At 38.3% G+C, this 72,089-nt stretch overlaps 3 protein-coding genes across 3 annotated transcripts; 2 read left to right on the top strand and 1 right to left on the bottom strand.

Moving 5' to 3' along the window:
- The first annotated feature begins 38,108 nt into the window (after window positions 1–38,108).
- Window positions 38,109–41,092, top strand: LOC121971428 (vesicle-associated membrane protein 714-like). The gene is made up of 4 exons (XM_042522687.1): window positions 38,109–38,438; window positions 39,583–39,773; window positions 40,460–40,623; window positions 40,741–41,092. The coding sequence occupies exons 1-4, from the start codon at window positions 38,222–38,224 to the stop codon at window positions 40,832–40,834; spliced, it is 666 nt and encodes a 221-aa protein (XP_042378621.1). The 5' UTR covers window positions 38,109–38,221; the 3' UTR covers window positions 40,835–41,092.
- A 437-nt stretch (window positions 41,093–41,529) lies between these two features.
- On the top strand, window positions 41,530–49,130 carry LOC121971427 (mRNA-decapping enzyme-like protein). The gene is made up of 8 exons (XM_042522686.1): window positions 41,530–41,956; window positions 42,068–42,108; window positions 43,343–43,392; window positions 45,248–45,392; window positions 46,231–46,284; window positions 46,868–46,988; window positions 47,156–47,617; window positions 48,865–49,130. Exons 1-8 carry the CDS (start codon window positions 41,798–41,800, stop codon window positions 48,919–48,921), a joined length of 1,089 nt encoding a protein of 362 aa, XP_042378620.1. The 5' UTR covers window positions 41,530–41,797; the 3' UTR covers window positions 48,922–49,130.
- A 484-nt stretch (window positions 49,131–49,614) lies between these two features.
- On the bottom strand, window positions 49,615–50,277 carry LOC121972837 (NDR1/HIN1-like protein 1). The gene has a single exon (XM_042524463.1). The coding sequence runs from the start codon at window positions 50,275–50,277 to the stop codon at window positions 49,639–49,641; it is 639 nt and encodes a 212-aa protein (XP_042380397.1). The 3' UTR covers window positions 49,615–49,638.
- Between the last annotated feature and the right edge of the window lie 21,812 nt (window positions 50,278–72,089).

The following is a 72,089-nucleotide window of genomic DNA, read 5'->3' as shown; positions in this document are numbered from 1 at the left end:
AAGTTGGTTCGATCGAATGATCCCAAGGATCAGTAGACCAGTTGGATTCGGTTGACCAGGTTCAGACCCGGACTCGGGTTGACGACGTGGCCTAGTTCGGTAGAGCAACCAATTTGATAACGACAAGATCTAGACATGAGAAACTTATCGTGGAAATTAGATTTGACTAACTATCGGTAGACCGATCAAGGGATCAATAGATCAAAAAGTTCTATAAAAGGAACCTCAAGCACAACATTCAGAACAATAATTCTTCTATTCGACTCTTCGACTACGTGCTCAAAAGACGACAAGACTCTATTTGTATGACAAGGAAAGCCATAGAAGGAGTATGAGGTACTGAGGGATTCCGGGCCGGCCGTCGATTTGTTTGTTTTTATTACAAGTTGTGCTTTAATATTTTATATTTGTGCTTATGTTTTAAATTATAAGAGGTTTTCCATCTCCTGAAAAAATCTGAAAAGAAGATATGCTAATGCATGGATGCCTCTCTTACACAAACCTTGGATGTTCTAATCATGTGGAATTAGGAACTAATTTATAAATCCTATGTCTTTTGTTGTATTATTATTGTTTCTATATTTCCGTTGCACCGATTAACTTAATAGAAAAATTATAAAACGAAGAAAAACTAAGGATTGATAGTCACCTGATCGAGAACATCAATATTCACTTATTCTCGATCGATCTCATTGATCCTACTACAGTAAAGACTTTGTCGTCATCACGGAGTGAAGATCGAGTATTACAGTCGAATGGGTGTAATTAAGATGGTCTTTCTTCTCATTGACTCCCAATTCTCATCGCTGTCTCACTGATCAGCGATGGACGATAAGCAGACGATATGACACACAGGATACTCATCCATGGATTCTTATCCGTTTCCTGTGGCCGCTCCTCTCTCATCGATCATGTGTGATCCCTTCCGGAAGCTGAGTCGGACAGAGATGGGCTGCACTGTCCCAGAGGTTGACGGTATTGGTTAGTCCTAGGAAAATCATACCGGTCCCACTGTACAAAAATTTTGTACAAGTGTCGAACCTTTCCTTAAATAACCTATTGTGTTCTTTAGAAGTTAAATTAGGAATCGCAGACGGAACTTAACATCATTGATTCCAAATTTAACTTATCTGTTCTTAATGGTTTAGATTTGAATCGCAAGCGGAACTTAACACTATTGATTCAAATCTACCTAAGTTATTAATTCCATAAATATTAATTTCTAAAATTGGCTTCCAGGACTGCATGACGAGGCACATGACCTTCTTGGATATGAGAGCAACCACCACCGCCTAGGCAAAGTCTTTTAAGAAAGCTAATATTTATTTCCTTAAATAACTCTAGGTTAACCAAAAAGAACAATCGAATCACAAATTCGAAAAAGAAGAAAACACAAACTCGAAAAAACTATTTCGAAAACTCTAAAATCATATGCCTCTTGTGTTTGGTATTTCCATAAATAACTATATAAAGAAAACTAGTATGAAGCGGAAAACAATTACTAGTTATACCTTTCTTTGTAAGCAAAATAACCTCTTGATCTTCTACCGTATTCATCTTCTAACCTCGGACGTTGTGTGGGCAATGATCTTCCGAGATGAGAACCACCAAGCACCTTCTTCTTCCTTCTAGGTTTCGGCCACCAAGAACTCCTCCAAAGATGAAGAGGTTCGGCCACCACCAAGCTCCAAGGGATGCTAGAAATATCGCTTCCTTTTCTCTCCTTCTTCTCCAAGCAAGATCCGGCCACCACAAAGACTCCAAGGATGAGATGAGGTTCGGCCACAAGATGGAGAAGAGAGAAATAGGAGGGGTCGACCACACCCAAGGTGAAAAGAGAGGAGAAAAATAATAGAGTCGTTCACCCATGAAGGCACCTTTACCCCCTCTTTTTTATAATCCTTGGTCTTGACAAATAAGGAAATTTAAATAAAAACTTCCTTAATTCTTTTGCCATGAAAAAGAAAATTTATTAAATTAAAAACAATTTTCTCTTCTCAATTTACAATAGCCGGCCACTTTAAAAACAAAACAAGGAAAGTTTTAATTAATTAAAACTTCCTAATTTGTCTCCGAAAATTTATAAAAAATTTCTCCAATAATTTTTCCCATCATGGTGGTTTGTAAAAAGGAAATTTTATAAATTAAAATCTTTCTTTTAAACATGTGGATAAAAAGAAAGTTATCTCTAAAAATTAAAATATCTTTTCAATCTACAAATAAGGAAAGATATCAAATCTTTTCTTAATCTTTTGTAGAAACTAATAAAAGAGGATATTGAATTTTTAAACTCTCTTTTAAATAATGAACATGGTTAAAAAAAGGAAAGTTTTCTCAAAACTAAAATCTACCTTTCAATCTACAAATAAGGAAAGATTTCAAATCTTTTCTTAATCTTTTGTAGAAAGCTATAAAAGGAAAGATTTAAATTTTAAACTCTCTTTTAAAACCATGATATCCACATAAGAAATAATTTTAACAAAAATCCCTTTTTAATATGATGTGGCCTACCACCTAAGCTTGGGCTCCAAGCTATTGGCCGGCCACCTTAAGGCTCAACCTTTAGGCTTGGCCGGCCCCTATTGGTTGGGTAAGAAAGTGGGTATGTGGTGGGTATAAATCTCTATATACAAGAGGCTACGATAGGGACCGAGAGGAGGAATTGGTTTTGGTCTCCCGATGAAATTAAGCATTCCGTGTTCGCCCCGATCACATAACTTAATTTCATCAATAATAATTCATTCCACTAAAGAACTATTATTGAATTACCGCACCAATCCTAAATTACATTTTGGGCTCCTTCTTATTATGAGTGTGTTAGTCTCCCTGTGTTTAAGATGTCGAATGTCCACTAATTAAATGAGTTACTGACAACTTACTTAATTAATATCTTAGTCCAAGAGTAGTACCACTCAATCTTATCGTCATGTCGGACTAAGTCCGCCTGCAGGGTTTAACATGACAATCCTTATGAGCTCCTCTTGGGGTCATTCTCAACCTAGATCACTATGACACAGTTTCCTTCTATAATCAACATCACACACTATAAGTGATATCATTTCCCAACTTATCGGGCTTATTGATTTATCGAACTAAATCTCACCCATTGATAAATTAAAGAAATAAATATCAAATATATGTGCTTGTTATTATATTAGGATAAAGAGCACACACTTCCATAATAACTAAGGTCTAGTTCTTTTATCAAGTCAGTATAAAAAGAACTTACCTAAAATGATCCAACTCAACACACTTAGAGTGTACTAGTGTAATTTATTAGTCAAGATAAACTAATACCTAATTACACTACGACTATTCCAATGGTTTGTTCCTTTCCATCTTAGTTGTGAACAACTGTTTATAATTTATAAGGTGCTGATAACATGATCCTCTGTGTGTGACACCACACACCATGTTATCTACAATATAAATTAATTGAACAACTACATTTATCATAAATGTAGACATTTGACCAATGTGATTCTTATTTCTAGATAAATGGTTATACCAAAAGCTAGGCTTTTAGTATACATCCTAACAATCTCCCACTTATACTAAAAGACTAAGCTGCCTTTTCTGCTGCCATACATCTGATTCCCAACCCTTCAACATGCCCATCAAAAGCTAAAAAAATTGCCTTAAGGGCCTTAGTGAAAGGATCTTCTAGTTTGTCACTTGATGCAATCTAAACAACAACTACTTCTCCTCGTTATACGATTTCTCGTATTGGGTAGTACTTGTGCTCTATTATGTTTACTTGCCTTATGGACTTATGGTTTCTTCGAGTTTGCTACTGCACGAAATTATTTTGGGCAAACAAGAAATCATATCTAAGTCTATCTTGAAGTATTTGAGCCATACAGCTTCTATGGCTACCCCAGAGGTTTCCATATACTCAGCTTCTATGGTGGAGTCAGAAAAAAGCACCTATGCTTATCACTCTTCCATAGTTATGACTTTACCTCCTAAAGTAAACACAAAACCCCGAGGTCGACTTACTATTGTCCATTTCTGATTGAAAGTCAAAATCCGTGCAACCCACAGGGACCAAATTATTTGCCTTGTAAGCTAGCATATAATCTCTAGTGCCTCTAAGGTACTTCAATATATGTTTTACCGTAGTCCAATGTCCTTGTCCAGGGTTACTTAGATATCTGCTAACTATGCCTTCGGCAAAACAGATTTCTTATCTCGTGCATAGCATACATTAGGCTTCCGACAACCGAAGCATAAGGAACTGCCTTCATTTCCTCTATCTCCTTTGATGTCTTCGGAGACATCTCTTTAGATAAATCTACTCCATGCTGAAAAGGTAATAAACCTTTCTTGGAGTTTTGTATGCTTAAAACGAGCAAGGATTGTTTCGATATATGAATCTTGGGATAAGTAAAATATATTCTTTTCTTGCGATCCCTTTGATCCTAAGAATATATGCATTCTCCCAAGTCCTTCATATCGAATTGTTTGGACAACCATACCCTTATTTCTGACAACACTTTGATATTGTTTCCAACTATCAAAAATGTTATCTACGTATAGTACAAGAAATACCACCACGTTTCCATCACACTTCTTTTATACACAAAACTCATTCGGTTATAAAATAAATCCATAGGTCTGGATTACTTTATTAAACCGAATGTACCAAGACCTTGAAGCTTTTCTTCAGTCCATAAACTAATTGAGCTTACACAAGATGCTCTTTGCTCTTTGCAATGAACCCTTCTGGTTGCTTTATATAGATGTTTTCTTCAAGACTTACATTAAGGAAAGCTGTCTTGACATCCACTTGCTAAATCTCATAAATAAAAGAATCTGAATAGACTTAAGCATGACTACTAGTAAAAAAGTTTCCTTTTTCAACAAGCCTTACTTTGAAAGTTTTTACCTTCCTGTCTATCCCTCTTTTCCTATTGTAGACTTATTTTCACCCAACGACTTTTACACCATCTGGTGGTTCTACAAACTCTCAGACTCTATTAGAATACATATATTCTAATTCTGTATTGCAAATATGCTGCATCTTTATCTTGGAGTGTTTTGTCATATGTCCAGGGAATCAGGTTCATGTCCACCAGGGATCAAGTCCAAAGACTCTCCCAAAACATGAATCTTTTAGGTTACCTAACAACCCTCCCACTACGACGAGACACTTTCTGCAATTGTGTATCATTTGTGATACGTGTTGTAGTTTCTTGTGATATGTCATCTTGTACAGTTGGTACTAGATTAGACGTGTCATTTCTTTAAGAACAATTTTACTTATGGCCTTGTGGTTTATTGTATAGTCGTTTTCTGAAATCAGGCATTGGTGCTAACAATGACCTTCCGATTTTGAGGACTATAAATCTCCTTTCATTTCTCTAGGATAACACACAAACAAGTAAACTCCTGCCCAACTTATCAGTGTCTCTCATGTGCTAGAACACTCAAATCCGAATATGCTTCAGACTAGGCTTACGCTCATTCTGTAATTCTATGGGAGTAGAGAGTTCTAACTTAGAAGGTACTATGTGTTAGGATCCTTCGTACGGAGGCTAAAGAGGGGGGTGTAAATAGCCGCCCCAAATCGTTCGCGTTTCTTTCTACAAACTAGGGTTAGCGCAGCGGAAATAAGAACAAGAAACGAAAACAAGAAGATCAAACCTCAACGCGTCGATGTAACGAGGTTCGGAGATAAACTCCTACTCCTCGGCGTGTCCGTAAGGTGGACGAGCCCTATCAATCCGTCGGTGGATGAGTCCCCGGAGAACCGGCTAATAATCACTCCTTCTGGGTGGAGAAACCTCGCCACAAAGTTTTGCAAAAGCAATACAAGAAGGAGTATACAGCAAGAAGCAAAATACAATACAACTGTAAAACCTTCGCTTACTTGCCCTCTCTTCGACTGGATGAAGCAGCAGCTTCAAGCGACGCCTACAACAGCAGGAAACCAGCTGAAGGAAGCTCACACGAAGCTTCGGAGAAGAACTTGCAGCAGCAAGAAGAAGAAGCAGAAGCTTCGTAGCAGAAGAAGAGTTTCAGAGAGTTCAAAGCCCTTTTTTTTCTGTAGCAGCCCTCGATCTCCTTTATACCTGCAAAGCAGACCTGCAAAGCAGACAGCGAAGAAGACGGAGATACCCGTTGAGAGAGCCAACGAATATATTTGGACTGATCAGGACATATCCTGATCGGTCCAGGAAGACTCTGATCGGTCCTGGGGACCGATCAGATCTTCCTCTGATCGGTCCAGGGACCGATCAGCATGCTATCTTCTTTTTCCTCCCGAACTTCTGTTCGCTTTCTGATCGGTCTGCAGACCGATCAGATGACAAACAGTAACATACTGTTTGGTTACTGATCGGTCACCAGACCGATCAGATAACCGTGTATCACTGGATCGATCCACTGATCGATCCAGGTCTTGGTTTTTGCCCAAACCAAGTCCTACACCTTCCAAACCAATATCTGGTCAACCTTGACCTATTGGTATCTTATGCTTAGCATCCGATCACTCCCTTGACCTGCTAAGCCTCCCCACCAAGTGTCCGGTCAATCCCTTTGACCCACTTGGACTTTTCTCTTCGTGTCAAGTATCCGGTCACTCCCTTGACCTACTTGACCTTCTCAACACCAGATGTCCGATCACCCTTGATCTATCTGGATTTCCCTTGCCCGGCTTCACTCACCAGGACTTTCACCTAGCTTCACTCACTAGAATTTTCACCTGGCTTCACTCACCAGGATTTCCAATCTGCCCGGCTTCACTCACCAAGACTTTCCCACTTCCTGGCTTCACTCACCAGGACTTTCCATACTGCCTAACATCCCAATTAAGATTTTCTCACTGCCTGGCTTCACTCACCAGGACTTTCCAACTGCCTAACATCCCAGTTAGGACTTTCCCACTGCCTGGCTTCACTCACCAGGACTTTCCACACTGCCTAACATCCCAGTTAGGACTTTCCCCGTGCCAAGTCTCCATACTTGGACTTTCCGCGTGCCAAGCTACCTGCTTGGACTTTTCCCCGTGCCAAGTCTCCGTACTTGGACTTTTCCAATCAAGTCTACCTTGACTTAATGGGTCAACCAGGTCAACCTTGACCTAAGGTTGCACCTACAATCTCCCAAACACCTATTCTTGTCAAACATCAAGAATACAACTCTCTTCTCGTCAAACATCGACATGCAACTCAACTAGGTCAACCTTGACCTAAGGTTGCACCGACAATCTTCCCAAGTCAAACATCAAAATACAACTCGAGTCAAGTCACCTCGAGTCGGGTCAACCAGGTCAACCTTGACCTAAGGTTGCACCAACAATCTCCCCCTTTTTGATGTTTGACAAAACCCATAATCAAGTTAGGTTAACCCGATAACCTAACTTAGGTTTTCCAACCATCTTCCAATGTCCAATGTTCTTTCCTTGAACATTCTCTGGACATTCTCCCCTTAGGTTAACCCGATAACCTAACTTGGGTTCTCCAATAATTCTCCCCCTTTTTGACACACATCAAAAAGAATTCCAATGTTCTTCCTCGAACATTCCTTGACATTCTTCCCCTAGCTTAGGTTAACCTGATAATCTAACTTGGGTTCTCCAATAATTCTCCAATAAACACTCCCCTTTTTGACACACATCAAAAAGAAAAAGGAGAGTATCAAGGTCAAGAGTTTCTTCCTAATGAAAGTCTCATACCTTTCATTGAAACTCTTAATTTCCCCCTTGATACTAAACTCAACAATCAACTTAGTGATAATCCCATATCACTAATCCTCAAAAGGCTTAAGGAGTAAAAACTCCCCCTAAGAGTCAACTCCCCTTGACAATTAGGTAAAAACTCCCCCTAAAGGGCAACTCCCCCTTGACCATTGCACCAACAATGTCTTGAAGAGTTTCAAACCTTTAGAAATCCAAAACACCAACTCCCAGCTGAAAATTCAGACAAAACAGTCGAAAAATCAGCATTTAGCACGCCCTGATCAGGGATTCCCTGGATCGGTTACAGTGACCGATCCAGCATCCCCTGGACCGATCAGGCAACCTCCTGATCGGTCCACAAGTCTGATATCAGATTTCTGATTTCTTCTCCCGAAATTCAGAAACCTCTAGAAAATCACAGAAAATTTCAAAAATTGTAAAATTTTAAGGATACATTCCTCATAACATACACTATCATGGAAAATAATTTTCGATGAAAATAACTTCCATTTTCAAATCTTGATACAAAGTTCAAAAACTTTGAAATAGTTCAAGTTTAACTCAACTTTGTATCACAATGTTCAATGATGAATGCAATCACTAAGATGTCTTCATCAAGGTTTTCCAAATCAATTTCAAAATGATTTTAAACCTTTTAATTTAGGACCATAATCTTAGGGCTAAATGTACATGACTTGTACACAAGCTTTCCCTATGATCCTCCATTTCTTGAATTAGGCTCATCTAGGTACAAGAACTATGCATCTTGATCCTAATTCATGATCCTAATATCTCACACACATCTAAAGTGTATCAAACACATCCATGGCAATTTTAATGTGAGATATGGGTTTAGGTATCTTAGACTAAGGTCTCATGCATTTTCTAAACACAAATTTGATCTCAATATCAAAATGTGTTTTTCATCCTTAAATCAATTCAATTGATTATTAATGCAAGAGATGATGACATGGCATAAAATGGTATCATAAATGAAAACATGTGCCAAAATCATGATGTCATGACATAAAATTTGAAACTTAAATAAACATGACATAAAAACTAGCCTAAGCATTATCATGACATTTCAAATGATAATAAAACTAAACATGATGTCATGACATGTGAGGGCAAACAATCATGGCAAGATTTAGCATAAATAAATATACCTAGATTACCTATCTAAGTATCCTTAACCACTTGGCTAACTTCAAATTTAATCCTAGATTACCCCAAAATGCCAAAATCCTAATTTTGACACTTCTTGAACTCTAGATTAATTCATGCCACTTAAAGATCAAGTTTATCCTCAAAACTTGGCATGTTTCATTTTTTTTTCCGAGAGTTCTCTAGATTTTCCCAAATTATGCCAATTGAGATTAAAAATGAAATTTCCAATCTTTAGGCACATTTAACTCTTCAAAGGAGTAAATGATAATTCCATTTCATTTTCAAAAGTTCTCAAAACCTTGAAAATGCTCCTTGAGTGTCAATTTCCTCAAAGTTGGGTTAACTACCCTTCTAATCGGAGTTGACACTCTCTAACCCATCTATGGGGTAGAGAAGATGCTCCTAGGAACCCAATACCTATTAGAGCTCATTGGGTTCACTAAATATTCACTAGGGATAACTTCCCTAGCAACCCTCCTAATGACCCTCTTAGGCTTTAAAACCTTGGTCATTTGGGACTCATCAAGATCAACTCTAGGGGTGACTCCCCTTGTGACCTTGGTGATGGTCTTCCTAGCCCTAGATTTTGTTCCATAATCGAATGGAACATTATGATAAGTGGGCTTGACCACTTGGGACTTAGGTTTGTGACCCAAACCTTTCTTGTCCTTGGACATTGGTTTTTGACCCTTAAACCCTAGAGATGACTTCTCCAAGTTCTTAAGAGCCTTTTCCAAAGTATTAAGTCTTGACCTCAAGACTTGATTCTCCTTCTCTAATACCTCAAGTTTTAATTTGTCATTGTTCTTTGAGGCATTCCTAGGCATGTGTCTAGTTGATTTGGGGTTTCTACCTAGGTTTTCCTTAACCTTAGAAGTGTTAATCCTAGGGTTAGCATTCCTAGTAGTATCCCTATCTAGGTTGACATGTTTAGCACCTAAGCACATGTATTGATTTCTAGTGTTAACATGCTTATCATTATTGACTAATGCAATAAAATTACTAGCATGTATCCTACTAGAATTGCACGAATGAGCCTTAAAAGATACCTTAGGGTTTGCCTTAGCTCCCCCTATCGATGTGCATCCCTTGTCCTTGTGAGGTTTCCTCCCCTTTGGACATTGGCTCCTATAGTGTCCCCGTTGCTTGCATTGAAAGCACACCACGTGCTTCTTGCCTTTGCGTGTTGGGACTCCGACTTCCTTGACCTTTGGTGCCGGTGGAGTCTTCCTAACCTTCTTTGGACATTTGCTCTTGTAATGTCCATGTTTCCTACACTCAAAACACATTATGTGTAATTTGCTTGAAATCACAGTGTTTGAGTTACCTAGGGTTGTGGATGGAGATGAGCTTTCTTCTTCAACCCTTCCGGAGGTGGGAACTTCTTCTTCTTGCTCCGAACTTGAACAAGAGGAACTCTCCTCCTCTTCTTCCTTGGATGTTGAGTAGCCCTCAACTCCCAATTCGCTCCCTCCATGATGTGAGCTACTTGGCTCACTAGGCTCCTCTTCATGGCTTGAAGTGGAGCTCTCCTCATGGTACTTGGCCAAGTTATCCCACAACTCCTTGGCATTGTTGTATTTACCTATCTTACACAAAACATTAGTAGGTAATGAAAATTCAATTGTTTTAGTTACCTCATTGTTGATCGTGGATTGGTGGACTTGTTCCTTCGTCCACTTGTTCTTCTCTAGAGGCTCTCCTTCTTTATCCATTGGAGGAGTAAACCCTTCTTGTACACAAAACCAGTTCCACATATTAGTCCTAAGAAAATACATCATCCTTACCTTCCAATATGCGAAGTTGTCGTTGTAGAAGGGTGGAATGGTGATGTCTTCTCCGAATTGATCCATCTCTAGCTTGTGCTCCCACGGGTGTGAATCCGTCGAAGAGCGGCCTCGCTCTGATACCACTTGTTGGGATCCTTCGTACGGAGGCTAGAGAGGGGGGTGTGAATAGCTGCCCCAAATCGTTCGCGTTTCTTTCTACAAACTAGGGTTAGCGCAGCGGAAATAAGAACAAGAAACGAAAACAAGAAGATCAAACCTCAACGCGTCGATGTAACGAGGTTCGGAGATAAACTCCTACTCCTCGGCGTGTCCGTAAGGTGGACGAGCCCTATCAATCCGTCGGTGGATGAGTCCCCGGAGAACCGGCTAATAATCACTCCTTCTGGGTGGAGAAACCTCGCCACAAAGTTTTGCAAAAGCAATACAAGAAGGAGTATACAGCAAGAAGCAAAATACAATACAACTGTAAAACCTTCGCTTACTTGCCCTCTCTTCGACTGGATGAAGCAGCAGCTTCAAGCGACGCCTACAACAGCAGGAAACCAGCCGAAGGAAGCTCACACGAAGCTTCGGAGAAGAACTTGCAGCAGCAAGAAGAAGAAGCAGAAGCTTCGTAGCAGAAGAAGAGTTTCAGAGAGTTCAAAGCCCTTTTTTTTCTGTAGCAGCCCTCGATCTCCTTTATACCTGCAAAGCAGACAGCGAAGAAGACGGAGATACCCGTTGAGAGAGCCAACGGATATATCTGGACCGATCAGGACATATCCTGATCGGTCCAGGAAGACTTTGATCGGTCCTGGGGACCGATGAGATCTTCCTCTGATCGGTCCCCAGGACCGATCAGAGCTTCCTCTGATCGGTCCAGGGACCGATCAGCATGCTATCTTCTTTTCCTCCCGAACTTCTGTTCGCTTTCTGATCGGTCTGCAGACCGATCAGATGACAAACAGTAACATACTGTTTGGTTACTGATCGGTCACCAGACCGATCAGATAACCGTGTATCACTGGATCGATCCACTGATCGATCCAGGTCTTGGTTTTTGCCCAAACCAAGTCCTACACCTTCCAAACCAATATCTGGTCAACCTTGACCTATTGGTATCTTATGCTTAGCATCCGATCACTCCCTTGACCTGCTAAGCCTCCCCACCAAGTGTCCGGTCAATCCCTTTGACCCACTTGGACTTTTCTCTTCGTGTCAAGTATCCGGTCACTCCCTTGACCTACTTGACATTCTCAACACCAGATGTCCGATCACCCTTGATCTATCTGGATTTCCCTTGCCCGGCTTCACTCACCAGGACTTTCCAACTGCCTAACATCCCAGTTAGGACTTTCCCACTGCCTGGCTTCACTCACCAGGACTTTCCACACTGCCTAACATCCCAGTTAGGATTTTCTCACTGCCTGGCTTCACTCACCAGGACTTTCCAACTGCCTAACATCCCAGTTAGGACTTTCCCACTGTCTGGCTTCACTCACCAGGACTTTCCACACTGCCTAACATCCCAGTTAGGACTTTCCCCGTGCCAAGTCTCCATACTTGGACTTTCCGCGTGCCAAGCTACCTGCTTGGACTTTTCCCCGTGCCAAGTCTCCGTACTTGGACTTTTTCAGTGTCAAGTCTCCGTACTTGGACTTTTCGCGAATCAGGTCAACCAGGTCAACCTTGACCTAAGGTTGCACCTACAATCTCCCAAACACCTATTCTTGTCAAACATCAAGAATACAACTCTCTTCTCGTCAAACATCGACATGCAACTCAACTAGGTCAACCTTGACCTAAGGTTGCACCGACAATCTTCCCAAGTCAAACATCAAAATACAACTCGAGTCAAGTCACCTCGAGTCGGGTCAACCAGGTCAACCTTGACCTAAGGTTGCACCAACACTATGTTTACTTCCGTTTCCAGTGTATATCCTTAAAATAAATTTGGTAATTTTCTGAATAACTCATCATCGATCTAATTATTCCATAAGAGCCTTATACCTTCTTTCTACTACACCATTCTGTTGGGGTGTACCAGGTGCAGTTAGTTGGGATTGAATCCCGACTTCTGATAAGTGACTCCTAAATTCTTCCAAGAGGTATTTGCCACTATGATCTTACCATAGTGACTTGATACTTTTACTTTAATGTTTCTCTGCATCAGTCTTGTGCTCTTTGAACTAATCAAAGCACTTAGTCTTGCGGTGCATCAAGTAAATGTATCTATATCTCAAATAGTTGTCTATAAAATAGACAAAATTTTTGAACCTTCCTCTTGTCTGGATAGTCAAAGGACCACATAAATCAGAATAAACCAATTCCAACATATCCTCGGCTTTATACCCCTTAGACTTTAAAAACTTCTTGGTTATTTTTCCTTCCAAGTAAGACCCGCAGGATTGGAAAGATTTCCACTACCAATGAACCTAAGAGTTCATTGGTTTTTATCCTTTGAATCCTACTCAAGTTAATATAACCTAGCCTTAGACTGCCAAGGATGTGATTGGTTCATTTTCGAAGGTTCCTTTCCCTTATTAAAGTTAGAAGATGTGTTACTAATTTCCATTTATTGCATTGTGGGAGTTATTGGATTTATAAATTGTCAACCAACGTACCAAAACAGATATTTTTCCTATTTTCTTGATAACAAGTTTGTTATTAAAATAGATAGAATATCTATTCTTCGATAGTTTAGAAACCAAAATCAAATTCTTTCTAAACTTGGTACGTAAAGATGATTTCTTAAAATCCATATTTTATTCCTATCAGAGGATAAGCATCTCCCACTGCAACAACTACCACTTTTGCAGCAGTGCCCATGTAGACGGTGACTTCCCCTTCATATAGTTATCGGGTTTCCTGGAACCTCTACAATGAATTGCAGACATGATTAGTGGCTCCCGTATCTACACACCAGGTACCGGTAGATAACATTACTAATCATGTATTAACTAATGAATGAAATACACCTATTTTGTTCTTAACTCTAAGAGGACAGTCTACCTTAAATGTCCAGGTCCTATTTCCAATCATTATAATTGGGCTACTAAGTCTTTTCTATATTATAACAACTAGGGATTGACAATCATTTTAAATCATAAGAATCACAAAAATATTTGGTCAAGACCAACTCCTTAAAATCCCATGAATTTTGTATGCCACGATAGTGTGGACGTATACAAAATCAAAGAGGAGATTTTATCCATTAATTTTATTATCTCGTCAACTTTACTTTATGATGAATAAAATTAATAGTTGATCTATCTTTGATAAAATATTTGGTCAAAACTTTTGAATTTAAAATAACATTGATTCCTCAAACAATATTATTTAAATTCACCAACACCTCAAACACCGTGAATTTTGCATGCCACGATAGTGTGGACGTATACAAAATTGAACATTTGTAAGAGGAGGGTTTTACCCATTAATCATCTTGTCAATAAGTCTTTATGACAAATAAAATTACCTCAAACACTGTGAATTTTGTATGCCACGATAGTGTGGACGTATACAAAACCAAACATTTGTAAGAATTTTTCCCATTAATTTTATTTTCTTGTCATCCTGACAAATAAAATTACCTCATACATCGTGAATTTTATATGCCACGATAGTGTGGACGTATACAAAAAACTCGACATTTGTAAGAGGGGGTTTTAATTTTATTATCTTGTCAACTTATCTTTTTGACAAATTAATAGTTGGTTTTCCTTTGGTCACACAAATAATAGCAGTGACTCCGATGGAAAGGATACTATTAGACGTGCCTAAGTGTATATCATTACTTGACACTAAGTCCATTAATAAGATTATGCCCTTTCTGATGGGGAAGATCACACGCTCTTAATTAATTTCCTATAGTCATCCTAAATGGAAGTTTGATCTAGAGATCCGCAAACAAACTCATCCGATATGGAGGAAGGCACTCAGAGCCAATGCGCAAGTTTGTTTGCATCACTTACAAACCAGTAATGGAGACCGTGAAATTTATTAAAATAAATCCCTCTCCCACTTAGTTATTTAAAGTGAGGAATTTTAAGTTTTCCTAGCATACATCACATGCATACATACACATCACAGTAAATAAAAACAATAAATATGGAAATTACTTTCCAACTATTATGGCCTTTTCCTGTTACTGTCCTCCATGTGCTCCAACCCTAGCTGCTGTCATCTTTAGCCACCGCCATCGGGTCGAGTTGTCACATCCATCTTGCTTCTTATTCCGCCACGCCTCTGGCGCTCCAAAAGTACCATGCCTCGTAAGAATCCAATCCGCGACAAAAATAGAATTTTACATATATTGATCCTATATTCCACAAGGGAATGTACATGTAATTTAGATAGAAAATAAAATTCTAAAATCCTAAGGCTAATACAACTCCTGCTGTATTAGTTACATACAATGCACACACAAAAATAATGCCCTTGACATGTCCAAGGGTCCAATCCCACACAACATCTATAAGCCATAATAGTTGGAGCCTGCAACCACAAAGTTAGAACATCCTATTATTATCCTGCCTAAATTATGTATGACAAGTGCATAACCTAATTTGAAAACCAAACACACAGAGGCAAACCCTAGCTCTGATACTAATTGTTGGTTAGTCCTAGGAAAATCATACCGGTTCCACTGTACAAAAATTTTGTACAAGTGTCGAACCTTTCCTTAAATAACCTATTGTGTTCTTTAGAAGTTAAATTAGGAATCGCAGACGGAACTTAACATCATTGATTCCAAATTTAACTTATCTGTTCTTAATGGTTTAGATTTGAATCGCAGGCGGAACATAACACTATTGATTCAAATCTACCTAAGTTATTAATTCCATAAATATTAATTTCAAAAATTGGCTTCCAGGACTACATGGCGAGACACATGATCTTCTTGGATATGGGAGCAACGACCACTGCCTAGGCAAAGCCTTTTAAGGAAAGCTAATATTTATTTCCTTAAATAACTCTAGGTTAACCAAAAAGAACAATCGAATCACAAATTCGAAAAAGAAGAAAACACAAACTCGAAAAAACTATTTTGAAAACTCTAGAATCATATGCCTATTGTGTTTGATATTTCCATAAATAATTATACAAAGAAAACTATTATGAAGCGGAAAACAATTACTAGTTATACCTTTCTTTGTAAGCAAAATAACCTCTTGATCTTCTACCGTATTTCTCTTCTAACCTCGAACGTTGTGTGGGCAACGATCTTCCGAGATGAGAACCACCAAACACCTTATTCTTCCTTCTAGGTTTCGGCCACCAAGAGCTCCTCCAAAGATGAAGAGGTTCGGCCACCACCAAGCTCCAAGGGATGCAAGAAATATCGCCTCCTTTTCTCTCCTTCTTCTCCAAGCAAGATCCGGCCACCACAAGGACTCCAAGGATGAGATGAGGTTCGGCCACAAGATGGAGAAGAGAGAAATAGGAGGGGTCGGCCACACCCAAGGAGAAAAGAGAGGAGAAAAATAATAGAGTCGTTCACCCATGAAGGCACCTCTACCCCCTCTTTTATAATCCTTGGTCTTGGCAAATAAGAAAATTTAAATAAAAACTTCCTTAATTCTTTTGCCATGAAAAAGAAAATTTATTTAATTAAAAACAATTTTCTCTTCTCAATTTACAATGGCCGACCACTTTAAAAATAAAACAAAGAGAGTTTTAATTAATTAAAACTTCCTAATTTGTCTCCGAAAATTTATAAAAAATTTCTCTAATAATTTTTCCCTTCATGGTGGTTTGTAAAAAGGAAATTTTATAAATTAAAATCTTTCTTTTAAACATGTGGATAAAAAGAAAGTTATCTCTAAAAATTAAAATCTCTTTTCAATCTACAAATAAGGAAAGATATCAAATCTTTTCTTAATCTTTTGTAGAAACTAATAAAAGAGGATATTGAATTTTTAAACTCTCTTTTAAATAATGAACATGGTTAAAAAAGGAAAATTTTCTCAAAACTAAAATCTACCTTCCAATCTACAAATAAGGAAAGATTTCAAATCTTTTCTTAATTTTTTGTAGAAAGCTATAAAAGAAAAGATTTAAATTTTCAACTCTCTTTTAAAACCATGATATCCACATAAGAAATAATTTTAGCAAAAATCTCTTTTTAATATGATGTGGCCGGCCACCTAAGCTTGGGCTCCAAGCTATTGGTCGGCCACCTTAAGGCTCAACCTTTAGGCTTGGCCGACCCTAAGCTTGAGCTTCAAGCTTAGCTTGGCCGACCCCTATTGGTTGGGTAAGAAAGTGGGTATATGGTGGGTATAAATATCTATATACAAGAGGCTACGATAGGGGCCGAGAGGAGGAATTGGTTTTAGTCTCCCGATGAAATTAAGCATTCCGTGTTCGCCCCGAACACATAACTTAATTTCATCAATAATAATTCATTCCACCAAAGAACTATTATTGAACTACCGCACCAATCCCAAATTACATTTTGGGCTCTTTCTTATTATGAGTGTGTTAGTCTCCCTGTGTTTAAGATGTCGAATGTCCACTAATTAAATGAGTTACTGACAATTTACTTAATTAATATCTTAGTCCAAGAGTAGTACCACTCAATCTTATCGTCATGTCGGACTAAGTCCACCTGCAGGGTTTAACATGACAATCCTTATGAGCTCCTCTTGGGGTCATTCTCAACCTAGATCACTAGGACACAGTTTCCTTCTATAATCAACAACACACACTATAAGTGATATCATTTCCCAACTTATCGGGCTTATTGATTTATCAAACTAAATCTCACCCATTGATAAATTAAAGAAATAAATATCAAATATATGTGCTTGTTATTATATTAGGATTAAGAGCACACACTTCCATAATAACTAAGGTCTAGTTCTTTTATCAAGTCAATATAAAAAAAACTTACCTAAAATGATCCAACTCAATACACTTAGAGTGTACTAGTATAATTTATTAGTCAAGATAAACTAATATCTAATTACACTACGACTATTCCAATGGTTTGTTCCTTTCCATCTTAGTTGTGAGCAACTGTTTGTAATTTATAAGGTGCTGATAACATGATCCTCTGTGTGTGACACCACACACCATGTTATCTACAATATAAATTAATTAAACAACTACATTTATCATAAATGTAGACATTTGACCAATGTGATTCTTATTTCTAGATAAATATTTATACCAAAAGCTAGGCTTTTAGTATACATCCTAACAGACGGGAAGTCGTTGTGAAGTCTGGTTGATCTGGCACCCGTCGGAAGGGCTCACACCAGCGGATGACTGGGGATGATGACGCGAGGGCTCTGCGCACACTCAAACAAGCCGCCGCACGTTAGAGGCCAAGAATCAGGAAAAAAGTTCCCGGGTCAGGCCCTCCGACGCTCAAGTCAGGTACTTTTTCTCCAGAAGCACAATAAAAAGGACGAAAAGTAACAGATGAAAATGAAAAGACGAGTGAGCGTACCTGCGTAAGGGACAAAGCTTCCCTTTTTATACTGCAATGGATGCTTCTGGAGTCTGACGGGTGTCAGGGAATGTCAGATGTCAGGATTTGTCTGGCGGTGAATGGCACGTGATGTCCTCCTATAGGTCTAGGAAGGAATCAGCGGGTGGTGAGCATTAGACCGTTAGCATATTCTCTGACAGACAGTGATTATTCCCTGACAGGTTGTTACGATTCTCTGACTTGCTTGTCGTGTAGTGTATGCTTGCCCCGATCTGTTAACCCTGGACTGGGTCCCTATGCTTGCCGCCCCTCGCTCTGTGGGGTGTAGACCTATATTTCCTAACTTGCGTTTGTCGCTTCACAAATCCCAATCTGTACATCCAGCCCTGTCCTGCGTGTCCTGTTTTGTGAACTCCTGATCTGCCTTACCTTGTAGCTAGCACGAACCCCAGATTGACCGACGGGCTGACCGGATGTCTGGCACGGAGTTCAGCTAGGTCAACGGGTCGACCTGATAGCTGACATGAAACCCAGACTGGTCGACGGGCTGACCGGATGTCTGACACAAAGTCCAACTTGGTCGACGGGCTGACCTGATAGCTGACACGAAATCCAGATGGGTCGAAGGACTGACCAGACGTCTAGCAGGTAAGTTAAGGTAAGTCACTGGAGGGGAGTGACTGTGAGGACGCATTCCTGGGAAGGGAACTTAGGCGCCGATCTAACTTAGAACTATTTCGGAACTATAAGTTGAGATTTTGACTAGATTCCGGTCTCGGTGATTTGGAATCTAATTAATACTCTGTTTATTTACTATAATTGTGCTAACACTTTATTTTTCAGGGTAATATAATTTGTATTTTACCTCGGACTAACTGTTTCTTGCAGGAGAAGGACTTTCTGGAGAAAAGTGCTTCGGGCACCGGGAAGGGATCCGGGCGCCCTGAGGTTTGAGCGCCCGGAATGTAAATTCTATGCCCGACGCACGACGCCACGTGGAGCACTCTGGTTAGACGGGCTACGCCACACTCCAGGCGTCCGGAAGGAATCCGGGCGCTCGGAGCCTCCTATATAAGGAGGATGCACCCTGGAGCAAAGAACAACTTACAACAAGATCTTTCAAAGCTTGCTCTGCTGTGCTGTGCTCCTGCGACGTTGAAGCTTCTCCGACAACGCGCTCTTTCTTTTATTTTTATTATTGTCGGTACTTCATCTCCTTCAACATTTCCTGTACTTTCAATTTGTAAAAACTTATTCGAATTGTTAGTGGATTGCCCAACGAAAGCACTCGACGAGTGCGGGCCTTGGAGTAGGAGTCAACCAAGGCTCTGAACCAAGTAAATTGATTCTTGTTAGCATTGCTCTATTTTTGTTTTTCTACTGCGTACTCGCTTGAACATTTTTAGATCGATATTCACCCCCCCCCCCTCTATCGACTTTCACGATCCAACAGTTTCTTGGATTTTTCTAGTATGTATTTCTTTAAATTTGTTAGATTTAAAAAACTTTTTGAATTTCTTTACCATATAAGCTTCTTGGTTTACATTAATATATGAGTCTGACTCGGGTTAGTCCTTCTTGGTGGCTCTTAGTGTCAGATTCTGGCTTGACTCCTTAATTCTTGTCCCTACACATGGATTCATGCAAATCTAAAGTTGGAAATAGTTCTTCTAAGGTACTTGCCTTCAATTACTTCGAGATGTAGTAGACATCTATGATCAAAGTCCATTCTGAGGTTCTAGGAAAGATGTTGAGCGCATAGTGTACTGAGTACCGGTTGGTTACCTTTTCACCGAGGTTGACTAGTTTGATGATCAACTCCTTGATCTTTGCTTATAGTTAGACTACCTTCTCACTTTTTTCCAGATGGATGTTTGTTAGTTGATTTTGAAGAAAGTCTCATCGTGCTAGCTTCACTTCGGATGTTCCTTCATGGAACTTTAGGAATTTTTCCTAGAGTTCTTTGGCTGATGAGTAACTTTCGATGTTGTTGACTTCTTGAAGCGGCAATACACTTAGCAAGTGGTATTCCGCTCTGCTACTTGCTATGAAATCACTTTGTTCCTTCTTTGTCTATTTATTTTCTTCTTTCTCCTCTCCTTGTTGATCTTTAGGAACTACAAAATCATATTTTATTATTAAGAGAATTTTAAAATAAGTTCATAGGAATAACTCCATTCGGTGTTTCTAGTGCTCGAACACTACAACAAAAATATTAAAAGACAATGGTTAAAAATCGTTGTCGTAGGCCCTTTAAAACTGTTGTAATTGGCAGTGTTGTTAAAAGTGGGGGCTACGACAACGGTTTTAAACCGTTGTCTTTGAATGAAAAGATAACAGTTTTGCAACGGTTTTAAACCGTTGTCTTTGAATGAAAAGACAACGGTTTAAAACCGTTGTTGTTTAGAGTATTTTTATTAACATTGCCAGTTTACAACCATTTTTGGGGCTACGATAACGGTTTTTAACCGTTGTCTTTGAGGGTGATAGACAACAACAACGATTTTAAATCGTTGTCTTTTAAATTATTATCTTTTAATACCAATATATCATATTTCAATATAAATATATAATAAAGAATCATAATCACAAAAGAAATAATATTTCCCATATCAATGTCATTCAAAATGTTACTTATACAAGAATTATAATCACAAAAGAAGAAACATGTCTAATATTCAAATAAAATTTATCCCAATACAAATAAACAAATAAACTTCATTTACAACTAATGAACAATAGTCAAAAGACTAGAAACTTGTGATGGTGGTTCATGCCATGTAGGATTGCAAGTAATTATTGTCAACCCAAGCCCCATCACAATCTTCAACTTGTAGAATTTCATTAGACTCCTCTTTCTCACTTGCTAATTCTTTCATGTCAACCTTTTCCAACATTCTGGATTTTTGTGAAGCAAAGTATGTGAGCAAAGCACCAAAAATAAAAGGGAAGAATAGAATACCCGTAGAAGACGTAAAACAAGGTTGATAGCTAAAATTTGGAGAAATGTAGTTGCTATAACCACAATAGCAGATTTGATAAATCATATACTCTTCAAGTACCCCATTCATATCGACAAATAGAGTCGTCAATTTGGGTTGGACCCGTCGGGTTGGCCCGCCCTGCCAAACAATTTAAGTGGGTTGGGTTGAAATTTTATCAATCCAAGTCCGCCGTGGGCCGACCCGCCTAGGCCCGCGACCCGCGCGGGTCGGCCCGCTCGGGCTTTGGTTGGCCCGCGGGTTGAAAAACACATGTAAACTAAATTTTAGGCCAATTTATTATCTTTCTTTGTTATAATTTTGAAATAAAAATAGTACTTTTCATCCAACATAAGTACTCATTTGTGTTCATTTATATTTAAAATACATATTTATGTATACATTTAATTGTAGACAACTTTTTTGAAGTAAAATATTGAAAATATGAAATATTTTTTAATTTTTTTAAAAAATTTTTATGGGCCCGCGGGTTGGCCTACCAAACCCGCAATCCGCTTTAGAATGGGTTGGGTTGGAAATTTCCCAACCCGCCAAGTTGGCGGGTTGGAAATTTTTCAACCCGCCAAGTTGGCGGGTTGGCCCGCCCCGCCCCGCCCCGTCAAATGGTTAACCCGCCACGGGCCGACCCATCCCGCCACGAGTTAGTCCGTCTGACAACTCTATCAGCAAATAAAATCATAACATAAAAGTTTACATGTAGAGATGGTGATGTTTTGACATAATAACATGTTGGACTGCAGTACTAAGCTCCCCTGGGTAGGCTCATCAGACCATGGAGAACCCCATTCATATCTTGTAGAGGTCTGCAATTATTGAGGCTGTCAACTTCCAAACTATTGACAATTAGCAAACTCCAAATACTGCTCTCTGTCAATTAATTCGTAAAAAAAAGAAAACTAATACATTTTATTTTATTTTTCACTAATACAATAATCTCCACAGCTGAATAGATGCTTTATACTGCCCATTAATCATCCTTTTGTGCTGCTTGGGAAATTTAATTACAGAGCTAAAAAAGCCAGTGGGTATTTGTAGAAGAAAGTATCCATTCCAATACTAGGAGTTATGCTAATCATCCACCCTAAGCAACTTCATTTTTTTTATTATAGATAAATGAAAATTTCCTTACCAACCAGGAAAAGAAATTAGAAAAGGTAGTTTAAAGAGAGGGTTACCTTGTCCTCAAGAAGCTTAGAAGAATAAGTTCTATCATCACTTCCCTGCAAGTTAGCGACTTCAATCAACCTCTTGATAGTTATCTTCTTCCAAGCTAATTGATGATGTATATCATTGAATGGAAGCTAGATGTAGCTTTCAGCTTTTAATTTGCTTCAGCAGAATATGCTCGAAGGGTTGGTTCATTTCACAAATATGCCTCCTTTTTGCCATGTCGAGTGCCCTATGCTTACCATCTACCATTGTCTCAATCCATGACAAAAAGGGACCGTCACCATTTGGCTCTTCTAAATGGGTCACTTAGTGGCTGTGGCTTTCAGTGGTGATGTAAAAGAGCCACTAAAAGCCATGCATGCTCTCGTGCATTTGGTTCCTGAAGAGGACAAAGTGCCAAGTTAGTTCCATCACTTTGATGCCAAACTTTATCAATCCCAAATTCATTTCTTTCACACATCTAAGATTTGAGCATATTCTCTTTTCCTAAGATTTGAGCATATTCTCTTTTCCTAAGATTTGAGCATATTCTCTTTTCCTAGTAAGAACCAGAGTTTTTTTTCCTGCTCTTATATATCAGATGAAGCAATCCAAAATTGTGTTTTGGGTTCTGAAAAGACATGAACAAATTTCAGTGTATTGCACCAGTTTATATATTTTTGCTGCTGTGAGACAGATACATTGAGAACATATAGAATTCAACAAGATCCAACAATGCGTCAAAGTAAAAATATGACTTTACTAGTTTCTGCTAGTTGCTCTTTTACTAGTAACTAATTTCTCCCCCATATTTGTCTCAGGTATCACTAATTCTCCGACTTTTACAGGAATGGAGCCTACAGAAGTTGTACAGCTCTCTATTGCATATAGGCAGATAAGTACTTCGAGATAGAGGTTTGACCATTTTGATTGGTGTTTTGTTGTAACTTTTGCAAGATGTTGCAAGAGTATTCCTTGTGGTTGTTCAATGGGTAACTTTTCCTAATGGGTAAATGAGATTAACAAAAGGAATAAGGTTCACTTCTGGCTGTTGTGAAGAAACATACTTGAGCTAACTATGCACTAGAGCTTATTTTATGGTAAATGAATAAAAGTACAGCTATGGTTCAAGAAGTTCGTGGCCTTTTGGATGTAATGTTACTTATTCTTTGGTTCATTTGCTGCCACTTGACACCTACAATGGTGTTAAAAGGCATGGCCAATTCTCAGTTCTATACACACAGACATTACTATGATTCCACTTGACACCTATCATTCTGATGAATAATCCAACTTCTTGCAGGGATCTTCCGCAGGCCCTTTTCTTGCATTTCCTGCCTCACTTTTTCTATACTAAAATTCTCGAAATAAAATTTTCGGATGCCGGAGATGCCCGCCACTGGTGCCTCCATTTATATAAAAGTAGCTTCTCCTAGTTCTTAAAACAATGCTTCATTACATACGGTTTAAAAATTCAAAGATTCTTATAAAACAATTGATTGCAAAATACTGACAAATAGAACCTATAGTCATTTTAAAAAACAAAGACAATTTTGAGAAGGAAAACAAAACTTAGCATACCATCCCGTTCATCAGTGAATGAGTAGCAATGTGACAAAACAAAAATCACCACCAGACAAACCCACAAGATGACCTTTGAATTCATGTCATTCACTTGGGCAAATATCACCATGAAACATCAAGCTTCCAATTCTGATGAGATAAACAAAGCAACAAGCACTAGAATTAGAACAAGTTGATAGGGGTAAAAAAAAAAGGTTGAAGTTTTGTTACTGCATTCAAGATGCTTAACTTTCTGTTTCAAACTTAAATAGAGCAACTGAAGAGGAAAAACTTTAAAACAACAAAGCTACATCATTCGTCACCAGAGGAATGTTCTTTGGATTGTTAACAACTCGCATATACAATACTTTTTTTTCCACTTGTAGTAACTTAAAAAATAAAATAAAAGGAACCTAACTCTTCCTCTCCTAATCGATTTCCACGCTACTCGTTACTAAAAGAGGAAGAGTATTATAAAAAATCCAGAATATATTAAAACTGCAAAAGAGAAAAGAAAAACTTTGACTAACAAATGGAAACTGAAACCTTACTTGCAAAGCGAAAGAAACAATGCAAAGAAAAACAATCATCAACTCTTTCTGTTGCCCTAACAAGCCGCCAGACCTAAAATCCACAGCAAGAACCACAACACCGTCACAAATCAAACAAAAACCCCATCTTTCTCTCATAAAATCACCATATTGGAAACCAAAACAAAATGGTCGATTCGAAAAGCCTAGCAAAAAGATCCAACTCGACCATCACCTCCATAATGCAGCTCCACGATAACCAACAAAAGCAAGACATAAAAGCAAACAGATCGGGCGGCTCCAACCTCAGCGCGAGGACCTGGGCGAGGGTTGCCGTCTCCAACAAGCCTTAGCTGCTAAGTCTCCACTAAGTCTTCAGATTTCGGTGAGGGTTCACAGGTGACTCCTTGGGTGAGGGTTCACCAGTGACTCCTTCACCAGAGACGTTTTTCGGTAGGAAGGCTAAGGGAGGAAAAGATTGTATGAGGAGAGGGGTTTAGGATTCGGGAAGGAGGATTCGGGAAGGTTAAGGGGGGGAACAGGGCGCCAATAAATTTTCGGAGAGAGAGAAGTAAAACATTGCTACAACAAAAATGATGAAGGGGAAAAACGGCGAAAGAATAAAGTCAAAGACAACGATTTATTAAAACTGTTGTCTTTGACCCATAAAAAAAGCTTAAAGATAACAGTTTCAGAAAACCGTTGTAAAATGTGTTGCTGATTTTACAAAAAGTCACTCAACGACAACGATTTTTGTAAAACTGTTGTCTTTTATTTTTTGGAGGAGCTCAAAGACAACGGTTTTGTCAAAAATCGTTGTCTTTTACCAAATTAACAACAGTTCCTTCTAAAACCGTTGTCTTTATGGTGTTGTCTTTTAACATTTTTGTTGTAGTGGAACTTCCCCTCGAACTTTAGCGGGTTGAGACTGTTAGTTAGAGCTCTAGAGCCAATCATTTGATGATTATTGTATGGACTCATTGTATTATATTTCTTATGTATATAAAAGCATTTGTTTATGGTTATTATACTTACTTGTATTGGTGTCAAATAACTAAGTATAATAGCGTCCTTGAGTAGAAGGTTCTTACCTATATCAATCGATTGGTTGAATCGATAGTGAGATGATATAGGGAACACCACTCTTAATCATTCATAGTCAAGTATTAACATTCAGGGACAATGTTATAATGCGACGAGACTAGCATGTAGGTCAACTCGATGACTTGATCTCACAAGTCATGGATATGGAGATATAAAGTTGACACATGGGTATGCATTGGAGAATGTATACTAAATGACTCGCCATGAGAAATTATCATGGATCATTATATGAGTGTCATATACTTTCTCATGTGGCTATTAGTATGACTATTAATCCTTGGACCTGAAGTAACCATGGTTCCCTACATAAGGAGTTACATACTTTGGTTTCGTCAAACGTCACCCGTAACTGGGTGGACTATAAAGGCGATTACTGGGTATGTAACAAATTATGCGGAGGGATGTGAGTGATGTAGATGAGATCTATCCCTCCTATATGACGGGAGTAACATCGATATTCTTGATAGAGTAAGACCACGAAGTGCATGGTCATGCTCAAATGAGTCAATATGAGATATTGAGCTCATTTGATTGAGTGAGTCTACTTGGGATTCAAGATTTAGATTGATTAGAGGATGACACAGTCTATGCCTCACATTGATCAATCTAAATGTCAAGGATAGAAGGACACTTGTTATATATTGTGAATAGTCATAATTAGTAGTCACAAGGTGATGTTGGATCTCAACATTCTTATAACTTGGGTAGTAATGATGTGTTGCTAGATACCGCTTATTACTTGTGCTTCTAAATGGGTTTAGGAGCATTGCCAACGTTATAAGAACCTATAGGGTCACACACAAAGGGCAATTAGATGGAGATTATGTTCATTTGATGAACCTAAAGGATTAGGTTCATGTGATGAACCAAATTGGATTAAGAGTAATTCAAATTAGGCTAATTGAGTTGGACTCAATTTGGTTCATATGTTAGATGAGTCTAATTTGGACTTAGACTCATTGAGTCAATTTAATTCAATGAATAGAGATTCATTAAATTAAAATTGACTTGAACTAATGGTTAGATTAGATCAACCAAGGGAGAGAAGTGGTCAAGTTTGACTTGACTTAAGTAGGAAGATGAAGAGTCAAGTTTTGACTTGACTTTAACTTGACCAATGCCACATCATCAAGGCTTCTTCATTTGGTCAAGTTTGACTTGACCAAATGCCACCTCATGGAGGAGATCAAGAGACTTGACTCTTGATATTCCATGGGGGTTACAAGCCATTAAGTGGTCGACCACTTAAAGATGTGAATTAGTGCATTTTGTGTGCTAATTGTTTTTCATCTTCTTCCTCATTGCTCTCTTCTCTTCTCTCCCTTTCCTCCTCCTTGCCGAGACCATCAAGGGTGCTAGCACATCCTAGTGGTTTCTCTCCACCTCCTTGCTTGTGTGGATACACATAGAGGAGTATCTACTTTGATACTCTCGAGATCCGGTGAACCGTGGATGAGCGGGATTTAGCGAAGGGTTTCGCATCAAGGGTAAATTCTTATCTTGTAGATCTAAAGTAGATCTAGGCTTAGAAAACTCGTATGTGAAAGTTTTACAAAATTTTATTTTTTCGCACGGATCCGTGGCATGGGAATTTCAGGGTTTCCACAATGCAAAAAACGGTTTTTGCGGCCCGAAAATCCAACAGTGGTATAAGAGCCATGTGCGAAGCGCGTACGAGTTTTAATTTATATTTTTATGAAAATTACAGATCTGTGAATTTCTGTAAATTTACTATTTTTAAAGATTTTATGGATATTTTTCTCGTAGAAGCGAAGCACAAGAGTTTAGACACTTGTAGGCTTCGACTACCGAGAAAATGTTTCCGAAACGGCAAGGTTTCGCCCCAAATCATTTTGGGACAGCGGGCTAAGGCGTTATAGGATCGCTAAGGAATACTCGTGATGGTTATATCGCGCGTAGGGGTGCTGCCCCTGACCCCGCAAGGGGCTTCGTTCCGCGATTGCGCCCGAAAATCGCTAAACGAGACCGCCGGGAATTTTTACTCATAAAAATTGTAAGAAAAATTATAGAAATTACATAATTTAGAATTATGTATTATTTTGTGATGGTCATGGCTCAAAAGACCCAATTTGATTGGATATTATGTGTTGTAATTCATAATACGGTCTGCGTGCCGTCATGTGATTATGCGTGTTGTATATTTGATACGCGACCTGCGCGTTGTGCCTTTCTATTTATTTATTCATGTTGTAAATAGTTTAGACTCGAATGTAACTCGAGTTTCACTTTTGTAATGTACAAAATGGAGCGGTGGAACGTCCACTCGAGACGGAGTTACGAAGAGGGCGCGAGCAACACAAGGTGGTCAATGGAATGAGCTTGAGAAGCTGTTGACCTTAGGTTGACCATCCGATCTTCTCATTGGCTTGAGAAGATCGTAGTAGGGTCATGACTAATCACAAAATATTTAATTAATTGCTTGTATGTGTATATGTGATGCATGCTAGAATAATAATTAATTAGCACCTTAATGATTAGATTAGATCTAAATCGCGTACATGATGCACCCTAACGATTAGATTAGATCTAAATCGCGTATATGATACACCTCGTCGATTAGATTAGATCTCAATCGCGTCAACTCGTAATACCTACCGTGCCGTGATACCTATCACTACCTCGATCACATGTTGTTGTTGAATCTGCCAAAGCAGAGCAACACATATTATCTTGGTAGGGTACGGAGGGACAATCTTGGTCCCGCCTATCAACGCATGGGTGAGTACAACTCAATTAGATTGAGTAACTAGTTAACTTAATTAGATCGAGTTTAACTATAGGCATTTTCCAATGGTTGGAAGATAGGACAAAATCACGTTTATATTAACTCTTGGGCGTATTAGCCAAAGCTAACTCGAGTTTTAATATAAATGCGGATCTTGATCCTATAAACAAGAGTTGCATAGAGATGTAATTAGTAATTAGTTACCTACCGATCATACTAAGTCTTGGGCATTTTAGCCAAAGCTAACTCAGGGCATAATATGATGTGGATCTTGTCCCACATAAATTATAGAATTCAGTGGGAGCATCATTTAATTAAAGGCCTAATTAGATGATTAATTAGAATATGATATTTATTTTCTGCATTTTTCTATTGTAAATAACCATGACGACAAATACAAACTCTTTCTCCCTGTGTTCCGTCCTTCAAAAGGACAAGCTCAACGGAGCTAATTTCCTGGACTGATACAAGAATTTGAGAATCGTTCTCACACAATAACGTAAACTGTACGTTCTGGAGTAGCCCATTCCGGAGGCACCTTCTGCCACTGCCACGCGAGCTGACCGTGATGCTTACAAGAAGCATCAAGATGACGCATTAGATGTGTCATGTCTTATGCTCGCGACCATGCATGAACTCTGAGCTTCAGAAGCAACACGAGTTGATGGGCGCTTGCTATATGGTTGAACATCTTCGTCAACTATATCAAGAATAAGCGAGGCACGAGAGATTCGAGATCTCTAAGGCACTGTTTTAGTGCAAGATGCAAGATGGGACTCTCGTAGGCCCATATGTACTCAAAATGATTGGGTACATAGAAAACCTACAGAGGTTGCGATTCCTGCTTGGCCAAGAGCTAGCCCCTGATATGATCTTGCAATCCTTGCCAGCTAGCTATAGTCAATTCGTTCTAAATTATAACATGAACAAAATTGATAAGCCACTGCCCGAGCTGCTTAGCATGTTAAGAACTGCTAAGCTCAACCTTAAGAAGGTTAAGCCCAACTCTATTCTGATGGTTCAGAAACATAAGGGCAAGGGCAAGCCCAAAGGCAAGGGAAAGTCCCAAGCCAAGGGTAAAGGCAAAGCATTGAAACCCAAAGGAGGCGTCGCCAAGGATGCTACCTGCTTCCACTGCGGTCAGACCGGGCATTGGAAGAGGAATTGCAAAGTTTACCTGGAAGATCTTAAGAAGAAGAGAAGTGAGACTTCCACTTCAGGTATCTATGTTATAGAAGTCAATCTATCTATTTCTTCATCATGAGTATTAGATACCGGATGTGCTTCTCACATTTGTACTAATGTACAAGCGCTGAGAAATAACAGGACATTGACGAAGGGCGAGGTGGACCTACGAGTAGGCAATGGAGCACGGGTTGCTGCTGTTGCTGTAGGAACTTATCATCTATCTCTGCCTTCTGGGCTTGTATTAGAATTAAATGAATGTTGTTATGTGCTTGCTTTAACTAAGAACATAATTTCAGTTTATTGTTTGGACAGGAAAGGTTTTTCATTTATAATAAAGAACAAATATTGTTCAGTTTATTTAAATGATATGTTCTATTGTAGTGCACATCTGATGAACGGACTCTATATTCTAGACCTTGAGAACCCTATCTATAACATAAGTACCAAGAGATTCAAGTCAAATGACATGAACCAAACCTATCTCTGGCACTGTCGCTTAGGTCATATAAATGATAAACGCTTATCCCAGCTCCATAAAGATGGTTTGCTAGACTCATTTGATTTTGAATCATATGAGACATGCGAGTCATGCCTTCTAGACAAGATGACCAAGACTCCCTTTAGTGTACACAGTGAGAGAGCGACTGACTTGTTAGGTCTTATACATAGTGATGTATGTGACCCTTTCAATGTCGCTGCCAGAGGTGGTTATAAGTACTTCATTACAAAAGTTCAAAGAATCCCTTTACTGATGACTTCAGTAGATATGGTTATATGTACTTGATGACATATAAGTCAGAATCCATTGAAAAGTTCAAAGAATTCAAGAATGAAGTACAAAACCAGTTTGACAAGAGTATTAAGATACTTTGATCAGATCGAGGTGGTGAATACCTTAGCCATGAGTTTCGTGACTATCTAGCTGAGTGTGAGATTTTATCTCAACTCACTCCTCCTGGAACACCACAGTGGAATGGTATATCCGAAAAAAGGAATTGTACCTTATTAGATATGATATGATCTATGATGAGTCACACAGATCTTCCTATGTATCTTTGGGGCTATGCTCTAGACACAGCAGCCTTCATTCTCAACCGAGTTCCATCTAAGGCTGTAATAAAGACACCATATAGGATATGGACTGGGAGAGATGCCTAGGTGTCTTTTATGAGAATTTGGGGTCGTGAGACTTACGTTTGACGTCAAGTCTCGGACAAACTGGGACCCAAATCCGGCAAGTGCTATTTCATTGGATATCCCAAGGAAACGAAGGGATATTACTTCTACATTCCCAGTCAACACAAGGTAGTTGTGGCTAAGACTTGGGTATTTCTATAAAGGGACTTTGTTTCTAGAAAGACTAGTGGGAGTACATTCGATCTTGAAGAAGTTCAAGATATGGACCATAACACTGAAGCCTCGATGGAAGTTGAACTGGAACCGCAAAGTGTTGTGGATGATGTTGTTCTACAAGGAGTTGAGGAACCACAACCAGTTCAAGTAGACCTACCTCTTCGCAGATCTGATAGGGTACGTCGTCAGCCTGAGAGATACTCATTTCTCTTGTCTGACCATGATGACGTTGTGCTCATAGAGGATAAGCCCACCTTCTATCAGGAAGCTGTGATGAGCCCAGATTCTGAGAAATGGCTAGAAGCCATGAGATCCGAGATGGAATCCATGTACACCAACCAAGTATGGACTTTAGTTGATCCACCTGAGGGCGTAAAACCCATAGGGTGTAAGTGGGTCTTTAAGAGAAAGACTGACATGGATGGACTTATTTATAAGGGTCGCTTGGTGCTAAAGGTTTCAAGCAAATTCATAGTATTGACTATGATGAAACCTTTTCTCCAGTAGCGATGTTTAAGTCCATTCGGATCATGCTTGCTATTGCAGCATACCACGATTATGAGATCTGGCAGATGGATGTCAAAACCACGTTTCTGAATGGAAACCTACTCGAGGATGTGTACATGACACAACCTGAGGGTTTTGTAGATCCACGGCATACTGGCAGAGTATGCAAGCTGCATAGGTCCATTTATAGACTAAAGCAAGCTTCTCGGAGCTGGAATCTTTGATTCGATGATGCGATCAAACAGTTTGGTTTCATCAAGAATGAAGTTGAACCTTGTGTCTACAAGAAGGTTGTAGGGAACACAATTGTCTTCCTTATATTGTATATGGATGACATACTACTCATTGGGAAGGACATCCCTTTGCTGCAGTCTGTCAAGACTTGGCTAGGGACTTGTTTCTCAATGAAGGACTTAGGTGAAACATCCCGCATTCTAGGCATACAGATCTATAGAGATAGATCTACGAGATTGCTTGGCCTAAGTCAGAGTACATACATTGACAAGGTATTACTTTGGTTTGCCATGCAAAACTCCAAGAAGGGATTTCTGCCGATGTCACATGGTGTGAGTCTTTCGAAGACTCAAGGTCCCTCTTCTAGAGAGGAGAGAGACCGCATGGATCAGATCCCTTATGCTTCAGCCATAGAATCTATCATGTACGCCATGCTATGTACTCGTCCTGATATTTCGTATGCTTTGAGCATGACGAGCAGATACCAGTCAGATCCAAGTGAAAGTCACTGGATAGCAGTCAAGAATATTCTTAAGTACTTGAGAAACACTAAAGAATATTTCTTGATATATGGAGGCGATGATGAGCTAGCTGTAAAGGGTTACAGTGATGTCAGCTTCCAGATGATTATCGATCGCAATCGGGGTTCGTGTTTTGCATAAATGGTGGTCTTGTGAGTGGAAGAGTTCAAAGCAGGACACAGTCGTTGATTCTACAACAGAGGTCGAGTATATTGTTGCATCAAAGGAGGCAGTTTGGATCCGCAAGTTCATTACTGAGCTTGGGGTGGTTCTTAGCATAGCTGATCCCATAGAGCTCTATTGTGATAACAATGGAGCAATAGCACAGGCTAAGGAACCTCGCTCACACCAGCGGACCAAACACATACTACGACGCTTCCATCTCATTCGAGAGATTATCGAGAGAGGAGATGTGAAGATTTGTAGAGTACCCACAGAGGCTAACATCGCAGATCCCTTGACCAAGGCTTTGGCACAGAGAAAGCATGATGGTCACACTAGGTCATTAGGCCTTAGAGCCTACACTAATTGGCACTAGTGCTAGTGGGAGATTGTTAGTTAGAGCCCTAGAGTCAATCATTTGATGTTTGTTGTATGAACTCATTGTATCATATTTCTTATGTATATAAAGGCATTTGTTTATGATTATTATACTTACTTATATTGGTGCCAAATAACTAAGTATAATAGCGTCATTGAGTAGAAGGTTCTTACCTATATCAATCGATTGGTTAAATCGATAGTGAGATGATATAGGGAACACTACTCTTAATCATTCCCAGTCAAGTATTAACATTCAGGGACAATGTTAATGCGACGAGACTAGCATGTAGGTCAACTCGATGACTTGATCTCACAAGTCATGGATATGGAGATATCAAGTTGACACATGGGTATGCATTGGAGAATGTATACTGAATGACCCGCCATGAGAAAGTATCATGGATCGTTATATGAGTGTCATATACTTTCTCATGTGACTTAATTATGACTATTAGTCCTTGGACCTGAAGTCACCATGGTTCCCTACATAAGGAGTTACATACTTTGGTTTCGTCAAACGTCACCCGTAACTGGGTGGACTATAAAGGCGATTACTGGGTATGTAACAAATTATGCGGAGGGATGTGAGTGATGTAGATGGAATCTATCCCCCCTATATGACGGGAGTGACATCGATATTCTTGATAGAGTAAGACCACGAAGTGCATGACCATGCCCAAATGAGTCAATATGAGATATTGAGCTCATTTGATTGAGTGAGTCTACTTGGGATTCAAGATTTAGATTGATTAGAGGATGACACGGTCTATGCCTCACATTGATCAATCTAGATGTCAATGATAGAAGGATACTTGTCATATATATTATGAAGAGTCACAATTAGTAGTCACAAGGTGATGTTGGATCTCAACATTCTTATAACTTGGGTAGTAATGATGTGTTGCTAGATACCGCTCATTACTTATGCTTCTAAATGGATTTAGGAGCATTACCAATGTTATAAGAACCTATAGGGTCACACACAAAGGGCAATTAGATGGAGATTAGGTTCATTTGATGAACCTAAAGGATTAGGTTCATGTGATGAACCAAATTGGATTAAGAGTAATCCAAATTAGGCTAATTGAGTTGGACTCAATTTGGTTCATGTGTTAGATGAGTCTAATTTGAACTTAGACTCATTGAGTCAATTTAATTCAATGAATAGAGATTCATTAAATTAAAATTGACTTGAACTAATGGTTAGATTAGATCAACCAAGGGAGAGAAGTGGTCAAGTTTGACTTGACTTAAGTAGGAAGATGAAGAGTCAAGTTTTGACTTGACTTTGACTTGACCAATGCCACATCATCAAGGCTTCTTCATTTGGTCAAGTTTGACTTGACCAAATGCCACCTCATGGAGGAGATCAAGAGACTTGACTCTTGATATTCCATGGGGGTTACAAGCCATTAAGTGGCCGACCACTTAAAGATGTGAATTAGTGCATTTTGTGTGCTAATTGATTTTCATCTTCTTCCTCATTGCTCTCTTCTCTTCTCTCCCTCTCCTCCTCCTTGCCGAGACCATCAAGGGTGCTAGCACATCCTAGTGGTTTCTCTCCACCTCCTTGCTTGTGTGGATACACATAGAAGAGTATCTACTTTGATACTCTCGAGATCCGGCGAACTGTGGACGAGCGGGATTTAGCGAAGGGTTTCGCATCAAGGGTAAATTCTTATCTTGTAGATCTAAAGTAGATCTAGGCTTAGAAAACTCGTACGTGAAAGTCTTACAAAATTTTATTTCTTCTCACGGATCCGTGGCATGGGAATTTCGGGGTTTCCGCAATGCAAAAAGTAGTTTTTGCGGAAAGACGTTGAGCGCATAGTGTACTGAGTACCGGTTGGTTACCTTTTCACCGAGGTTGACTAGTTCGATGATCAGTTCCTTGATCTTTGCTTATAGTTAGACTACCTTCTCACCTTTTTCCAGATGGATGTTTGTTAGTTGATTTCGAAGAAGGTCTCATCGTGCTAGCTTCACTTCGGATGTTCCTTCATGGAGCTTTAGGAATTTTTCCTAGAGTTCTTTGGCTGATGAGTAGCTTCCGATGTGGTTGACTTCTTGAAGCGACAATACACTTAGCAAGTGGTATTCCGCTCTGCTACTTGCTATGAAATCACTTTGTTCCTTCTTTGTCTATTTATTTTCTTCTTTCTCCTCTCCTTGTTGATCTTTAGGAACTATAAAATCATATTTTATTATTAAGAGAATTTTAAAATCAGTTCATAGGAATACCTCCATTCGGTGTTTCTGGTGCTCGAACTTCCCCTCGAACTTTGGCGGGTTGAGACTTGGTCTGACCATTGATTTCTTTACTTCGGTTAGAGGTTAGTCATTCTAAAGCGTCCTTGCTTTAATACCAATTGTAGGTCCCCGGGTGGTCGACAAGAGGGGAGTGAATTGCTTGAAATTAAAAGAATATACTTTCTCAATCTTTGGACTAAGTTAGGTAAACACTTGTTAACAAACAGAAAGTAAATACATAAAGAAAAAGGAAAGAATATTTACTTGATTTGCAATAAGAGGATTGCTAATCCAAGGTAACTCTAGCTCACTAAAATCTTCTTCTTTTAAAGGCGGAGTAGCCTCTTACAACGTTAAAAGGACAAAACAGTAGAGAACAGAACTAGAAATTGAAGTATAAAGGTCGTTTGTCAGTGTTGTTCTTAACTACTTAGGTCAGAACTCTATTTATAACCTACTGGTCAAATATGACTGTTTGCTAACGTAGCAGCTCTGGACACTTAGAAGAGCTCCGAGCACTTGGGCGTGGATAAAACTTTATCCACGTTGTAATGGCTTGCAACGGCTCGATCTGGATAAATTTGTACTGGTCCGGGTGCTTGGACTAGGTCCGGGAGCCTAGACACCTTCGCTTACGTAGGCTCCTGCGGAGGCACCCTGGGTCTGGGCACCTAGATAGTCAACTCCTTGTTGACTGTTCAGTTCCTCTGTTCCAGCTCCGTTAGTTTAGGTAATTTTGGTTATCTGGAATGTGGCTCACCCAAACCCATTTTTTGGCCTTCTTGTCGAGTAAGCTTTTGCTCCGATTTTTGTTCCTCGAAAATGCCGCGCGTCTCCTTCTCGTCCGCCAACATACTTTTCTACAACACTCCATCCCTCGGATGCACCGAGCCTGTTGACTCTCTCCCGTGCCATCCTTCTTGCTAGTTGAGTCTTTCACTCGACTTCTTGTGCTCCCAAGTTTCTACACACTTAGACATAAGACATCATATATACACATGACCTAACTTGACTTGGTTAATCAAGTCAAAACTATCACGAGGTACTTACATTATCTTCACTGGACAAGGTATGAATCAAGAGATTGTTATGACCAAAAGAATTAAGATATCTCTACAATGGTATGATATTGGTCCACTTTGGGCCTAAGCCCTTATGATTTTATTTTTGGGTTCTACCCAAAAGACCTCATACTAATGGAGATATTTTTTCCTTATAAATTCATGATCCTTTTCATATATTTTCAATGTGGGACTTTGTTTGCAACCATTACAATCCAGCAATCCCCCTCAAATAAAGGACTTCCCCCTAAAACTTATCCACTTGATGTCATCTGGTCCTTGACCCATTATGACTTTCCTGCCCCTTGATCCAACTGACCTACTAGAGCTTCCTTATCCCTTGGTCCAACTGACTTACTAGGTCTTTCTTGTCTAGTGACAACTAGGATTTCTTTGCCTAATATTTGATCATCTTGATCCAAACATGGGAGCCCCTACTCCCTTCATCACATGTCAATATTCCACCCACATGGCTCGATTGGACCATGTCTCTTGTGCACAGTCGACAATTAGTCCTTCTGACAGTCGAGGCTCTGATACCAATTGTTAGGACCAAAAGAATTTAAATATTTCTACAATGATATGATATTTCCCATTTTAGACCAAACCCTCATTATTTTATTTTTAGGCTCTACCTAACAGGTCTCATACTAATGGAGATATCTTTTTTTTATAAGTCCATCATCATTTTTCATGTGTTTTCAATGTGGGACTTTATTACAACCATTGCAACCTAATAGAGATGACATTAAAAAGAGATGAGAGCACACATTAGGGTTCACATTATAATACATTGTTAGTTTGATATGCTTATATCATTCAGTTATTGATTTCTTTTTATTTGTTGAAGAGTGAAAAGATCGCAAGTAAAGGTTGCAAACAAATAATCTATTGGAATTAATCGAAAAATATGAATTTTTATTTAAGATGCACTTAATGAAGAATATCTTGGAAGTTATGAATAATTTGTCGTATGTTTTGCAAAGAAAAGATCAAGACATCATAAATGCCATGATTCTTGTAAGATCAAGCAAATATCAAATGTAAACCATAAAAGATGATGGTTGTGATTTGTTACTAAATGAAATTTCTTTATTTTGTGTTAACTATGAGGTAGTCACCCTGCATATGGAAGATTTGTTTGTTTTTCATAGGAGATCATGACTAAATATTGAAGGAAGGATAAATATTCACTATCTTATTGAAACGTTTTATGAAGTGATAACAACTTCAATAGTTGAACAATAGCTTTAACGAGCATAATACAAAGTTGTTGTTATTTATGACTTATCTTGATTCATTAAATTATTTCTCTGCTTATGATAAGAGAAAATTATTCCACTTTACTCAGTTTTATTCATTGATTTTTCTCCGAAAGAATTAATGCATCATGAGCATCAACTTGATAATTTTATTTTTAATATACAAAGTATCAATTAATTCTAGCCAGCGTACTAAAAAGATAATTTAATTGAAGAAATATTTCTGGTTATACAACTATATCCCTCCAATTTTAGTCATGTTCAATTTTGCTCTAGAATGGTTAGACTCAAATCTTTTCAAAAATCTTTCCTTCTCCAAAAATTTCAATGCAAATAAAGAACAAAAAAATTAGGCAAAAATAAAAAAATATCTCTTAATAGGTAGAATATTGTTAGATATAAAAGTTAAAATAAACAAATTTAATCAAACTTATTACACAGACAATTATTTTTAAAATTGTTTCAACTTATTAAATTCATTTTAATTTGATTAAAATCCATTCAAAATTATTATAGTAACTATGACATAATTGGTATAATAATTTGACCTAATTTTAATTAAATGGAAGTGATTTTGATTAAATTTAAATAATTTTAATTATGATATAGCGGTTATAATAGTTTTGATTTAATTTTAATTAAATTGAAGTGATTTTGATTAAGTTTAACTAATTTTAATTTAGTTATTAAAAAATATTTTGATCTCATAGTAAATTTTGATCCAATTTAAGTAATTTCGTTATATATTATAGTGATAATATCATAATAAGGGTATTGTTTGAAATTAAAAAAAAACGGCAAACTAGGTGTTATTTTGACATTTTTTTTTAAAAAAAAAGCTCTTTTAATGAAAATTATAATGATTTTCGCTCCACAATTTTGCTATGATTTCTTTCCGTTTAGAAATCGCAATCTATCCGTCAAAGGAAACAGCATAAAGAGGTGTTTTATTATAATAATAATAATAATAATAATAATAAACTCGAAATTTTCCTTTTTTTTTTAAAAAAAAATTATTATCTTGTAACAATTCTTTCTTAACCACTGCTCGCCCAGCGCATTGACTTCCTGGTGGCGATTGAAGGCGGGGCTTCGATCGCCCGAACCCTAACGGCGCATTTCGACCTTCGCTAAATTGTTTGCTGCCATGGCGATCCTATACGCGGTGGTGGCGAGGAAAACGCTGGTGCTGGCGGAGTTTTCCGCCGTCACCGGCAACGTCGGCGCCATCGCCCGCCGGATCCTGGAGAATCTGGCGCCGGAGTCCGATTCCAGGCTCTGCTTCTCCCAGGATCGCTACATATTTCACGTCCTCAGGGATGATGCGATCACCTTCCTCTGCATGGCCAACGAAACGTTTGGGAGTGCGTCCGAGCTTCCGGCTTTTGCTTTCCCCCCTTTACGGTTTTCTTCATTTGGTTTTGGATTTCGTACAAAAGTAGCTCTTTTAATGACCTCGATACTCTACGCAATTTAAGGTATTTGTAATTTTAATATCACCTCAGCAGAGACTGTATAGCATGGTTTGTGAACTATTGCTCATGGATTTGTTAGAATGGACATCTAAGTCTATATGTTAAAGGTTTCTTGGAGAACATAAGCGAGATCTCTAAAGTTTTTATAAGAGTATTCTCTGAAATTGCAAATATGGTAACTGGTGATCAGACATTGGAAGAGTTCCTTAAGAGGAGAACTTTTGTTTTAGAAGAATTGTACTTCCAATGTGTTTTAGCTCAACAATTTCTCTTGCCTCTTTCTGATAGTGGAAGTTTCTTATTGCTAGTGGAAGTAATTGTCTATACATTTCATTTGGAGATGGCACACTACCCAATACACAGATTTCGTATCTATATCTTTGATGGATTACATTATGTAATTTTTCTCATATTGCCCAAGAACTTACTCTTTGTCCTTTATTTATACTCTTTAATAGTTTAATCTAGTTCAACAGGTACATAGTCAAAAACTATTTCTTCTAAATATTACATAATGGATGACTATTTATGATTTCTAGTTGAGGAATGTTAGTTTTCCATGTTAACTAGTGTCACAATATCTAAACTTTCAACGATTTCAGTATAATAATTTCTGTGCTGAGTAAATATTTGAAGTATGATATTATCTCACTCCTTTTCTCTTCATGTTTTGATGAGTTGATGTGTTCATTTCATATTACATCACTTTACCATGTCATTCCATGGTGAATACGTTTTCTATTGAAGAGAACAAATTTGTATAGCCCTTGATGATCTTAGGATGGATAACATTGTTCTAAATTATAGTGTTTAACTAACATAGATCAAGTTCATAAAGAGAGGTCTATTAAACACTTTCACATGGTTCCCTTGCAGAATCTGATTTTGCATAAATTAGAAATGTGTTATATCTTTCAGATATACTTTATTTAGTACATAAAAGCTTTTTTACTTTATTTTATCAATGTGCCAACTTTTAAGATCTATGATTTCTGTTGATTATTGCTTCAACTAGAGGATTTTTTGATTGCAGGGAGGATTCCTTTTATGTATTTGGAGGATATTCACATGAGATTCATGAGAAACTATGGCAAAGTAGCTCATTCAGCGCTAGCTTATTCAATGAATGATGAATTTTCAAGGGTGCTACATCAGCAAATGGAATTCTTCTCTAGCAATCCAAGCTCTGACACACTTAACCGTGTCCGAGGTGAAGTTAGTGAGGCAAGTTGCAAAAAACCAATGGAGACCTATATTTGTGTGTTTAAATAACTTGTGTCTGTTCCTCTCTTGTGATTCTGTGAGAATTGTAGATATATTATAGTTGATTGTTAAAAGAACAATGAAAATATCGAGATTCTGATTTTCTAGGAAATTTTCAATTCTTATTTTTTGAAAGCATATCTGCTTCTTGTTTCTCTTTTTGTTCAAAGTCAGTTGGCATAGTGAGGTTCTTTACTTGCTTATTGCTCCAATGAATCAATCATCTATTTCATCTCTAGATGTTGCACAACTTTTGTTCTTCTTGTGCCATAGTCTTTACATAGTAAGATGGTATAGTTGTTTAATCATCAAACAAATGTCTATATATGGCTCCACTATGGTCTTTGGAGTTTGATGCGTGATTGATATTTTAATACTTCATATTTTATTTTTTGGAGTTACTTCAAACTCATTTATTATATGAAGTTGTAGTTCATTATTCCGTGATGACATTGCTACTAGTTGGCAACTTCTTGATACATTGGTTTTACATGGAGTCGATATGTCCTTTTTCAAATGACTTCTATCTTCTCGCTTTGGTATTTTTGGATTTCTCACAGGTTTTGGATTGCTATGCTGTTTGAACTTTTGGTTGATTCTTCTACACAATATGTTCTTATTTTGACTTATCGACCCAAAATTCACAGATACACACTATAATGGTGGACAATATCGAGAAGATACTGGACAGGGGTGATCGCCTTGCACTTCTTGTGGACAAGACTGCTACCATGCAAGATAGCGCTTTCCATTTCAAGAAGCAATCCAGACGTCTGCGGCAAGCTCTATGGATGAAAAATGCCAAACTTTTGTGAGCATCTCAACCTCTGATGTTATGATAATTATGACCTAAATTTTAAGAAATTGATTCTTCTATGGCGATAATATCTCAGAGCACGATCTCACTGAATCTTTGGTATCCCTGCAGAGCTGTGTTGACATTTTCAATCATTCTGTTGCTGTACATAATCGTAGCAGCTTGCTGCGGCGGCATCACTCTTCCATCATGCCGGCCAAAATAGGTTTGATCGAATTCCATAGTGGAGAACAATGTCACCGCTGTGTATATTAATTTGCCTTTTTGTTGCAAGCTCGAATGAGAACTTGTTAGGTATAGTGAGTAGTTCACATTCCTCTACTGGTTTCCTAATGCACAAAGCCTAGTAAATAAACCAGCTGTTCTTCCTGTTCGTGCCTTGATTTCGAATATTGCATATTTATTCCGATCACTTAGTGTAATGAAGGTTTGGTTGGTGTATAATCATTCGAAGTTATTTGTTTGGGAAATCTTACATACATTCACTTTGTTCTATCGTATCGATTCATTCGATATGCCTTTTTCAATCCATGTATGCTTTCTTTGGTGTGACTGGGTAGATCCATTGGCTTGTCGCCGTGAGAGCTCGTGTGCTCGATGTTGGGGGCTATTGGTTTGTTGAAGAGTTTACAATTTATCCTTTGTTTTTCCCGTATTAGTCGCAGTTTGCTTGTCTTACTATATATTTAACTGAAAAATAAAATAAAATAAAAATATATGATGCTTAGAAATAAAATATATATCTTCATTTTTTAATTAAAATAAAAATTTGTTATATAAAACTTATAATTAAGAAGCTAACAATAATGATTAATCTACCCAAACCATTCAGAAGAACGGTGGGTAATCCAGACCGGTATTTACAATTCGTTCCGTAGGGTCCTCCAATCACGAAGAAGGTATTCATTCCATGGCCCATTGGAACTCTCCCATCTCGTTCCTCAATTTATTCATCTCGCTCTCTCGATCGCCTCGCGTCACCTCGACTCGACTTCAACAAATTCCAACTGCACACTCTTCGAAGGGAGGCGCAAGATTCGTCGCATCTCGATCTCTCTCGCGCTGATCTCGCACACATTTCTTTCGCCCCAGCTATTCTTCGATCGAGCGTTGCTCGAATTGCTGCCCGCGTTTCTTCTCTATTAGGGTTTGGTCGGGTGCCGAGGGGATGGCGCAGAGCGGGAAGCTGATGCCGAATCTGGACCAGAACAACACCAAGGTCCTCAACCTTACGGTACTGCAGCGCATCGATCCCTTCGTGGAGGAGATCCTTATGACCGCCGCACATGTCACCCTCTACGAGTTCAGCATCGAGCTCAACCAGTGGGTGAGTTGAGATTGACATTCTTCAATCCTTAATTATTCGATTACGTTTCGGCTGTCCTTTGGCTGGCTTTATCTCGTCTGATCTAGGGTTATTTTGTTTCGTTTCCTTCAGAGTCGTAAAGATGTTGAAGGATCCTTTTTCGTCATCAAGAGGTAATTGGGAATCCCGCTTCTGAGATATTTTGTGTTGTTAGTCTTGCTTGCTGTTGAGGTGTTTACTCAAATTGTTCAAAGATACAACATGTTGTTGGATATAAGCAGTTTGATGGGCAGACCATGTAGGAGCTAGCATGGGCGATACCAATAGATCTAAAGGAAGAGAATATGAACATAACTCATACAGCCTAATCGAGAAAAGAATATCTAGGGGAACACGTGTGTGGAGAAGTTGTTTGCTGTTATATGATGGTCCTCCTAGCCTTTAGTTACCCTCAAATGGTGCTAGTACCCTCCAAATGAGAGTTGAGTGTCAATTCACTCTCTCAAATCCTCTCAACCAGCCTCACACATCTGGCAATGCCAACGCATACTATAACCTTCCCCTTAGTTCAGGCATTTGTAGATCAATCTCATTTAGCTGCTTATTTTCCTCAATATGTTGCTTGAGGTAGTTAGTTTGATACTTGTCAGCACACATTATTATGGAGCTTCAATCTTCACATCCACTACAGTTGAGGCAACTTCCATGGGCTAGAAGTTGCAACTCTGATACCATTTTTCTTTTCTTTCCCCCTAAATGATGCCCACTTGCAAACACATGCTTACAACTTGAGATGTTTGTGCCCTGTATTCCCTCTTCCATATAAAAACTAGAACATGACTGATATAATCCAAAGTTCCAGTTGTAGGTTCCATTTACCTCATTTCATTTCTAATCAACCAAGTAAAAAATTCCTATCAAATTCAATTGGTATCGTATGAAACATTAGACACCCTATTCTTCACGGCTTTCCTAGACAAATTGTGCCAAAATATGCACAATGCGTTGCTTACTTATTAATTGAATTCATCACAACCTTTGATGTGATTGTAGCAACCATGGATAAGCTTTTCCAGGAAATCCAAAAAATCCACCTACACACTTTATACCCCTAAGGTTAAGGTTGGGAAAAGGAAACACACTCATGGACTTGACACAGTAAGATCCATAAAATTAGTTTTGGATTTTCGTGAGTTAATTTGCAAGCTAATTATGATTTGTAAATGAGGCTTGTTCATGTTTTGTAAGTCAAATTGCAATTACAAATTTATAATTAGAATGGAGCAGTTGGTTTAATTTTCTCCCTTCAAGTGCTGATTAAAATTTTGCCTTGTCATAATTTTCCTTGAATTATGAATTTGTTTTTTTTTAATTGATAAGTATAAAAAAAATATTATGTATTTGCAGGAATACACAACCCAGATTTCAGTTCATCGTGATGAATAGACGTAACACAGGTTAGAAATCTGCCATGTTAATGTCACATGCTTGGAATTTATTATTATTTTTCTTATTATTATTTTACATTTTTGGTAGTTTTGTCTTACCACATATGTTATTTATATAATTGTAGTAATGAGAAAGCAAATGAAAAGTCTTTTTTGTAGATGTTTTGTTGGTCTCTTGTAAGTTCCTGTGGTTATCTTGGTTCAATATTTCTTTCTAGGTCATGCATAGTTGATTGGTGATATTATTGTGGTTTTTCCAGTGGGGAAGTCATTTTAAGCAGAGTAAATAAAATATGGATTGCTTCATGATGTGATTTTGAGTGCTAAGAAATGATGAAGGCATTAGGGTAGAGTAAACAAAGACATGGATTTCTTGATGGTGCAAGTGTGAGTGCTAAGGAATGATGAATGGGTGAGCATCAAGTGAGCTTGTAAATTAGGCAGTGAACAAGGGTTGAACACCCAGTTTTAGCTTATAGATTTGTAGAGAATTATCTACCTTGCTTTTTCACATCTTTGAAAACCAACTCTTGAAGGAGACTGTAGGAAGTACAATATATAAACAAGAAGAAAGTATGGAATTGCCAAGAAGACTGTTTCTTAGCAATTACAAACGTCCACTTCAGCTCAACTCTCCTACACAACAATATCCTGTGACAACAACAACAAGTGTTATTGTTTTTCCTCTATTGTGCTGGATATACAGCCACATCTTCGGTGATCCAAGGACATTTGGATCTCTTTTGATTATTGTAAGTAATACTTTTTACCCTCTGTCCCTAACATTGTTAATCATTATTAATTGTTTAATTGAACTTCCTAAAATTATAATATTGAGTTCCACTTTATTTTATTTTATCAGAGGGAGATGTTACTGTGAAGAGAGTAAGGATTGCTAGTTTATCCTTCTTGGCTTTGTTTAGGCACTCTAACATTTTTGTCCATGCATCTAGAGTCCATATCATTCTTCATTACCGGAATAGGTCGATATGATGTAGTTAGCTCTATTTTTTTTAATTAATTAAAGACAGCAAGCCTTGGTTAAATCCAGTAACAGTCATCAATTACACCCTTAACAAAATTAATTTTCAACAATTTAAAAGATCCATGTAGCTTTTTTTTATTGTCATTGATTGATCACTTATGCACTACTAAGTTCCAAGCTTATAATCAATTAAATAAGTTTATTTCATTTGGAAGTATAAGCAGGCTCGAATTTAGCTATCAGCTACTGTTGTAATTTGTTAATTTTTTAGTATATTCCATGCTGAAGTGTGTGCTTATGATTTGATTTGGGTTCTATGCATGAGCTGATTGAAAATACTGAAATGCAAATTTAGAAAAACAGTAGGCGAATGATTGTTGTTTTTCTAGATTAGAAGATATGGTTTCCTTATTCGTAAAAGTATTGCACTGTATAAATATCGGAAGCTTAATTGTAGTAAACGGTGATTACGCTCAGCGCCTCTCACAGCCCATTCTCAGATTATGTGAAGGGAGATAAATCATGGGGTTAGTTTATAGCTGACCGCCAAGTAGCTAGGGGGTGGAAGGAGTTTTTCTCTGAGGGCATGCGCCCGTCGGAAATTGATCCCTGTCCCATTGTAGCAAATATATCATTCTCTAGCCAACTGGACAACTGTGGGGACAAATATCAGAAGCTAAAGAAAGTACTTCAACAGGTTCAATTGTTTTTATTAACCAAGTGACAGTTTTGATCTTTGTTGTTTGCACCTGATGGTAATTCATTGACTTGAAATTTAGAAATTCAATAATAGTAAGCTCATATATGTATGTATTTGATAATTGATGAATTTTCATCACCAGGTTGCCTTTTTTTTATGTGCTTCTTTTCTTTCAACAGATAATCTGGTTGAGGATCTTTTGGGGGATTTTGAGTATGAAGTCCAGGTTCCATATCTTTTATACCGAAATGCAGCTCAAGAAGTCAATGGCATATGGTTTTACAATTCACCAGATTGTGAAGCAGTGGCAAATCTTTTTAGCAGGTTGGTTTGGGATTTTTGAAGGTGCTTCTAGAATGATTATAATATGAAAGTTTTCTTTTCTTCACTTTCGCAGGATTTTCTCATATATTCTATTATATCTTAAAGATATTAAAAATGCAAATTCTAAATGATTTGGTTGAAATCTATCCTTTATGATTCATAGAACAAGATTGAGATTACTTGGGAGCTATGGCCTTGGCAACTGAGCAAGTTTATAATAAGAACACAAAACACGGACCTGAAAGAAAGACATAAAATGCTGTAATTAAATAATTACGGCAGCATGTTTTATAGAATTCTTTTTCTTCAATATATTTTTTTTTTCAAATAGCTGAAAGTTCTGAAAGGATTCAAGCAAATAAAGATATGATGAAAAAAAAAATACAAAAGGAATCATTTAAAAAAATCATTGAGTTGGAAGAATATACCAGGGTTAACTGGAATCAGCTTGTGTCATGGATAGGATACATGACTTGCAGTTTTTACTAGTTTAGGGCAACTATGTCTGCATCTGATTGAATTATGATTGTCGCTAGCTACTGTCTCTCTACCTTTTTTGGCCATTTGATGTTGACATATTTGCTATATCCAAAAGTAGCTGTGAATTAAATTCCATTCTAGCTAATCTAGACAAACTTGCAAGAATTACTGATAATCCACAGAAATAGGATACAATTTGTTTTTTCGTTGTATTTATTTGTGTATTGTACACAGACACACACCCCTAGGTAGTTTCTTTATCAAGGAGGTAAGAATTTATTATGCATCCGACATGAACTACATTAGTTATTTTCATTTATTATGATTCTTTCTACTGATACAATTCATTTTTATTCAGGATACTGAATGCCTATTCAAAAGTACCTCCAAAACCTAAGGTCTCTTCTAAAAGGTACTTCTATTATCCATTTGTTATTCATTCCTAACAGCACATAAGTTCTTTTATTAATTTTTTTTTGTCTTTTAGAGTGATGATAATTCTTTTAGCACACTATCAATTACAACATTGAATGCTGCAATTCCTTAACCGTGATTCCTTTAGACTCCTTTAGAATATTAATTAATATGTTCTTTAGGTCATTCCACGCTGAACTTTTTTTAGTATTTTTGACAAAATGTTGAACCTTGCTAATTGAATTGTTCCAAGTCTCATGAAAAATTACTAAAAGCAATGATAATTTTGGTGATTAGCAGCCTAACTTTTAATGTTTCTATCAACACAGTCCAGTGGCAGGAAATTTCTGTTGTTGACCGTGGTATTTATTTGTTACTTTCTCATGATGCTAGAGTGTTGACTAGTATGCTTGCACAGTTCAAGTGATTCACTGATGTCAACATGTTTTTTGATGGTTGCTAGCATGGATTTCATGATTTGATAAAATCTTAGCTTTTTGGTTTCTTGCATTTGTATAGATGCTGATATTGTTATGTGACTGTTTGGATGATTTTTTTTTCCCCTTCTTTTCTTGTAACAGCGAATTTGAGGAGCTTGAAGCTGTACCCACTTCATCTGTCATTGAAGGCCCTCTTGAGCCAACAACATCAGCTACACCAACTCCTAGTGTCCCTGATGATGCTTTTATGAACTTTTTCAGTGTATGTGAAAAGTATCTTTTATTATACTCCCTATATGTTAATTCATATTTATAGGGTTCTCAGTGTCTCTTATCTATTTAGATTCCTGTATATTTTAAGTATTGCGTAACTCAAGATGGAGATAATTTCTGAAATAACCTGTACGTATAATTGTTTTGATTTTTCAGAATGCTATGAACATGGGAAACACATCAAATTCATCAATTAGTGGCCAGCCACCTCTTGCCTCTGCACCAGCTCCGGTTGTTACTCAGGCGGCAAGTCTTATCCCAACTGCATTGCCAACTACTCAGTCCATTCTTGTTCCCTCAGCTTCACCAATTCCTCTAATGCCACCTCTGGAAAACCTTGAATCTTGCAATGGAAATAGCACGCAGGCTACAAATCTAGTGAAACCTTCATTTTTCTCACCAGCTGTGTCTTCTGCACTACTAGTACCTCCAGTGTCATCCTCGGTTTTAACTGCTCCTCCCTTCCATCCTCCAGTTGCAATGCAGCGGCCATATGGAACTCCATTACTTCAACCCTTTCCACCACCTGCCCCATCTGCATCTCTCACTCCTGTTCCAAACCTTGCACCAGTTATCACGAGAGACAAAGTCCGTGATGCACTATCGAGGCTTGTTCAGGTAATTTTTTTTTTGTTTGCGTGTGTGTGTTTGCATTTACCGTAGGTCCTGACCTAAGATAAATTATCTCTAAGTCATGTCCATTCTTTTACTGATGCAACATTCGCATTTTTTTTGTCTCCATACTTTCCCAGTTACCTTCACACCAAAGTTGGAACTATGTTGATATAACTTTGTCTGAACACTGTCTATAAAACCTTTCTTTTTTCTGATCATAATTGTTTTCGTTTTTTTTTTGGTCGTTGATGCTAGTTGTTACCTTTTTGTTTCTTTATACACCTAGGAATCCCTAGCTTTCCTCCCTCGTTCTTGTTTTGTCCTACAAACATCTCATTTTACTGGCTCTATCATTTGTTAAATTAGTCGTTGTGGTTTGATTGCTTATATTGATTTCTTTTGTAAAAGTAATGTTGGGGATACAATCAAAGTCCTACATTAGAAAGATATAGAAAAGATCATGGATTTAAAAGTAAGATATCTTTATTGATATAAGACCTTTTGGGTTGAGCCTAAGAATAAAGTCATGAGGCTTAGGCCCAAAGTGGATAATATCATATCATTGTGAAGATATGTGCATTCTTTCGATCCTAACAAATGGTATCAGAGCCATAATCTAGACCAAATGTCATGTGGGGTGACCTTGAACGAAGTTGCGGGGAGGCCCGGAGCAAGTCATCGGATGTTTGTGGGGAGGTTGGGACCATGAGAGTAGTGGTGGATAATATCTCCGTTGGCATGAGACCTTTTGGGTATAGTTCAAAAATAAAACCACGAGGGCTTAAGTTCAAAGTGGACGATATCATATTTTTGTGAAGATATGTGAAGCAACAAGGGATTTTATTTTAGATGTAGGCCACTATGCCTTTTCTAGTCATATCTATATCCTTGGCAATACCATTAATATTTATTTTTGATTCCTTTAAACTAACTTTTCAGTTGAGAGTTGATTTTGCCATCAACAGTTTAATAATGCTTCTGTGATTTCTTGCTAGTAATGGCATGAAATAAACTTTAAGATTTGACTAGTTTTTTTTATTATGTTGAACTATTACATTTTAGCAAATGCTTTGCTGAAAACATTTCTGCAAATTTTTGGCGTTTGGTAGGTAAAATGAGCTTTCAATACGGAACAAAAAAAATGGAATTCTGAGATGTTCATCTCGACTCTGTTTGCATTTCCTTTGATCAAATTTTTGTTTAGTTTGCTCATGGATTATACTAATCTGATTTACATTTTTTTCCTAAAGAATAATGATTTCATCGACATCGTCTATCGAGAGATGCTAAATGCACATTATTCATGAACAATCAGACATTGGTGAATGGGGTTGAGCCTGGTCCACTGCATCATGCGGCTGTTTCTTGTAGTTCCTGTAAAAAATTACCTATCAGTGAAGGCACAAGGAACTTCTGTTACTATTATCTTTTGCAATTTGTATATGGATGGAATACTGCAATCTCTCACTTTCTGTGTTGTGTTATTCATAATCTAGTGGGTTTTTGTTGGTTAAAACTCAACTTGGAAGATGGAAACATTCTTTTCAATGGAAGTTGTCGATGGCTCGAGCAATCAAATCGAGCAACTGTAAAAACGGAGCTCGATAGAAGCCAAGTGCTAGAGCATGGTGCCAGCGAGACTAAGAGGAACTGATATAGAGCCTTGCATGAGAAGGTAGTCGAAGGCTTTGATCAAACTAAGGGTGCAAATGAATCAAATCAAGTTAAAATATTGATATTGGAGTTTTGAAGTCTGAAAATATAAATAATTTTGAATCAGTTCGAAATAAAATCAGTTGCTAGATTTGAAAAAAAAATTATCAGAGTTTGGTTTGAAATAATTTTGAATAGAAATAAAATATTTTGATTAAAATTTTCTCGGAAATAGATATTTGAGGGAATATAAAAAAAAATTTACAATTGCCTTTTTTTTTATTTTTAAAATATAAGCATGAAATTTTGTTATTCTTAATAATTACAAATTAATTATGGAGCTTTATAACGCCGTCTACGATCGGATCCGATCAGACGTCGACTTTGCAGCGCGTGTTCTGGAATCGGTAGTAGTAGGAGCCGGCATCGGAAGGCCTTGAGAAGTCGAGGACGAGGAAGCCGGGGCAGTTGACGTGGAGGTGGAAGTAGCCGGAGGTCCAGGCGCCGACCTTCCACCGGAGGCGGCCGTCGATGTGGACGGAGAGAAGGATGCGACAGGCTTGCTGGTCCTGGGAGAGAGCGGCGGAGAGGTCGGTGGCGAGAGGGACGCCGCCGCCGAAGAGGTAGGGGGACCAGACGGTGACGTCGTTGTGACCCTGGTAGCCGGCGGGGAGGGCCGCGGCGGCGGTGGTCTGCTGGCCCCGGTAGCGGGTGTAGGCGACGAGGTCATGGTAGTAGATGCCGATTCTATCGTTGGGGTTGCGGGATGAGAGGGTGACCTGGAGGACGGAGGTGAGGAGGCCGTTGCCGGCGGTGAGGTTGAGCTGCCCGACGGAGTTGTCCTGGAGGTAGAACAGGGGACGGATGGGGCGGAGGACGAGCCACACGACGAGGACGACGAAGAAGACAAGCACTACCAGGGAGAGGAAGCAACCGAACATCCAGATGAAGAGGCGGCGCCGACGCTCTCCGTCGGCGTCGCTGTAGCCCAAATCGTTCTTCTCCGACATTGGCAATCGATCGAACCCTTGGACGGTGACGAACCGGGCTGAGGACCTATAGTTTATATATAGCATACCGAATTGGGGTCCACTGTGGTGGCCCACCTTACGTGGCGAGATTTGATTAGCCATCAGAACCAATTATATAGACTTATTTTTGGTAATGCCTTAAAATTGGGCCGATATTTGAAATAAAAGGAGAATAATATATATTGCGATATTGAGAGATGATATTTTAGGAAAGTGATCGCATCACTCGAAATTAATTAGAAATATATTTCTCTATTATTTTCACTACGTTTGTTTCTATAATTGTGAGAGGAGTATTTGATGGTGTGAGGAAGAGTTGATGGACACGTGTCGAATACATATTTCTCTCGAAAAAGAGCTATAAAAATTGAATAGGACGGGATCCAAACTAATTTATTTTAATAAAATAAGTATACTGACTAAAAACATGTTTTATTTGTTTCTTATGTTCAATTTAAATTATGAAATAAACTATTTTATTTTATGGCATATATATTCCTTCTTATTCTATTATTATTCAACACTCTAAAAATATATATATTCTTTTTATAAAAATAAGGCTTTCTAGATCTTTCACATGCAAAAATTAGAAGTGCATTTTTAAAAAATAAATATCAAAAACATTATTCAATTATTATTTTCATTTAAAAAATACCATACGATGGTTAAGATGGGTCTCCTCGAGGCAGGTCAAAGTCTAGGAGGTCAATTTATATAACGATCAAAGTCAAAAAGTAGTCAATATTTTGAGTTAAGGTTTATCATGATTTTAAAACTGAGAGCTTACTTGATCGGGCCCTCCGACTGGTCAGGTTTCGAGCCCTGATTTCTTAAGCGTCGATAAAATTCGAAGCCATATATTAACTAGCTCGATCGAGTGCTATCGTCGATTGAACATATGGCCCAACCAGATGTACTGGACGCCTGGTCCACTCGAGCTCTCTGTCCAAGTAAAGAAGTTGGGTGAACGCCGAGTCACCAACTATATTCACCAAAGCTAACCTGGCGGCTCTTGCAAGTGATGATCAGTCGAATTATATTAAGGACTTGGTCGGCTTGCCAGGTGAGTCTATTGTGGGTCCCGTGACCCAACGACCTCATATTCCTTTTTGACATTTTGTGCCATGGAAAGAGAATATTTTGTAGATAAGCCATACATTCGAAGCTTCCACCCTGTCAATCGCAAATATTACGGGTCCATTTTGGGAAATGTGTCAGAGCTTCTTTATGATCTGTCCTTCTTTAAAAATATTTTGAGGTTCGTACATAAACACAACATAACACTATAAAAAGATGTTTCCATCTACATGCATAGGTATGCGACGCTACGTGATTACACATGCTCAATTGCTACTGTTCATTCCACTGTTCACCATGTTTAAACCAATCATCGACTTGAGCATAGAAGGGTCTACGCCAGAGATCTTTTCCCTAGCCCGGTTACTAACACTCCTTTTGACACCCAGGACAGCAAAAAGTCTCCATTTAGTTAACATTAGAGCTATCTTCCCATCATGCCACCTTCACCGTTTTTAGACATAATCATATTTGGTGTCGTATATGGAAACTTTTCTTATATTTTAAATGTGAAGATGGACGAGACTGGACGACTCACCACGGTAACCTTGACACAAGAAGAACTAGAGCTGTTGATAACCCCCCGAGTGGCCAGAATGGTGGAACAATAACAAGCAGCAACTGAGGGTCGTTTGTTGAATGACCCTGCTGTGTCCACAACCGACCCACAGGTCGAGTGTGGAACTCGAGTGGAGGGCCCGACCAGGTTACAATCACTCCAACCTCCCCTGACCGCCTTCCCGCAGACACCCGTGTTGCCAACCAGCCTCCAGCCCGTGCCTCCATCTCCAATTGCATATCACTGGGCGTTGTTCCGAATGCCCCTTGATGACATGGGCTGAGCGGAGAGGCCTCAGGGATCGTCTTCTGAAAACACACTCGTCCAGGACCTTCGCAAAGGCAAGGCCCCAATAACTAGCGGTTCCCTCGAGTGGGCAAATATGTCATTCTCCCAAGAGATCTTAAAAGATAAACTGCCAGCTCATTTCTAACCACTCTTGATCGGAGAATATGGAGGATCGACTGACCTAGAGGACCACTTACTCAAATTTAAAAATACGGTTATCCTCCGCCAGTACACGAATAACGTTGAGAGCTGAGTGTTCTTCACCACTTTGTCCGACTCGGCGCAGAGATGGTTTAATCGACTCTCGGCCGAGTCCATATGTTGTTTTAAAGACTTTCGTCAAGCATTCCTTCATTATTTTGCTAGCAGCCGTCATTACCATAAGACAACATTGAGTCTGTTTTCACTCAAGTAGGGGACCAAGGAGACATTGTTGGTGCAATATCTCCTAGGTCAAGGTTGATCAATTTGACTAAGCTTGAGTTGACTCAAGTTTGAGTCTTGATGTTTGAGTTTTAATGTTTGCAATATATGGAGATTGCAGGTGCAATTGTCCGTTTGGGGAGATTATTGGTGTAATTTTCCTTTGGTCAAGGTTTGACTAGTTTCATGTGAGAAAAAGTCAAGTAGGTCAAGGTTGACCGAATACTTGACTAGGAAGTCCTGACTCTTAGTCCCTTTGGCCATCGACTAGAGGGGGATGAATAACCTGCATAACAAAAATACCTTTCTCGAACTTTTACAGCTTTAATAAATCTAACACTTGCATAAACAATAAGAGACTAATTAAAGAAAGGAAGAGGCACAACGAGATTTACTTGGTTACAACCAGGGAGGTTGTTAATCCAAGGAAGTTGAAAGCACACTAAACTCTCCTTTAGGCGGAGAAGTCTCTTTATAGCAATTAACGCACTAGATCAGAAAGCTAAACGAAAGAGAAATGATTACAAGTGTTCTCTTTTTTAGCTTCTGGGACCATAGCTATATTTATAGCCCTACTTGAGACGTCTGGAAGGGTTCCAGGCGCTTGGGAGGGGATAAACTTTTATCCCCATCGCAACAGAATGTGCCACATTGCGTTTTGGATGAAAGCTTGCTCTAGGCACCCAGACCCAAGTTAACATCATGTTAACTATTTTGTCCGGGTTCTTCCACTCCGGTTTTGCTTGCTTGGGTCCGGGTCTTCCGCTCCAGCTCCAACTCCTCTTGGGTGATCTCGACCATCCAGAATAGGGCTCACCCGAACCCAACTTCCAGCCTTCGAGCAAACTTCCGTTTCGGCTTCTCGTCCCTCGAAAATGCTGTGCGCCTCCTTCTTGTCTGTCCGCGTACTTTTCCGCAGTACCTCATCCCTTAGACGCACCAAGCTCGTCGGCTCTCTTCCATGCTATCCTTCTCGTTTGCTGTATCTTTTGCTCGACTTTTTGAGCTCCTAAGTTCCTGCACACTTAGACACAAGCGTTAAACACCAACAGGATCTAACCTGACTTGGTTGATTACATTAAAACTACCTTGGGGTACTTGCAATCTCCCCCTTTTTGATGTGAGCACATCCAAGTTAAGTTAGGGTAATCCACAAACAAATAACAGTTATAATTTTTGCAAGTAAAAGAATTTGCAAGTAATGTGCAAAAAATTTGCAAGCACAAAGCTTAAAAATTTATACTACCCTCCCCTTAGACTTAATCTTCACTACTCCCCATTTTGATCACATTAAAAATGAGGTACTTTTAAAATGACTTCAGAAAAGTTAAATAAAAAGTTTAAGGGAAAATCAAAATTTGAAAAACTCCTAAAAAAAAATTAACAAGGGTTGAATAGAAAAAATTTCTTTAATTTTAGGCAAAATAAAACAAATTTAAATTTTGATAATTAATTCATAGAAAGTTTTCTAACGAAAAAAATTATTTAGATAAAGTTTCATAAAAACATAACTTTGCTAAAATAACTTAAAATGATCAGAAATTTTGACAAACAATTTAAAGCATTTTTATAACTACTAAATGCTTAATATTTAGTCAATTAAATACTTATTTCAATAATTGACTTCCAGACTATGGCGAGACACTGGGCCTTCTTGGATATTGGAACAACAACCACTTTCTTGACAAAGACTTTTAAATAAATTGAATATTTAATTTTCTCTCTAAAAGCCCTAAGTTAAAAAAAATAATCAATCTAAATATGTTTTTGGAATCCAAAATAGATTCCTTCTTACAGGATTAATTAATAATTTATTAGGAATATATTTCTGTGATATTTTTTCTAATTTGACCCTTATGATATTTGAGATACCAGTTAAGTCCTGAATAATTTCTAAAACTAGAAGGAATAAAAATTGTGCATGCATGAATTTTCAAATTTTCTATTTCCTTTTTCAATTTTTACTTTGTCAAAATCTTCTAATCGACAAGAACTAGCTAAGGTTGATTTTAAATCCTTATTTTCTTTCTCTAATTTACAACAATTTTTCGATAATAATTTTATGAACTGAAATAACTTATCAGGAGGAAGAGACTGTACTTGCCTTACCTTGTCGATCCCATAATCCGAAACTCTCCCTGAAGTACTGCTTTCTTCCGATGTCGCACCCCCTTCTTCGATGCTTTCGATGCTCATTTTGGATGAGCTTGCTTCATCTTCGTCTTCTTGGTGACTTGCTACTAGCGCAAGTTCGGCGAGGGCTTCTATCTCTGATTCAGACGAGATGTCGTCCCACTGCCTTTAGATTATACTTGGGCAGGGCTAGCTTCTTGTCCTTTTCCTTGTTCTTCAATTTTGGGCAGTTATCTTTGACATGCCCTTATTCATCTTTTTGTCCTTGTCCTTGTCCTTTTTCTTTTTGTACCCTACACTTGATTAAATTTATTAGATTTAAATAATTTTTAAAATTTTCTTACCATTAATGCATTTTTGTCATTGTCAAGTGATGTCTCGGAATCTGGTTCGTCCGTTTTAGCTTTTAAGGTAATGTTTTGCCTTCATTCCTTCTTTAGACCTGCACATCTTGACTCATGAATTTCAAAAGTTAAAAAAAGTTCTTTTAAAGTCCTTACCTCTAAATCCTTAGAGATGAAATATGCATCTACTAAGGTTGACCATTCCAGAGTCCAAAGAAATACGTTAAGTTTGTACCTTAGCGAATCTCGGTTGGTTACCTTTTCTCCGAGATTTGTGAGTCCGGTGATGAGCTCCTTGATTCTTGAGAGGAGGTGTGCGACGATTTCGCCTTCTTCTAACCGGAGGTTGCTGATATGGTTCTGAAACAGGTCCTGTCTCGCTAGTTTTGCCTCCGAGGTCCCTTTATGTAGTTCTAGAAATTTCTCCCAAAGCTCCTTGGCTGACTCGTAGGCTCTGATCCGGTTGACTTCTTGTGGCGGTAAGACGCTCAGCAGATGGAAGTCTACTTTGCCATTTGCCATGAAGTCAGCTTGCTCTTTCTTCATCCATTGATATTATTCTTTATCTCTTAGAGCTACAAAACTATATTTCATAATTATTAATAATTCAAAATCTATTTTAAAAAATACCTCCATCTTTTTCTTCCAGCTCGTAAATTTTCCCTCGAACTTTGGTGGGTTGATGCTCAGTCCGGCCATCTCGTGTGCTTCGTTCGGCGGTTAGTCCTCCTGAAGTGAACCCGCTCTGATACTACTTATTGATCCCTTTGGCGACCGGTTAGAGGGGATGAATATCCTGCACAACAAAAATATAAAAATATCTTTCTTGAACTTTTACAACTTTAATAAATCTAACACTTGCATAAACAATAAAAGACTAATTAAAGAAAGGAAGAGACTTAATGGGATTTACTTGGTTACAACTAGAAAGGTTGTTAATCTAAGGAAGTTGAAAGCACACTAAACTCTCCTTCAGGCGAAGAAGCCTCTTTACAACAATTAGTGCACTAGATCAGTGATCCTGTCTGAAATCTATGAAGATGAGCACTGGCTCCGATGATGAAAATAACCTTCTGTAGATCTGAAAGAAGTCTTCCATGATCCTACGCACAACGAGACAAATCAAGAAAGCGTTAGTGACTTAAGACCACTACAAAAATAATTATTAATAACGACTGAATATTCCGTCGATATTTGAGATTACCGACGGAATACCGACAGAATTTATGCAATTGGGAGTCATTTGATCAGCAATGCAATTTACCGATAGAAATACTATTCTGTCGATAATTACTGACAGAATTACATTTTCCGTCGATAAATTTAACGACTGAAAACTTGTCCCGTCGATAAAAAAGTAAACGACAGCTAACGAAAATTTTTGACTGAAATTTATTCAGTCAGAATATTCTTGACGAAATCTGGGATTCCGTCGGGATATTACCGACGGAAAAACAATTCCGTCGAGAATTCTCGACGGAATCTGTAATTCCGTCGGGAATATATCACAAAATTTACTGTGCTACCGATACTTTATCGACGAAAACCACAATTCCATCGGTAAAAAATTGGAAAAGAAAATAAAAACCTGTACCCGAGGCGCCTCCAAGCTCCATGGAGGCGCCTCGAACACTGTTCCTCCGAGGCCAAAGTTGCTTCTTTGTTCCTGTAAAATGTGTTAGTCCCAAACACATACCCTGCAAAACAAAGTTAGCACAGAAGCGATATAACAAATGATAGTCGACAGTCATCGGACTGTCCAGGTCTGACATCGGATTTCCAACCGGAAACCCTAGGTTGCCCCGACGCCTACTGTTCCCTCTACAGGGAACGTGTCCTCACCTACTCCACTCAGGAGATTTATCTGTTGCCAGTGCGATCCTCCAGATCGACTGGACTTTTGCTCAGTGTTCGAAGCTTCCGGACTTTCTGTTGGACTTTTGCTTTTCGGCCCATCCAGTCTTCCACCTGGTTCGCGACACCAGGACTTTTCACCTAGGGTTACCACCCCTAGGACTTTTGCCTGAAGCTCTCGACCCGCCAATACTTTCCGCATAGGGTTACTGTTGGAACCCCAAGGTTGTTTTGGTGTGATCAACAAGTTAAGTTAGGTCCTGCGTTATTTCTAACCTGGTGTCTAAGTGTGCAGGAGCTTAGGAGCACAGATACTCGAGCGGAAGACGCAGCTAGCGAGAAGGATGACACGTGGTGCGTCTGAGGGATGAGGTGCTGCGGAAGAGTACCCCGGTGGACTAGAAGGAAGCGTGCGGTAGTTCCGAGGGACGAAAGCTGGAGCGGAAGATTGTTAGGGGAGCAAGAGACGCAGCTAGCGAGAAGGTCGGCACGGGGTGCAACCGAGGGACGAAGACTGTGGATGAGTACGCTGGTGGACGAGAAGGAAACATGCAGCGATTCTGAGGGACGAGAAGCCGGAGCGGAAGGCTGCTCGAGAAGACAGGAAGTTGGGTTCGGGTGAGCCCTATTCCGGATGGCAGAGATCACCCAAGTAAGCGGATCCGGAGCGGAAGACCCGGACCGAGGCAGGACTGAAACGGAGCAGAGGTCCCGGACGAAAAAGTCAACTTTGTTGACTTTCAGGGTCCAAGGCGCCCGGACCCCTCCAGGGCGTCCGGAACCCTTCCGGGCGCCCGAACCAGTAAAGTTGACCAGATCGAGATTTATCTCGATCTGAACGTTGGAGGATAAGTTTTATCCCCCCAGGGCGCCCGGAATCCTTCCAGGCGCCCCGACCAAGGCTATAAATATAGCCTTGGTCCAGAAGCTTTTAAACGAACTTATTACTTGTAATTTCAACGCTTGTGCACTTTAGTTTAGAGTTAAGCTTCTGTTTTCTGCGCTTCATTGTTGTACGAGGCTTCTCCGCCTGAAGGAGATTTTTAGTGAGCTTGATCTTCCTTGGATTAACAACCACATCGGTTGTAACCAAGTAAATAGTTTGCGCCTCATTTTTTCTTTATGCTTTTAATTTATTGGCTTACCTTATATATACAAGTGTTAGCTTAAAGAGTTCGAGGAGGGTTTGTCTTTTTTGTGTTTGCAGGATATCCAACCCCCTCCTAGCCGGCCGCAACGGTCCTACAAGTGGTATTAGAGCCGAGACGCCTTAGAAGGACTAACCGCCGTCTGAAGCAACAAAACGATGGCCAGAGCTAGCGACTACCCACTAGCATTCGAGGGGGAGTTTTCCGTCTGGAAACAAAAAAGGGAGGTATATCTAAACTCAGATATTGGTATTTTTCTAATAATGAAATCTGGTTACAAGGAACCGAAGAACGCGAATGGTGAAGAACTCGATTTACGCCTTTGGAACAAGAAGCAAAGTAACGAATCGATGGCAAACGGACGGGCAGAATTTCATCTCCTAACCGTGATACCAAATGAAGATCTCAAAAGAATCGGCGAATACAATAGCTCAAAAGAACTTTGGGAAAAGTTCTTAAAACTCTACGAAGAACCGATTGAAGCCGTCCCCTCAATAGACATCGAGCCGTCATCAGAATCTGAGACGGAAGAAATTACCGAGACAACCCCAACATCCGAAGTACATCCCGAGATCAATGAAGGGGGAGAATCTTCGGAAGAAAGTAATTCAACAGGGGGAGAACCAACGGCCGACGAGGTAAGTAAGGTATGGACTCGAACTTCTGAACAACTGGTTCAATTAATCAAATTACCTGAAGATTTTTACGAATCAAAAATTGAATCATCGAAATAATTTTTCGAATTACAAAATGTTTTGACGAAAGATTCTTGCGAATCACAAAGTATTTTTTCGAAAACTTTTTTCGGATCTAAATTTTTTTTCGAATTACAAATTATCTCGTTAAAAGAGTTTTTCGAATTGCAAAATGATTTGACAAAAGATTCTTGCAAGTTACAAAATATTTGGTCGAATGAATCTTGCAAATTATGAAACATTTTTTCGAACAAAGTTTGCAAATTAGAGAGATTATCGAAAGAGCTTTTCAGATTAGAAAATCTTCTGTTGAATAAATTACGAAATATTTTTTCGAACAAAGTTTTCAAATTAGAGATATTATCGAAAGAGTTTCTCGGAGTAGTAAATCTATTATCCATAGATTATTGCAAATTAAAATTTATGTTGTCAAAATACTTTTACAAATTACAAAATATTTTGTCGAACGAAGTTTGCAAATTAGAAGTATTGTCGAAAAACTTTATCAAGTTTATATTATCGAAATATCTTTGCGAATTAGAATTCAAAATACAATAGAAAATGACATGTTACAATTTGCACAAATTTCTACATGTTCAAAGTTTCTTGCTTCAAAGTTAAGAAATCATGATAAATTAAAATGGAAATTTAAAATTTTCTGATAAAAGCATTAGAATATATAAATAAATAAATGCATAGAAAATTTCTTTTAATGTTATCAATTCTCTTAAATTTTCTTGCATAAATTTTTTGGCTTAGAAAGATTTTTATTGATGACAAATACTTAGAATTTTTTTTTCAAAAGTTATTTCTTGACTTAGAAATTTGTCTTGACATAGAAATATTTTCCAGAAAATCATTGAAATATATTTTTATAATGTTTCTAAGTATCAACCCTTAGATTTTTCTTGCAACTCCAATTTTTTATGTGATCAAAGGGGGAGAAGAAAAAGTATATGTCTAGGGGGAGGTAGAAAAATTGAAAATTAAATTTTTTGAAATTAAAATTTTCTATCTTGTTGCACGTTATTGAAAAATTGAAAATTAAACATTGTTTAATTTTTCATATCTATTTTTGACCATATCTTAACTTGGGTTGATCACATCAAAAAGGAGGAGATTGTTGGAACCCCAAGGTTGTTTTGGTGTGATCAACAAGTTAAGTTAGGTCCTACGTTATTTCTAACCTGGTGTCTAAGTGTACAGGAGCTTAGGAGCACAGGTACTCGAGAAGAAGACGCAGCTAGTGAGAAGGACGACACGTGGTGCGTCCGAGGGACGAGGTGCTGCGGAAGAGTACCCCGGTAGACGAGAAGGAAGCGTGCGGTGGTTCCGAGGGACGAAAGCCGGAGCGGAAGATTGCTCGGGGAGCAAGAGACGCAGCTAGCGAGAAGGTCGGCACGGGGTGCGACCGAGGGACGAAGACTGCAGATGAGTACGCTGGTGGCCGAGAAGGAAACACACAGCGATTCCGAGGGACGAGAAGCTGGAGCGGAAGACTGCTCGAGAAGACCGGAAGTTGGGTTCGGGTGAGCCCTATTTCGGATGACAGAGATCACCCAAGTAAGCGGATCCGGAGCGGAAGACCCAGACCGAGGTGGGACTGAAACGGAGCAGAGGTCCCGAACGAAAAAGTCAACTCTATTGACTTTCGGGGTCCGGGACGGCCGGAGCTGACCGGGGCACCCGAAACTCTTCCGGGCGCCCGGACCAGGAAAGTTGACCAGATCGAGATTTATCTCGATCTGAACGTTGGGGGATAAGTTTTATCCCCCCAGGGCGCTCGGAACCCTTCCAGGCGCCCCGACCACGGCTATAAATATAGCCTTGGTCCAGAAGCTTTTAAACGAACTCATTACTTGTAATTCCAACGCTTGTGCGCTTTAGTTTAGAGTTAAGCTTTTGTTTTCTGCGCTTCATTGCTGTACGAGGCTTCTCCGCCCGAAGGAGATTTTTAGTGAGCTTGATCTTCCTTGGATTAACAACCACATCGGTTGTAACCAAGTAAATAGTTTGCGCCTCATTTTTTCTTTATGCTTTTAATTTATCGGCTTACCTTATATATACAAGTGTTAGCTTAAAGAGTTCGAGGAGGGTTTGTCTTTTTGTGTTTGCAGGATATCCAACCCCCTCCTAGCCGGCCGCAACGGTCCTACAGTTACCACCCCTTAGGGTTTTCCACCTGCCTAAGCGCAGCTAGGACTTTTCCTAAGTACACTTAGGACTTTTCCTACAAGCTCATTCAAACTGTTAGATCACAAGACGACTTAACTTTGAACCCTTTGTCATTATCAAAATTTAGGTTTAATCGTCTTATGCTTCCCGCACCAACAATCTCACCCTTTTTGATTATGACAACTGAAATTCAAAGTTAAGTAAAACAAAATGCATAAATAAACATAAGCATGCTTTAAGTAAGAAATTTAAGCACAAACATAAGCATACTTAAGTAACAAGTTAAGTACAAGCTAAAGAAATTTTAAACTTTATGAAAGATAAGGTAAATTTAAAATTTTCAAAGTTAAGGCTCCCCCTTAATAAGAGAACTCTTATCCTTAATTTGAATTTTTTGTCTTACTCTCTCCCTTTGTCATATATCAAAAAACTTTGTAGGAAAAACTTAGTAAAAATGTTAAAGCCCAAAAATAACATTTAAAACACCTGGTTTTTAAAACTTTGTAAGAAAAGCTTAGTAAAATTTTGCTAAGTGAATTTTTTTTGAAAACTTAAGCTTTTAAAGACTTTATTTAAAGATTTTTCATTAAACTTAAAAAGTCTTAAAAAGGGATTTTCTTAAGTACGAAAATTGAATTAAGTTTGAGAAAAACTTTTAAAGAAAACACTTAGCTTTAAAGAAAAGATATTTGGCTAATTTAAAGAACTTTTCAAACACTTAGCTTTTTATAATTAATTTTCATTGTAAAACTCTTTGCTAAATGTCTAAAGAGATAATTTTCTTTCAACTAAGTTTAAAGAGCTAGTAAAAAGTTTACTTTGAAAAATAACTTTAGCCAATTTTGAAACTTAGTTGAAATATTTGGGGAAAAATAAATTTTCAAACTCTGTTAGATAGATTCGAAAAGCTTTGTTGGTAAATATTTTCTTAATTTTGAACAATAACTTGGAAAGAGAAAAAAGATAAACTTCACTAAATTTTCAAAAGACTTTGAAAAATATTAAGAAAGTCTAAGGCTATTTTAAAAAAATATTTAAACGACTAATGAATTCCAAAATACTTAACGGCCAGACTCATATTGAGTAAGTTAAATTGATTGCATGAGACTAAGTTCTTTTAGTAAGGTATCAGAGTCCTAATGTGCAAGTTGAGTAACCCTAAAAATCAAACACTTAATTTCTTGGCCATATGTCTAACCATCTAGCTACTAGCTGATTGCCTAGAGGACAACAACTTTCACTTGGTTAGTCAAGTTAAGTCAATAGATCCAGTTAGGTTTAACTAGGGCTGGATGACTTGACTTGATTACTGTAAATTAGGTATTTAACGCCCATACTCATATTGATGCACAGATATAAGCATTCTTGAGTCCAAGCTGTACCCTATGCATCTCACACCATTCTAAGTTTTACAAGCACAATCAAGATAAGCCTATGTGTTTGTGAGATGCTCTGGCTGAATTTTCGGGGAACAAGATTTCTAAGGTAAAGCCTAGGCTAAGTCCAAATTTGAAAATCTAGTAAAATTAGAATTTCAAAAACAAAATTTTCCTAGAATTTAAAATAATTTCTGAAAAACGCATATTTGAAGAACAATAAGAATTTTAAAGTGAAGATTGTAGGAAATTTGTTTGAAAATTATAATCTATTCTACCCAATACATACCAAGAATAATAATATCAAAAGACTGGTAAGCATAAATGAGCAGAGTAACATGAGTATCACTAGACTAGGAACTGAAAGAGCATGTGCCCACAATCCAAGATACAATGCATAACATCAAAGAGAAGGGTCATCAGCTGGAGGGTCGTCAGCTGGAGGTGGTTCAAGGGACTACTCGGGTGCAGGCTGGCCCTGGCGACGTATCTCCCCCCAGAGAGAAGCGAATACCGCAACTATATATCTCGGATCGTAGGGATCGGAGGAAGCGATGACTATTTCGAACAACGCATCGAGTCTCAATGGACTGAACCTCGAGACGAGCGAGTCTGTCCTCGACGGAAAGTGATGCCGAAGTCGAAGGACCGGCTGATGTGGAGGGCCCAACAGAGGTGGAAGGTAATGGATCTGCGAAAAACTCCTCTGCTAAGAAGTCGGGCCACTTCTCTCCCTTGCCCGGTGCATCCTTGGCCTTTGGAGCAATAGGAGCAGCTGCTGGTTGTGGCCGACCCTTCCAGGCCAGAATCCCCTCAGCGGTGACCTCTATACTGGCTAACCGAAGACTACTCTGTCCTAACTCGTCGTATTGGTTAAGGGGGATAAGTGTCCCTACGGCCGTGTCTATCCTAAGGGAGGAAAATATCCGAGTCAAGATATGGCAATAGGGCATGTGTACTACTCCTGATGTGACTGTAGTAGATGCATGTATGATGTTATGGAACATATGCAGTGCAATATCTATATCTAAACGTTGACTTAGGACGTACAAAAAGAATGAGAGAGAGGATCGCATCTTCGTGACGTCACGAGATGTGATCAACAAAATGCATGCTGTCAGGACTCTGTACACAACGTAGTCCTGAACCCTAATAAGAGTTGACCTGAACTCAGTCAGGCCAAATGGTCTCTCCTCCCCGAAAAAATGCATATAGATGGTGTCTAGGGTGATATGGGAATAGGGATCACCGAATGGTAGATCTCTACCCTGGTAGCATAGGAATGTACACGTAGACTCCCTAAGCTCTAAACTAGTGTGAATCAGGGAGGGAGTAAACTGGATGTCGGTTCCACCAACTCTAGTGGAATACGTACTATCATCAACCTTCTCGAGGTTGTGATAGAACTGTGCACACAAGTCCTGGTTTACTGTATTGTTGCAGTAAACCAATTTCCCTAACTGGTAGTAATCTATCATCTGGACTGCGGGGTGACAGAACTGGGCAAAAAATGACCTACCGACATACCTAGGTTTAATGGATTCAAAAGTAAATCTAGCAAAATCTATCCTATGCCGCTCAGAGGGGAATTTAGGATCCGTAGAAGGAGTCCTAGCCGGTGTAGGATCAGCGTGTCGACGTTTCCTATTTTTGACAATATACAAGAAAATAGCAAAAACTAGTACTAAAATCATGTAGTAGATGAGTAAGGGTGGATTAGAGTATACCTAGGAGGCATTGCTAGGAGTAGAGGAGGAAGAGTTGGGTTGAAGTCGCCTTGGTTGGGGAGAAATCGCACAGGAAACTCGTGTTAGGCTTCGGTAGAAAACGAGCAGAAAGCCTTCTGTTCGTGGCAATATCGCGGGTTGAAGGCGCCTTAAATGTTGTTTAAGGCGCCTTATAGGTGCTATTGGAGGCGCCTCGGAGATGATCCGAGGCGCCTTAGGTTAAGTTGGCGGGACTTTTCCTGCCGTTGTTTAGGGCACCTCCCTTGTGTGGGAGGCGTCTCTGAGAGGCGCCACGTGTAATTTTTTTTTTATTTTTAATATAAAATGATGTTAAGTTGATTAAGTTGTACGAGAGATATTTAGTTAAAAATTTTGAAAAACATTTAAGTTGATTAAATTTGACAAATATTTAGATTTAGAAAAATGTTTAAGTTAAGTTTTGGACAAGTTTTTAATTAAATTTTTTTTTAAAGTTAATTAAAATTTTGAAAAGGATTAAGTAAGTTTTGAAAAGTTATTAATTTTAGAAAGAATATCAAATTAATTGAATTTTGAAAAAGTATTAAGTTTAAATTTAGTCTTGAAAGGTGTTTAAGTTAATTAAATTTTGAAAGAATATTTAATTAAATTTTGAAAAAGTATTAAGTTTAAATTTAGTTTTGAAAGGTGTTTAAGTTAATTAAATTTTGAAAGAATATTTAATTAAATTTTGAAAAAGTATTAAGTTAGTTTAATTTTAAAAATATTAAGTTAGTTAAATTTTGAAAAATATTTAGGTTAATTAAATTTCGAAAAATATTAAGTTTTGAAAAGTTATTAATTTTTGAAAGAGTATTAAATTTATTAAGTTTATTTAATTTCGAAAACGTTGAGTTAAATTTGAAAAAATAATTAAGGTAGTTGATTTAATTTTGAAAATGTATAAGTTAATTTAAATTTTTGAAAAAACTATTTAAGTTAATTAAAAAAATTTAAGAAGATATTTAAGTTAATTTAATTTAATTTTAATTTTGATTTATAATTTATTTTAATTTTAATTTTGATTTATAATTTATTTTAATTTTAATTTAATTTTATAATTTTAATTTTAATTTTGATTTAATTTTAATTTAATTTTAATTTTAATTTGTCCTTAGTCATCTCACCCGATCTAAGTTTTCAATCAGAGAATCCTATAATATTGTGAGATGAATTAGGTTCAATTTTAGGGTTTGGTTTAACTTTGTGTTAGATTCAGGTTTAGCTTTGGGTTCAACAAATATGCATTCTTTGGATAAACTTCTGAGCTATGGTGAGTCACAAGGACATCATTAAAGTAACCATGCCTTCGAGGTTTTCCAAATAGTCCTACCCATTGAACTTAGTACAAAACCTTGGTCTAACTGGTTAAGATCCATAAAGGGTAGCTTCGGTCAGTTTCACTTAGCCAAACGCACCAGGTCGAAGCCATATCTTCCTAGACATGCGATGACTAAGCTTCCCCAACGTACTATCATCCAATACTTCACCAGTACCGTGAGTCAAGTTAAACCTAACCCTTTTTATTCTAACCTTAATTACCCTGCCGGGTAGTCTACTCTTGGTTACCCTTGTCGGGTAGATTAAGTTTTAGAGGTGCCAGCTATTCTGGAGCCTACCCTTGGATTTTTAAGATTTTGTAAGAGTTTAATTTATAAAGTTGATTTAAATTTTGAATTAATCTGAATTTTCAATTTGAATTTTATTTAATTTGAATTTTAATTTGAGTTTTAAATTCTTTTTATTAATATAGTTTTTCTACTAGCTCCCCCTGGATCATAGCCTCGATATGGTTTATCGAGGTAATGTATTTGATCCTTGGGGATCCAATATTGACCAAGTCTAGCTTGATTGATCAGATTGGACTTGGGTACCCATGCTTGGACTGATTTACTATTTGTTCTGTTTACTAAGGATAGATAAGATCTATATTTCTTTTTGGTTTTATATCCTAGCCCAGTTTTGTTGTAAACGGCTCTTTGTGTCCCAAGAATTAGGTCAAGTTTCTTGGAGCTCAAAGAAAACCATTCTAAAGTTTTCTCCAAATCCGTGACCTGATTTTTCAGATTGGAATTTTCTCCTCAAGTTTTTGGACTTGAGTTGAACTTCTAGTCTGAACTGGGTCAGGCAAGGTCTTGGAGTTAGTCACTTCTTTAAGGACTGCTAATTTGTGTAATAAATAATTAACTAAATTATTAAGTCGAGGAATACTTATAGCGGTGTCAGGCCTTTCGGAAACGGATATGGATCCGTGGCTTCATTCGAACTCGGCTTCCGATTCGCTCTCGCTTTCGGACACAACGATCTGGTCGCGGGCCATCAGTGCGAGGAGACTTGTCTGATCGAGTTCGTCGTCGGTATCTTCTTTTGAGGATTCGTCCCATGTCGCTTTCAACACCTTCTTTTTCCTCTGCTTCTTTGCATCCTTCTGATTTGAGCAGTTGGTCTTGATGTGCCCTTTCTAGTTGCACCCGTAGCAAGTTACCTCGAACTTGACTTTTGAGCTTGGTTGACTCTCCTTAGATTGGACTGCTTTCTTTAGATCTCTCTTGTTGAAGCCCTTCTTCTTCTTGTAGAGCTTCTTCACAAGATTCACGAGTTCGGAGGTCAATTCGTCGTCTTCATCGTTTGAGTTGGGTTCGTCTTCCGACTCCGGTTCAGTTCTTCGCTGTGATCTTGGTTCGCGTGTTCGACTGATACCTACAACCAAAGCAATACCCTTCTTGGTTGGTTGTGTATTAGTCTGTTCATGCAGTTTGAATTCAAAAAATAATTCATCTAGTCTAATGGAAGATAAGTCCTTGGAGAGTTTGTAGGCATCTACCATTGATGCCCACAATGTACTCCTTGAAAAGCATTTAGAGCGTACCTTATAATATCTCGATTTTCGACTTTCTGCCCGATCGCGTGCAGGGAGTTGAGAATGTCTTGTATGCAAGCATGGAGTTGACTTGCTGTCTCTCCTTTCTACATCTTTAGATTATATAATTTATTAAATAACAAATCTCTCTTACTAACCTTGGTGTCGGAGGTGCCCTCGTGGAGTTCGATCAGCTTCTCCCATAGCTCTTTTGCGCTGGAGAACGGTCCAACCCTGTTAAGCTCTTCCTTGGTCAGTCCGCACTGGAGGGTGCAGGTTGCTCTGGCATCGTCTTCCACCTTCTTGATTAGGGTGAGTTCCCATTTTTCGCAGGGTGTAGGATTGCCGTCTTCGTCGGTTGGTAGTTACAATCCAGTCTTGACGATCATCCACGTCTCGAATTGGATTTTGAGGTGTTGGTGCAGTTAGCACTAACGATCTAACGCAGGTTTTGATGAATGACAAATCAGGTTAAGTTAGGTTTGTCGTTATCTAACACTCTGAACGAGTGTGCAGGCTAAGTCCAGACAGGTCGACAGGCTGACCGGATATCTGACATGAAGTCCAAGTGGGTCGACGGGCTGACCGAACGCTTGACGAGAAGTCTAGCTAGGTCGACGGGCTGACCGGATAGCTGGCAAGAAGTCCAGACGGGTCGAAGGGCTGACCGGACGTCTGGCAGGTGAGTAAAGGTAAGTCACTGGAAGGGAGTGACCGTGAGGATGCGTTCCTGGGAAGGGAACATTAGGCGTCGATCCGGCTTAGATCCATTTCCGATATCTAAGTCGAGATCGTGACTAGATTCCGGTCTCGGAAAGACGAAATCTAAGTCATATCTTCTATATTGAACTTATAAACTGTGCTAATACTTTGTTTTGCAGGAAAAATATTATCTATTTGCCTCGAACTAACCTTGTTTTGCAGGAAAGGTGTTCCCTGGAAAAAGCTGGTCCGGGCGCCCGGGAGGCAGTTTTTATCCGGAACGCGTCGTCGCTACGTGGAGCTCGCTGTTGGACCTGCCACGTCTCACCAGGGCGCCCGAAAGGGATCCGGGGCGCCCCGAGCCTCATATAAAAAAAGGGGCAGAGGCAGAGCTTCAACAACAACTCTGAATTGACGATCTGCTCTCCTGCGCTCCTATGACGTTGCGACGCCACTCCGACAAAGCTCCGATTTCTTTCTTATTGCTCTATTGTTGGTATTTTATTTCTATCAATTCTTGTACTTAACTCCTTTGTAATTATTATTCGAATTGATAGTAATTTCCAAACGAGAGTACTCAACGATTACGGGTCTTGGAATATGAGTCGACACAGACTCCGAACCAAGTAAAAATCTTGGTATCTTTGTCCTTTTTGATTTTCGTTGTTTTAATTTCCGCTGCGTACTCTACGAAAATTTGTAATCGATATTCCCCCCCCCCCCCCCCCTTTATCGAACGATCACGATCCAACAAGTGGTATCAGAGCAGGTACCGCTCTGATTTGGTGCAACCACCAATCAGACAAGGGGGGATTTGTTTTTAATTTTTTTTCGTATTTCAGTTTTTTCGTAAAATTCCATACTGGTATAATTACCTTTTTGGAAATCTCCTTCCGTCATAATTACATCTAAATTGGTGCAACACCAATTTAGCTATTTTTATTTAATTCTTCCCGCACTACTAATCCAAGACCAAGTCTTGGAACCTCTCCATTTGTTTCTTTTTGTAGATTAAAAATGTCTCAATTGGAAGGCTTCAGCACAGTATGTCCTCCCCTATTCAACGGGGATGACTTTTCGTACTGGAAGAAAAGAATGGAAGTTTACCTGAAGACGGACTACGATAAATGGTTCAGCATCATAAAAGCCTACCGAGCACAAGTCGACAACTCTGGAAATCCACTAGATCTGGAACAGTAGACTTCGGACATGAGGAAGAAGACATCAACGAAGAACAAGGCGATTAACACGCTACACTGTGGACTAACAAGGGAAGAGCTGAACCGGGTCGGACCACATCAGAATGCGAAAGAGCTATGGGACAAATTGATCGAGCTGCACGAAGGAACCAGTGACGCCAAGGTAACGAAAAGGGATTTACTATTAAATAGAATATTTAATATAAAAATACAGGAGGGAGAAACGGCGAGTCAGCTACACGTGAGGATCAAGGACATCCTCAATGAGCTCCACGCGATAGGCCACCAGATGGAAAACATGGATCTGATAAGGTACGCCCTAAATGCCTTTCCGCGTAATTCCTTGTGGGCATCCATCGTGGATGCCTACAAAATTTCTAAAAATTTGTCAAAACTAAAATTAGATGAATTATTCTGTGAATTAGAACTGCATGAGCAAACTAACGCCGGGCTCGAGAAAGGTATAGTTTTATTTGCAGGTTCCTCAAAAGAAAAGAAGAACAAGTCTAAACCTGAAGAAGATTCTGACCAGAACTCTGAACATGAGGAACACCTGGTGAACCTGGTAAGGAAGATGTTCACCAGGAGGAAAAGAAGCTTCAGCAAGAAGGATCTTCAAAAGATCAATTCTTCAACTGAATCGAGGAGCGTGACGTGCTTCAGATACAACAAGAAGGGCCACTACAAGAACGAGTGCCCGAGATTGAAGATCGACAAACCGAAGTCGACCAAAAAGAAGGCCCTCAAAGCAACGTGGGACGACTCCTCCTCGGACGATTCAGAAGTAGAAAATCAGAAGCACCAGAGCCACCTCACGCTGATGGCCTGCGAAGCAGAGTCAAAAGACGAATCGGAAGACGGGTCTGAACCCTAATCGAGCCACGAGTCCGTACTCGTTTCCGAAGGTTCCGAAGAGGTATTCCTAACCCTAAACCGAATTTTTTTAAAAAATTATTTCATGCTTAAATAATAAATTAGTTAAATTAGAAAATGGAAACAAATTGCTCCTCGAGGAAAATCAAATCCTCAAGGAACAAGTTGTAAATAATAAACCAACTCAAGATCTAACACTTGAGGAGGAGAATTCATCATTAAAATTAGAAATTAATAACTTAAAAATTATGTTAGAAAAATTTACTACTAGATCAAAAAATTTAGATTTAATACTAAATAATCAAAAAGCATGTTATAATAAAACCGGACTCGGATATAAGTCGAACTCAAATAAAACATTTAAATTATTAATAACCCAATACAAACCAACGAATAAGGTTTGGGTTCCGAAAGCGTGTTTGACCACGCAAATAGGACCCAACCAATATTATATACTTAAAGATAAAATATATTATATAAAATCAAATAAACCAAATAAAAAATCAGAATACAAACCTGAACCAAAAAATTTAAAATCTAAACATATTAAAACTCAACAAAATGTAAACTATCACCAAGTAAAATATAATTATAAAAGAAATAGACATAAACTGAAAACCAAAAAATTAAATTAATGGTCATTAATTCAGGGGGAGGCTCCAGAATAGCTGGCAGCTCCAAAACTAACATACCCGGCAGGGTAACCCTAACCAACTTACCCGACATGGTAATTAGGATTAGTTAAAAAGGGTTCAAGTTTAACTTGAAAAATGGTACTGGTGAATTATTGGATGATAGTACGTTAGGGAAGCTTAGTCTATGCATGTCTAGGAAGATATGGCTTCGACCTGGTGCATTTGGCTAAGTGAAACTGATCGAAGCTAACCTTTATGGATCATAACCAGTTAGACCAAAGTTTTATACTAAGTCCAGTGGATAGGACTATTTGGAAAACCTCGAAGGCATGATTATTTTAATGATGTCCGAGTGACTCACTATAGCCCAGAAGTTTATCCAGAGAACGCCTATTTGTTGAACCCAAACTAACACAAGTTAAAAACAAACTCTAAAATTGAATCTAATTCATCTTACAAAATTATAGGATTCTCTGATTGAAAACATAGATCGGGTGAGATAACTAAGAACAATAAATTAAAATTAAAATTAAAATTAAAATTAAAATTAAAATTAAATTAAAATTAAAATTAAAATTAAAATTAAAATTAAATTAAATTAAATTAAAATTAAATTAAATTAAAATTTTATTTAAAAAAAAACTTATTCTTTTTAACTTAATTTTTTTTTAAAAAAAAAACTATAAGTACAATAGTTAGACTAACCCCAATCGTACCTATTGTAGGAAACTAAGTGGATTTTAGATAGTGGTTGCTCCAAACATATGACTGGAGATCACACAAAATTCACTCAACTCACCTACAAAAGCCTAGGAACAGTTGCCTTTGGGAACAACGACAAACTCAAGGTAATTGGTATAGGTAATATCGAACTGAAAATTGACTTTATTATTACAAATATTTTACTTGTTGAAAATTTCAAGTATAATCTTTTAAGTATCAGTCAACTGTGTGATACTAGGTATAAGGTTAGGTTTTTATCTACAGAATGCCTAATCAAACACCTAGACAACCCTAACATAAGCCTAAAAGGGTTTAGGAAAGACAACATCTATGTGATTAACTTAACCACTTCTTCAATTAAGTGTTATTTAACATAAAAAGAAGAAACCTGGTTATGGCATAGAAGAATGTCACACGAATTTCAGAAATATAAGCAAACTAAATGGACTAGTTAGAGGACTACCAAAATTACGTAACCATGATTCAACCATATGTAATGCTTGTCAACAAGGTGAGCAAACAAAATCTACCCACAAACCAACTAATGAATCACAAACAAACTCAATATTAGAACTTTTACACCTAGACCTATTTGACTCCCATGGAGTCAAATCAATAAATGAAAGTCTATACTGTCTAGTAATAATAGATGACTATTCTAGGTTCACTTAGGTAAAATTTTTAAAAAATAAGGATAATTTTTGAAATTTTTACAAACTTTTGTAAACAAGTTGAAAATGAAAAGGACCTTAAAATTAAAAGAATTAGAAGTGATAATGGGGGAGAATTTAAAAATCATAACTTTAACAAATTCTGTCTTGAAAATGACTACCATCACGAATTTTCGTGTCCTAAAACCCCCCAACAAAATGGGATTGTAGAAAGAAAAAATAGAACCTTACTTGAAGCCTCTAGAACGATGTTAAATGAATACAACTTACCTAAATATTTTTGGGCAGAAGCTGTTAGTACAGCTTGCTAT

The sequence above is a fragment of the Zingiber officinale genome, chromosome 4A (assembly GCF_018446385.1).
Source record: "Zingiber officinale cultivar Zhangliang chromosome 4A, Zo_v1.1, whole genome shotgun sequence".
NCBI lineage: Eukaryota > Viridiplantae > Streptophyta > Magnoliopsida > Zingiberales > Zingiberaceae > Zingiber > Zingiber officinale.
The sequence above is the reverse complement of the archived record's forward strand: the minus strand, read 5'-3'. Positions and strand labels throughout refer to the sequence as shown.

Excerpts from the sequence above, each read along its gene's own strand:
- LOC121971428 (XM_042522687.1), top strand. The coding sequence starts at position 38,222 with ATGGCGATCCTATACGCGGTGGTGGCGAGGAAAACGCTGGTGCTGGCG. Across the intron at positions 39,774-40,459 it reads TCCGAGGTGAAGTTAGTGAG|ATACACACTATAATGGTGGA; the intron begins GCAAGTTGCAAA and ends CAAAATTCACAG. Across the intron at positions 40,624-40,740 it reads ATGAAAAATGCCAAACTTTT|AGCTGTGTTGACATTTTCAA; the intron begins GTGAGCATCTCA and ends GTATCCCTGCAG.
- LOC121971427 (XM_042522686.1), top strand. The coding sequence starts at position 41,798 with ATGGCGCAGAGCGGGAAGCTGATGCCGAATCTGGACCAGAACAACACC. Across the intron at positions 46,285-46,867 it reads CCTAAGGTCTCTTCTAAAAG|CGAATTTGAGGAGCTTGAAG; the intron begins GTACTTCTATTA and ends TTCTTGTAACAG. Across the intron at positions 46,989-47,155 it reads CTTTTATGAACTTTTTCAGT|AATGCTATGAACATGGGAAA; the intron begins GTATGTGAAAAG and ends TTGATTTTTCAG.
- LOC121972837 (XM_042524463.1), bottom strand. The coding sequence starts at position 50,277 with ATGTCGGAGAAGAACGATTTGGGCTACAGCGACGCCGACGGAGAGCGT.